Here is a 72,089-nt window from a genome sequence, read left to right as displayed (position 1 = left end):
AAGGTTCACCCAGGTAAAGTGTCTGTGGCATGAATGTATCTGGTGGTAATACTGGAAAACAGAGTGCTTAGGGTCATCGCCAAGACTCTGAAAGCTGTGTTCAAGAATCAAAATAAGCTTAACTAGGAGAGTCAATAATATTATCTGGATTCTAAGTTCCTAAGGATGCCAACATCTCTGAGTTTCAATGGATAGTGAGATGCTAAAACTATTCAGAAGCAAAAAGCTACTAAGTCCCGCTCATCTGATTATAACTAAGCTTCATTTGAAACTTAGAAATTTATTGTATCTTAATTTTCTTTTCTATCCTACTGTGTTTTTAGTTGCTTGGGGACAAGCAAAGGTTTAAGTTTGGTGTTGTGATGAGCGGATATTTTATATGCTTTTTGACATCATTGTCATATAGTTTTTAGTAGTTTTATTTAGTTTTTATTAAGTTTTTATAGGTTTTAGTGTTAAAATCACATTTTTGGATTCTACTATGAGTTTTTGTATTTTTGTACAATTTCAAGTATTTTCTTGCTGAAATTAAGGAGCTGGAGCAGAAGTATGATTCAGAGACAGAGAAAGCACTACAGATGATGTCCAGATCTGACATGCCTGCATTCGGAAGAGCTTTTCTGGAGCTACAGAAGTCCAAATGGAGCGATCTTAACGGCTATGAAATCTGACTTCCAGAGCTTTCCGGCAATATATAATAGTTTATAATATGCTTCGGATTAGAAGGCCCAAAATTGGCATCCAACGCCAGTTTCCTGCTCCCTTCTAGGCGTCCAGCGCCTCAAGAGTAGAGACCAATATACAAATGCCCAGAGATGACCCCCTAGCTGGCGTTCCACACCCAAGGAGCCTTATAGCACCTGGATCTCATCAAATCTCAGCCCAAAAACTCACCAAGTGAGCCCCAGAAGTGGATTTTACCACTAAATAGACTATTTTACCCTTACTAGTCATCTGTTTAATATTTAAGTGTTATTTTACATGATTTTCGTAGACTTCTGGTGTGCGTGTATGCAAAGCCCACACTATTTCGTACAACAGCACCAGTACCAGCAAGTGCACTGGGTCGTCCAAGTAATACCTGAGAGAGTCAGGGTCGATCCCACGAGGATTGTGACTTGAAGCAAGCTATGGTTGTCTTACAGGTCTTAGTCAGGCGGAATCAGAAGGTTTTATGTTGGGTATTAAGAAGTTAGCTATTAGGAATTATATACTGGGAATAGTAAATAATAGGAATTGAGTTGAGAGTCGGAGTTGCTTTGTCTTCTTTTTGCATCTAGAAAGAATGCTTTAAGCGGTATTTCAACAACGACAATCATGGTACCAAAGATGGTGCGCCTTCAGAGGTGGAGCCGATTAGCCGCTTTCCTTGTTGCCATGTACCTGGTATCCAGGGATGGGACCTTCCGCCCAATTCTTTTCTTGCTTCAGACGGAAGTCGTCATCATTGATGGTCTTTCTTGAGGAATGGTTCCCCCAGGCGGTTCATCAATCCTCCTGAAAGCTTGGGCCTGTCCAGTCGCTTTGGGACGGGCCAATCAGAATAACGTCCTTTGAGAGTTCGAGATGTAGGAGCGAGTCTTCAACTTTCGGTTCTGAGGATCTAATTTCCTGATGCCGTTGGGTACAGGTTTTGGTACCAGTAACTCAAGTCTTTCGCGAATAGATTATTGAACCTAACTGGGACCTATCTTTGTTCTCATCTATCTATGAACGAGGAGAATCCACGAGGATACGCGGGCAACCCACGTATGAGAGATCTGGTCCTTTCGGCTCTAATTCTTTCTCAAATCAAGCGGACTGGGATGGAAATGGATCAGTGGGTAGGAGCCCTTAATTTAATAAAGTTACGATGAAATAGCCTGTTTTAGGGCATAAAATAAACCTTATTTATGGAAGAGAAAACCTTAGCTTATAAAATAAGACATTTGACTCAACCCCGTATTTTTAGGCATCGACCCGCTTTTAGGTTAGGACGAGCCTTGAAAAAGCCTATTTTTGATTAGTTTCTCCGGTATAGGATAATGAAAAACTTTAGAATTGTGGCTTGTCTATTAGTGGAAATGGGCCGATGAGCTTTAGCCCCTGGACGGGATCAAACAATTCTCTTCTCGAAGCCAAGCCATCCATTAACGAAAAAAGGCTTGCGGGCTCCGGATGGGAAGGTTCGAAGAGATATGCCAATATAGCTTCCGTGGATCTAGTGGGAATGAGATTCTATGCCCAAGTCAGTCTCTTAAGAGTCAAGCTTGCCTAACCGCAGAAGTAGGACCGAGGACCAAGAGCTCGAGAAATAAAGATCGGGCATCCAGCTTTGTCGTAAGAACACTGACTTCGAACAAAGAAAGGCCGGGTGGTCCGGCTCCAGGTGTGCCCCTGGGATAGTCTCCCCTTGGAAGGGCTTACACATAAAGGGGATAGCTGCGCTTCATCATGGAAGAGGAGCAATAGCGTAAGGTGAAGTGGAATTGAAAGACTACTTCTCGTGCTTTGCTCGAAGCTTAGCTGCCCCAATCCCAATGGATCGAAAGCTTTAGCAATTACATGTAGAAAGACAGCAAATGCAATTTCTACAGGATCTCAAACCGAAAAAAAATCTTTCCGGAGAATGCTTTTAGACACTGTTATGGGCACTGCTCGATAGTCGTCATAGGTCCCCTTGGAAAAGACTCTCCCTCTAAAATAAAGTCCAACTCTGAACGAATTTCATCCTTATTTTTGCTATCCCAACAAACGTAGTCGCTTAAGCCGCTTGCTAGAACTTTTGTTGAACTGAATTGCTTTTAAAATGGCTTAGGCCCTGCTCACCTTGCCTTTAGATATTGATAGAATTTTGACTCTGCTAGCTACTCCAGAGGATTCTCTTTATTTGGCAACGGAAGGAGTTTAAGACTCAAAATAGATCTATAAAAGATAGGGGACTTTTTGATCAAGGATGCCTTATGCGTAAGATTGGATTAAGTAGCTTTCTCAATCGAAAATGAAAATTGTCAAGAGCAGCCCGTACTGCTACTCCATCTATGTAATTTCTTTCTTTTCGTTGAAGAGTTCTCTCTGTCCTTCCTTTTTAAATTAAACCTTGAGGGTCGTACCAGTTAGAAAGTCAATCAAAAAAGCGATAGGGAAAGGGTCCCCCGCCTATAAGCCTATCCCCTCGCTTGATAAGACTTCCAATGATAGAACAAATTGAAAGCTAGGCCCTCTCTCACCTGCAGCAAATTTGGAACGATTAGAATCCAGCCGGAGCGAAATGTTAACTACTTGAATAAGAAGACCGGTGGGATTGAAAGAAGTACCAAAGGCCTTTGAAACTATCTCAAATGAGTTGATACCTTCGCCCATCGCAACTCTAGTTTTCGGGCAGGAAAAGCATGAAGTAGTAAGCAGTAAAAAATGAATGATGTCGGTAAGTACGCATTTAGTGATAGGAAAGATTCCATAGATAGAGTAAGAAAGGGAGTGCAGTCCCAACAGGGTCAGAATAAGAGAATTCGACTAGTTAGCAATTCAATCAGCCTTAGCTAAGACATCTCCTGCCGCTTTAAACCAATCTTCCTCGAGAACTAGTTCTCTTTGCCGGAAGTACGGTCAGTATGAAGCCGGGGTGGCATAGACTATCCTTTTCTCCCTCATCTCATTCCTTATTCGCAGGAGAAATCCCAGTATGATAGAAGCATTACGCTTTGGCTTTTTTCTCCCTCGAGAAAGGCAGTTCAGTTAGCCTAGAGGGAAGGGGATACCTTAATTCCACTCTGCTAAAGGCTATTAAGTGCCAATTCCACTCCGCTTTTTAGCCTTGCTTGAAGGGAAGATAGTGAAGATGGATTGAGAGCTGAATGCTTACCTTCCTTTCCTTTTTCCCCTCTCTCGCCACTTTCTTCAGCCAAGACTCTTTCACCTCACCCTACCAACTCCTTTTCAATCCGGATGTCTGCAGAGATCCCAGACAGGAAAAGACTCCCTTCTAGCTTTCCGACAAGATTCTAATCTATTTGGGATTTTCCTTCGGGGCCTTCTCTTTCGAAAAAGAGTCCCCACTTGTACTGTATGTATTGACTGCCTGCCTCAATGCCCGCTGTCTTATTGGTCACTTTACTGAGTTCCTAAGCACGAGCTAGTCAGATTTGGAGCCCAAGGGAACGAGCATTTTTGGGGACTTTCTTTCGCGATAGGCCAGGTTAAGGCGGGAATTACTGTCTTCTTTGCTTGTGAATGATCTTCTTCTATGGCAGGCTGTAAGTGATCAAAGCCATTGCTTGTGGTCATTGATCTCCTCTGCTACAGAATGAACGCTAGGGCCCTTGTCATTCATTCTAATGGAGAGTGAAGCTCTTCCAGGCTATTCTCTTGGCGATCCTACTCAAAATACCACAAACAAGGTTGAATCTTCCGTATCAGAGAACATTGCTTCTTTGATTCTAGCCTACACCACGGACACCTTAATCTCCCCGAAGATCGGCTGAACTGGTGTCTCAAGAAGTCCCCAACAAAATCCTGGATTAACCGTCTCAGAGATATAAATCATAGCTATTGGCTCGTGCTTTTCTTCTAGGTACTCACACGAACCCAAGTAGATGCAGGTGTTTGTCAGGCACGTTCGTCTTAATGTGATAAACAGAGCCAATTTTTCAGATCGTCCAGTTCATCACGATGAAGATTGGATATACATCTTAGAGATAGATCAGAAACAGATCGAAGAAGAAGAAATAATACTTTTATTAATTCATAGGACTCAACAGGACTCCTCCTCTCAACTTAGGAGGTTTAGAGGCTCATATTGAAAGTAAAATACAAAGTAAAAACGAAAATAATGGCAGACCTCCCTCAGTGGGAGGTCTCCCCTAATGGAGAATTCGAAGAAGGTAAAAGTTCTCTGAATTACATAGGTTTAATCCCTTAAATAGATGACTAGTAGGGTAAAATAGTTTATTTAGTGGTAAAATCCACTTCTGGGGCCCACTTGGTGAGTGTTTGTGCTGAGCTTTGATGAGATCCATATGCTATGAGGTCCTTGGGCATGGAACGCCAGCTAGGGGGTCCTCTCTGGGCGTTCGTACATTAGTCTCTGCTTTTTGGGCGCTAGACGCCTAGAATGGGGCATGAAGCTGGCGTTGGACGCCAGTTTTGGGCCTTCTAATCCAAAGAAAATTATGGAGTATTATATATTGCTGGAAAGCTCTGGAAGTCAGATTTCCATAGCTATTGAGAGTGCTCCATTTGAACTTCTGTAGCTCCAGAAAAGCTCTTTCAAATGCAGGCAGGTCAGATTTGGATAACATCTGCAGTGCTTTCTCTGTCTCTGAATCAGACTTCTGCTCCAGCTCCTCAATTTCAACCAAAAAATACCTGAAATTTTACAAAAATACAAAAACTCATAGTAGAATCCAAAAATGTGATTTACACTAAAACCTATAAAAACTTAATAAAAACTAAATAAAAACTACTAAAAACTATATGAAAATGATGTCAAAAAGCGTATAAAATATACGCTCATCACAACGCCAAACTTAAACCGTTGCTTGTCCCCAAGAAACTAAAAACACAGTAGGATAGAAAAGAAAATTAAGATACAATAAATTTCTAAGTTTCAAATGAAGCTTAGTTACAATCAGATGAGCGGGACTTAGTAGCTTTTTGCTTCTGAATAGTTTTGGCATCTCACTATCCATTGAAACTCAAAGATGTTGGCATCCTTAGGAACTTAGAATCCAGATAATATTATTGACTCTCCTAGTTAAGCTTATTTTGATTCTTGAACACAGCTTTCAGAGTCTTGGCCATGACCTTAAGCACTCTGTTTTTCAGTATTACCACCGGATACATTCATGCCACAGACACTTTACCCAGGTGAACCTTTTTAGATTGTGACTCAGCTTTGCTAGAGTCCCCAAATAGAGGTGTCCAGAGTTCTTAAGCACACTCTTTTTGCTTTGGACCATGACTTTAACCGCTCAGTCTCAAGCTTTTCACTTGACACCTTCACGCCACAAGCACATGGTTAGGGACAGCTTGATTTAGCCGCTTAGGCCAGGATTTTATTCCTTTGGACCCTCCTAACCACTGATGCTTAAAGCCTTGGGCCCTTTTACCCTTGCCTTTTGGTTTAAAGGGTTATTGACTTTTTGCTCTTGCCTTTTGGTTTAAAGAGCTTTTGGCTTTTTCTGCTTGCTTTTTATTTTTCTTTTTCGAATTTTTTTCGCATGCAAGCTTTTTCTTTTTGCTGCTTTTTCTTACTTCAAGAATTAATTTTTTGATTTTTCAGATCACCAATAATACTTTTCCTTTTTCCTTATTCTTTCAAGAGCCAATATTCATAAATTTTTAATTTCGAATATGCACTGTTTATTTCATACATTCAGAAAACAAAAGCAAATGACACCACATCAAACTAATTAAACTAATCTTATTTTAAACTTGAAATTCATGCATCTCTCAATTCTTTTAAAAAAAATTATTTAAGCAAGGTGAGAGATATATGGAACATTCTACAACTTAAAGACATCAAATGCAAATGATCATGCAACTAGAACAAGAAGACAGAAAATAGACAGACAGAAAAAATAATAGGAAAGGAGTAAAAGAAAACGAATCCACCTGGATGATGGTGGCTAGTGCTCCTCCTTGAGGATCCCGTGTAGTGCTTGTTCTCTTTAATGTCACTCCTTTGTCTTTGTTGAGGCTGCTGCACAGGTTCATGTGCATTCTCTCTAGTTTGCTCCATCCTCTTCTTCTATACTTAAGAGTGGCAGAAGTCACAAAGCAAAGATTTTGCAATACCAAAATTAAGAGTTTTGCTTGTCCTCGAGCCAATATGGTTAGTGGATAGGAAGAAGGTAGGGTAGGTGGAGCTTCCGTGGGACCTCTTGGTCCTTAGAGGCTAGGGAATTCCAGATTCCTTGCTTCTCTGCACTGGCGTTTGAACACCCAGGGGCTGCTCCCTGGCTGGCGTTTCAACTTTGACACTCCACTTGGAGTGTTCTGTTTTCACTGCTGTAAATTTTGTCTCTTGACTGATAGACATGATCATGACTCTAACAATTGAAAGAAAAACAAAATAAAATAAAATAATTGAGTAAAGTTGGATTGCCTCCTAACAAGCACTCTTTTAAAGTCACTAGCTTGACCTTCAGCCCTTTATGAAGGTGAGTATGGTCTCAGATTTTTGCCTCTGACAGTGAATTTTCTGCCCGTCCTCTCATGAATGAGCTCTACATGCTCTAGAGATAGGACACGGCTCACTGTATGTGGTAAGGCTAGCTTCTTAGTGAAGACAACTCTCATGCCAGGTGAGAGGCCTTTAGTAGGAACTTTCTTGTCCCTCCAGCCTTTAAGTACTTTCTTTTTAGTACCTTTGTGCTTAGAACTTGTTGAGGGCTGCCCAACACCAAACTTAGAATTGATGTCTGGGGGCTCTGTAAAACTTTGCACAGAGAGAAAGGGTTGGCACACTAGGTGTTGCATTGTTATCTCTCTTTTAGAGGAAGAGCTAGGATGAGGCATCTTGAATAAGATATAGTCCTCCCCTAACTTTAGGGTTAGTTCTCCCTTAGCCACATCAATGATAGCATTAGCTATGGCTAGGAAAGGTCTTCCAAGAATGATACAGTCATCCTCATCCTCTCATATGTCTAGGACAATGAAGTTTGCAGGGATGTAGTAGTTTTCAACTTTAACCAAGACATCCTCCACTAAGCCATATGGCTTCTTCATTGTCTTGTCTGCCATCTCTAAAGAGATGTGTGCAGCTTGTACCTTAAGAATTCCCAACCTCTTTATTACAGGCAGTGGCATGAGGTTGATGATTGACCCTAGGTCACATAGAGCCTCTTTAAAGGTCATGGTGCCTATGGTGCAAGGAATCAGAAAGCGTCCAGGATCTGGAAGCTTCTGAGGTAGCTTTTGCTAAACCAAAGCATGGAGTTCTTTGGTGAGCATTGGAGGTTCTTCCTCCAGAGGCTTTGTACCAAATAGTTTGGCATTTAGCATCATAAGAGCTCCTAGGTACTGAGCAACTTTCTCTTCCCTAGTGTCTTCATCCTCACTTGAGGATGAGTAGTCATCAGAACTTATGCACTGTAGAAGTGCATTCAAAGGAACCTCAATGGTCTTTATGGTTTTCTTTGGTTCTAGGCTAGATGGTTATTGAGTGGGCTTTAAGCTCTCAAGGGGTGTCCTTTCACTGGCTTTCAATGCCAGCTCTGTCAGCTTAGTGGGCATTGAACGCCCTTGCTATCCACCCTGACTGGCGTTAAACGCCAGTCCCTCTAGCATTCTGGGCATTAAACGCCCAGTAAAGGCTTCTTCACTGGCGTTCAATGCCTTATTATTCTCCTCTAATTTGGCCTCAACCTCCATGGTTATGGCCTTGCACTCTTCTCTAGGATTAACCTCAATATTACTGGGGAGAGTGTCAGGAGGGATCTCAAGGATCCTCTTGCTCAGTTGACCAATTTGTACCTCCAAGTTTCTAATGGAGGACCTTGTTTCATTAATGAAACTATGAGTGGTCTTAATGAGGCTAGACACCATAATGGCTAAGTCAGAAAGGTTCTGCTTATAGGTCTCCATATTCCCTTGAGAAGATTGGAATGGTGGTCTGTTGGTGAACCTATTCTAGTTCCTGCCACCTTGATTGAAACCTTGTTGAGGTTTCTGTTGATCCTTCCATGAAAGGTTAGGATGATTCCTCCATGAAGGGTTATAAGTGTTTCTATAGGCTTCTCCCATGTAATTCACCTCTTTCATGGTGGGTTGATCAGGATCATAAGCTTCTTCTTCAAGAGAAGCTTCCTGATTATTGCCAGCTGCAGTTTGCATCCTAGTGAGATATTGAGAGATCATGTTGACTTGTTGGGTCAAGATCTTATTCTGAGCCAGGATGACGTTCAGATTCTCAACTTCATGAACTCTTTTCTTCTGAAAGGCACCATGATTTACAGGATTCATCTCAGAGGTGTACATGAATTGGTTGTTTGCAACCATCTCAATGAGCTCTCTTGCTTCTGCAGAAATTTTTTTCAAGTGGAGAGATCCACCTGTAGAGCTGTCCAATGAAATTTGGACAATTCAGATAAGCCATCATAGAACACGCCTATGATGGACCACTCTGAGAGCATGTCAGGAAGACATCTCCTAATCAGCTGCTTGTATCTTTTCCAAACTTCATAGAGGGATTCATCTTCTCTTTGTCTGAAGGTTTGAACTTGCACTCTAATCTTGCTCATCTTTTGAGGAGGAAAGAACTTAGCAAGAAAAGTATTAACCAGCTTTTCCCAAGAGTCAAAACTCTCTTTAGGCTGGGCATCCAACCAATTTTTAGCTCTATCTCTTAAAGCAAAGGGAAAGAGCATCAGCTTGTAGACTTCAGGATTAACTCCATTAGCCTTTATAGTATCACAGATCAGTAAAAATTCTGCTAAAAATTGATGTGGATCTTCCAGTGAAAATCCATGAAATTTGCAGTTCTGCTGCAGAAGAGAGACTAATTGAGGCTTAAGCTCAAAATTGTTAGCTCCAATGGCAGGTACAGCAATGCTTCTGCCATAAAAGTCAGAGGTAGGCATGGTGAAGTCACCAAGAACCTTTCAAGGCTCCTCTTGTGGTTCGGCCATATCCTCCAGTTCTTGTTCAAAACTTTCTGAAAGGTCTCTTCCGGAGTGTTGTGCTTTAGCTTGTTGTAAACGCCTCCTCAGAGTCTTCTCAGGTTTAGGATCAGGAGTCAAGAGGGGTTCTTTATCCCTATTCCTAGTCATAAACAAGAAGTCAAAAAAAGAAAGAAAAGAAAGAGACTTCCAATATGCAAGAAGCTCCTCCTTAGAGTCAGAATAGAAGGAAGAAGAAGAAAATAAAAGATAAAAAATAAAAATAAAAATAAATAAAAGAAGTAGAAGAAGATTACCTTGAAAAGAGAAGATAGAAAAAGAAGGAAAAGAAATCACAAGAAAGCTTTCTATGCCAATTGGCAAGAAGCTTCAAGTGAGATGTGAAGAAGAAAGGAAAGAAGATAAAGAATTGTAGGCAAAGAGTCGAAAGAAGTATAGTTGAATGAATAGAGATGAGAAGATAAGAAGTATAAATAAAAAAAGTAAATAAGATTTAAAATATTTTTATTTTATTTAATTAATTAATTAATTTTTGAAAATTAAATTAAATAAATTTAAAAAGATTTGAATTTTTAATTGTTAAATTTTCGAAAATAGAGGAGGGAAGAGAAGAAGAAGTTTTCGAAAATTAAGAGAGAAAATTTTTAGTTAAGTAGTTTTGAAAAAGAAGAGAGACAGAAGAAGATATTATTTTTGAAAATTAAGGAGGAAAGAGTTAGTTAGGAGGTTTTGAAAAAGAAGAGAGAGAGAGAGAATATAAGATATTAATTAAGAAAAGATTTTAATTTAAAATAAGATAGAAGATAAAATAAGAAAAGATTTAAAATTAAAATTTGAAATTAGAAAAAGATAAGATAAGATATTAAAAAGATTTGAGAAAGATTGAATTTTAAAATTGAAAGTTAGAAAAGATAAGATAAGAAATTTAAAAGATTTGAATAAGATTTTAAAAAGATAAGATTTTGAAATTTGATTTTGAAAAAATTTAATTTTAAAGTTTGAAATTTGAAAAAGATAAGATAAGTTTTTTTTTTAATTTTGAAAAAAAATTATATGATTTTTAAAAAAGATAAGATTTTTGAAAAAGATATGATTTTTATTTTTTAAAAAGAATTGATTTTTTGAAAACTTGACAACTAAGATAAGATAAGATAAAATTTTAAATTTGAAATCTGAATTTTTTTTGTAATTCTCGAAAATATTGGTTAGAAATTAGTTAGAAAATATATTTTTTTTGAATTTATTGAAGAAAGAGAAAAACACAAAAAAGACATAAGACTTAAAATTTTTAGATCTAGCACCCTTGTTTTTCGAAAATTTTTTGAGGGAAACACCAAGGGACACCAAACTTAAAAATTTTACGATCTAAACTCATACAAGACTCAAGAACACTTTGAAGATAAACAAGAACACAGAGAACAAAATTTAAATACTCAGAGAACTCAAGAACATAAAAAGAACACCAAAATTAAAATTTTTAGAAAACTCAACACAAATTTTTGAAAATCCGAAGAAAAATAACAAGAAAACACCAAACTTAAAATTAAAATAAGAATTAAACAAAGAAAATTATTTTTGAAAGAAGAACTCAAAGGAATAACAGTTGCCAAGAACATAAGCCAATGCTGTAACCGATTGAGCTAGAAATTTAAAACCTTTGAAAAACTTTTTAGAATATTCGAAAAAATAAAGAAGAAAATAAAAATAAAAATAAAAATTAAAGACTCAAAGACTCAAACCAAGAACACAAAAATTAAACAAAGAAAAGAAAAATATTTTTGAAAAAGTTTTTTAGAATTTTTCGAAAATTGAGAAGAAGAAAACAAAAATAAAAATAAAAGACTCGATAAAAATAAAATAATTTACCTGATCTAGGGAGCAAGAAAATCCGGAAGTTTGTCCAAACTCAACAATCCCCAGCAACGGCGCCAAAAACTTGGTGTGCGTGTACGCAAAACTCACACTATTTCGTACAACAGCAGCAATACCAGCAAGTGCACTGGGTTGTCCAAGTAATACCTAAGCGAGTCAAGGTCGATCCCACGAGGATTGTGGCTTGAAGCAAGCTATGGTTGTCTTGCAGGTCTTAGTCAGGCGGAATCAGAAGGTTTTATGTTGGGTATTAAGAAGTTAGCTATTAGGAATTATATGCTGGGAATAGTAAATAATAGGAATAGAGTTGAGAGTCGGAGTTGCTTTGTCTTTCTGAAGTAACTCTATTACTACTGTCTTCTTTGATTGTGAATGATCTTCTTCTATGGCAGGCTGTAAATGATCAAAGCCATTGCCCATGGTCATTGATCTCCTCTGCTACAGAATGAATGCCAGGGCCCTTGTCATTCATTCCAATGGAGGGTGAAGCTCTTGTAGGCTATTCTCTTAGCGATCCTACTCAAAACGCTACAGACAAGGTCGAATCTTCCGGATCAGAGAACACTGCTTCTTTGATTCAAGCCAATACCACGGAGACCTTAATCTCTCCGGAGATCGGCTGAACTGGTGTCTCGAGAAGTCCCCAACAAAATCGTGGATTAACTGTCTCAGAGATGTAAATCCATAGCTGTTGGCTCGTGCTTTTCTTCCAGGTACTCACACGAACCCAAGTAGACGCGGGTGTTTGTCAGGCACGTTCGTCTTAATGTGATGAACAGAGCTAATTTGTCAGATCGTCCTGTTCATCATGATGAAGATCGGATATACATCTTAGAGATAGATCAAAAACGGATCGAAGAAGAAGAAATAGTACTTTTATTAATTCATAGGACTCAGCAGGGCTCCTCCCCTCAACCTAGGAGGTTTAGAGACTCATACAGAAAGTAAAATACAAAGTAAAAACAAAAATAATGGCAGACCTCCCTCAGCGGGAGGTCTCCCCTAATGGATAATTCAAGGAAGGTAAAAGTTCTCTGAATTACATAAGTTTAATCCCTTAAATGGATGACTAGTAGGGTAAAATAGTTTATTTAGTACTAAAATCTACTTCCGGGGCCCATTTAGTGAGTATTTGGGCTGAACTTTGATGAGATCCATGTGAATTGAGGTTCCTTGGACGTGGAATGCTAGCTAGGGGGTCCTCTTTGGGCCTTTGGACGCTGGGCTCTGCTCTTTGGGCGCTGGATGCTTGGAAGGGTGCAGGAAGCTAGCGTTGGACGCCAGTTTTGGGCCTTCTAATCCAAAGCAAAGTATAGACTATTATATATTGCTGGAAAGCTCTGAAAGTCAGCTTTCCATAGCCATTGAGAGCCCTCAATTTTAATTTCTGTAGCTCCAGAAAAACTCTTCCAAATGCAGGAAGGTCAGATCTGAACAGCATCTGCAGTGCTATCTTTGTCTCTGAATCAGCCTTCTACTCCAGCTCCTCAATTTCAGCCAGAAAATACCTGAAATTGTCAAAAAACACAAAAACTCATAGTAGAATCCAAAAATGTGAATTTAACACTAAAACCTATAAAAACATAATAAAACTAAATAAAATCTACTAAAACTATATGAAAATGATGTCAAAAAGCGTATAAAATATCCGCTCATCAACCTCTTAGAGAGGACAGCCATTATTTCGAGTTTTACATTTTATTTTACTTTAGTATGAGTTTCTAAACCTCCTAGGTTGAGGGGAGGAGCCCTGCTAAGTCCTATGAATTAATAAAAATACTACTATTTCTTCTACGATCAGTGTTTGATTTACTTCAAAGATGTATATCCGATCTTCATCGTGGTGAATAGGATGATCTGACCAATTAGCTCTGTTCATCACATTAAGATGAACGTGCCTGACAAACACCCGCGTCTGCTTGGGTTCGTGTGAGTACCTAGAAGAAAAGCACGAGCCAACAGCTATGTTTATACATCTCTCAGATGGTTAATCCACAACTTCGTTGGGGACTTCTCGGGACACCAGTTCAGCCAATTTCCGGGGAGATTAGGGTCTCCGTGGTATAGGCTAGAATCCAAAGAAGCAGTGTTCTCTGATCCAGAGGATTCGACCTTGTCTGTGGCGTTTTGAGTAGGATCACTAGGAGAACGACTTGCTAAGCGCTTCACCCTTCGTCAGATTGAATGACTATAGCCAATGGCATTCATTATGTAGCAGAGGAGATCAATGACCACGGCCCATGACGTTGATCACATATAGCCTACCATAGAAGAAGATCATTCACAAGCAAAGAAGACAGTAGTACCAGAGTTAATTCAGAAAGGCAAAGCAAGTCCGACTCTCAACTCTATTCCCATTATTGCTTTTAATTCAACTATAAATTCCATATATGACATATAATCATTCAAGGTTTACATAATCCAACTCCTTCTGATTCCGCTTGACTAAGACCTATAAGACAACCATAAGCTTGCTTCAAACCACAATCCTTGTGGGATCGACCCTGACTCGCTCAGGTATTACTTGAACGACCCAGTGCACTTGCTGGTACTGCTGTACGGAAGTGTGGGGGTTTGCGTACACGCGCCAGCCGTCTTTCTCTTGTCAAATTTCAATAAGACTTTCCATAACCTTATAATTCTTGCCTTTATTTTCCAAACTTTTGTATCACATAATCTACCATAAGTAATACTATTGATAGAATTGTAGCTAATAGCCATTAGATATAAAAAATAAAAAACAGAAGAGGAGCTATCTCTGAATTATGGATCCTCTAAATGATAAATAATTGTAAGACATCACTATTACTCAGTATATATATATATATCAAAACCAAAATAAAATCCCAAAACACAAGGATCTTCGCTTTCAGAAGCTCACAGTATGCCTCAGCGAGGTGCCTTACGTCTTGCATCTGAAAACAAAAAAATATGTATGGGATGAGAACCGGAGGTTCTCAACATGGTAACTGTATCCACATAACTAACATATAAGGTCCCGGAAACGTCAAAGGCGATCCTAGAACTTCCGACAATCGATTCAAACTTAAAACTAACATTGAAAACCATAAACAGGGTGAAATATCTAAGAATTATTGATTCTATCTCAATTTCTAACTTAACTCCTGAGTTCATCGCCTTTCCTCCAATCCTCCAAAATACCGTTGCACAGACATATAATGCAATACAAGGAAAACACAAGTAGTTTACAGTTACAACAATCAAAACATATAGCAGTTAAGCATGAATATCAGTTACGCAAACCCAAGAATGCAAAACCAACCAAGTCACTCAAATGCATATGATGTATGCTTTTCCTACTGGCCGTGAACTCACGTGACGGTTACTTTGCCATACCCCGACACATTCGGTAGCTAACCCGGATATCGTTCTCTTGAAAACCGATGGGCGGTACACCACCACGAACCCCACCATTGCGAGCGGTACACCACCACAAACCTCACAAGATCTTCAATTGGAAAACAACACACACACACATGGGCAGTAAACCACCACGAACGCCACATAACATTCTCTTTTAAAATACATGTGGGCAGTACACCACCACGAACCCCACATACGTCTCGACTCTGGGCAAGTGGTAAACCACCACGAACCTTGCCAGGTCAAGCTCAAAACAATTTCATTTTCAAATTTATTATAAATCATTCATTCATATCCATTCATAATCATGTCTCATTCATCACAAATCTTAACATCAATATCATCTTCGTCATACTATATTCTTTATTTTCCAACAAAATCATTCGTCGTTATAACTCATCCTAAAACTCTATCCTCTACTCCATTGGCTCTAAATACATGACGGTAAACACCCCCTTTTTAATTCATCCTGTACCTCTCGTGCTTACCCCAAAGTCTAAACACTAGCTATCGTATTTTTCACAGGTTTTATAGAGGTTTGGAAGGCTAGAGGAATGATTTAAAATGTTAAAAGAAACACATTTTTAGAAAAATAGGGGTCCGTGTACGCTAATATTACCATAGGGTTCACTAATTAGATAAGTTGACAATGATTAAACATTCCTCACCTTATCAATAAAAGTTTGGGACAAGACCCAGCAAGCTCACAAGGTTAATTTGATCCTAAAGTACCAAAATCACATAATTCTTCAAAATAAATTCTCAAAATTTCGAAACTGAGATGAGAAGATATGGGTGATAAAACTCAAGTTTATTACCAAATTATTTAGTGGGTCTTAAAGAGGATTCTGATATGAGCTCGTGGCCACTGACGGCTCGTCAATCGGAGCTCCGGATCAAAAGTTATGTGAGATTGAAATCTAGCCAAGGGTTTTGCATGTCCCTTGCTCCCCTTCATCAATTTCCCAGCGTGTTTCATTATGAAACAAGGGATGAAGAGTTAAAGCTCTTATTAATTATGGACTTGGGTTGGCCTTGGGCCCATTTTGGACCCAGTTTGACCAGTTTGGCCCGTTCGACCCAATTTTGGGCAAAATTATTTAACATTAGTATCAAAACTTTTATTTTAATTAGCTCTATCTCATTAAACTATAAAATTAAATTTTCCTAATTTCTTTTATTAATAATTAATTATTAGCTAATTATTTACTAACTTTACGGGTTTTACACGTTCGGTTGGCTATCCCGCGTATGCGAGAGGTTGCCTGCGTACGCGAGCAGGGAAAAACGCACCCACGCGTATGCGTGGACCCATGCGTACGTATGGTCCACGCGTACATGGGACCCCTGTTTTCAACAAAGTGAATTTTATGTTTTAAAACCTGATTTTGAACCTCTAAACCTCTATTTTTACTCGTTTAGCCCCTAAACCTTAGTTGTATGTTGAGTGGTGAGAAGATGGTAAGGAAAAGTGGTAACTTGGAGATGAAGAAAGTTTGAGAAGTGGTGAATTATGAAGGAGAAGTGCTGAAACACTAGATGGTGATGAGAACAAACTTGATATGATAATGTTTTATGGGGTTCATGGTGGTTTACTGCCCACATGTTTTTAAATGACAATGTTTTGTGAGGTTCGTGGTAGTTTACCGTCCACATGTTTTTAAATGACAATACTTTGTGGGGTTTGTGGTGGTTTACCACCCACGTATGTGTTGTTTTTCCAATTGAAGATCTTGTGTGGTTCGTGGTGGTGTACTGCTTGCAATGGTGGGATTTGTGGTGGTGTACCGCCCACCGGTTTTCAAGAGGACGATATCCGGGTTAGCTACCGGATGTGTCAGGTTCTGGCAAAGTAACCGACACGTGAGCTCATGGCCAGTAGAAATGCATGCATCATATGCATTTATGTGTCTTGTTTCGTTTGCATTCGTGGGTTTGCGTAGCTGTTATTCATGCTTAACTGCTATATATTCTGTTTGCTGTAACTATAAACTACTTGTATTTTTCTTGTATGCATTGTTTGTCTGTGCACCAGTGTTTCAGAAGGTTGGAGGAAAGGCAGTGAACTTAGGGACTTGGGTTAGAATTATGATAAAGACCAGTAATCCTTAAACTTAGATACCTCGCCTTATTGTATGGTCTTAAATTTTAGTTTTAAGTTTGAATCTTTTGTCAGAAGTTCTAGGATCGCCTTCGGCTTTCACAAGACATTATATGTTAGTTATATGGGCATTGTTACCATGCTGAGAACCTCTGGTTCTCATCCCATACATATTTTGTAGTTTTCAGATGCAAAACGTGAGGTGCCTCGCAGAGGTATACTGGAAGCTTTCTGCAAGCGAAGAACTCTACCTATTTGGAGTTTCATTTTGGTTTAGATGCATATGTACATAGGTATATATCATTTTTGTCCCTCTCAGAGGTTGACTTGGAGAAACAGGTTCTGTAAATAGTGTTTTGGGTATTTTGGGTTCTGGCCGGTCTTAACTTCACGAGCCGAGTCAGAAGCTTTGTTATCTGTATCTTGGAACTCTTTTTGTATATATTCATGTTTAGTTTACTATTATCCTGTTTCATTTACGTAAGGATTTCGTGAGCGTTGCGCTTTTCCATTTAACGTTCTGTTTTAACTTTCCTTCAAAGGCTCCTAGATAAATCTTCTTTTCAACTATATTATATATATAAAATTTTACTTTTAGAGGTCGTAATACATCACCACCTCTGTTTTATGACTTAAGCATAAGACTCTGTGTGGTAGGATGTTACAATTTTCACCTCTCCAAATTATAAATTTCAATTCTTGGCCTTCTCCACTCATACTTAATTGTCTCGCTTGCAGTGTCGGACAGACTTAAGCTGGTACTGCCGGTTAAATTACCAACATGTGTTTTTACGCATTTTTTTTGCATAAAATTACATTATCCCACTCGAAAAAATTCACTGAATTCAATTATAAATTTTCAAATTATAAATTCTAAATTTTCAATCCCGTCAGTCCATACTTAATTAATTACTTATTTAATTACCTTTTAACTGGATTTTACATGTCTCACTAACCTAAGAATGTTAGATATTCTTTCCTCAAGTCTTCTCAAATAGATGAAAAGACTTAGATTGGATCCTACCAACCTAAGAATATTATATATGATTTTCTCAAGTCTTTTAAAGGCTAAGTATTAATTAGATTGGATACTCCACAAATTTAAGTACTTTGGATATTCTATTAACTTTCTCGGTCAAAACTCAAATTTAATACCCCACCAATATAAATATTAGATATTCTTTTCTTAAGCCTTTTGATAAACCACTATTTTATAGTAAATTTTTCGTTGAATTGAGTGGATTTTATCAACTTGTCTTGTATTTATTCATTGAAATAGCATAGTTTTGTTAATTTCTCCTAATTGTGCTTAATGATTGAAAACATGCTTTTATGCTTAAAAATTGCTAAATTTAATTCATTTTAATTCTATTCGATGCCTTGATGTGTTTGTTGAGTGATTTCAGGATAAAAAAGGTAAGTATTGGATTGAAGAAGTAAAGAAAAAGCATATAAAGTGGAGAATTCATGAAGAAATAAAGTTTTGAAGCATTTCATGGTCATGTGTACACATGCCTCATGCGTACGCATGACTTTCATTTTGCCCAACTTGCGCGTACACACGTGGTTTGCTTAAGAAAACATGTGGCTGGCAATTTCTGGGCCTTTTCAAGCCCAATTCTAACTTATTTTTGAAGTATTTCAAGCCAAACTCAAGAAGGATCAAAAGGGGGAGCCATTAGGATAGTTTTTAGCATGTTTTAGGTTAAAATTCTAGAGTTCTCTCTTCTCTCTAGAAATTAGAATTTTATGTTTAGTCTTCCCCTTAGTTTAGGTTCTAATTCTTGTCTTGATTTTGTTTTCTTTACTCTTTATTGTTCTAGCATCTTAATTCTTGTAGTTTTACTTGCTATTTTCTTTACTTTGTTACTCTCATTTTTATGAAATCTTGTTGAATTTTGATTGTCTTTAATGTAATTTGATGTTTTATATTTTCTTGTTGTTTAATTGAGTTGCTATCATTGTTTTCTTACAGTTTCTAGTCTTAGATTTTATTAATTCTTGCAATTTATGATGTTTTTCTTTTATGCATCCAAGTATTTGATAAAATGCTTGGTTTAACTTTAGAGTAAATTTTTACACTCTTAAATTGGAAATTGAGTATTTGAGGTGACCTTGAGTCACTATGATACGTGGTCAAAGAGAGCATTTTTGTCATTTTAGAGCTAAGGGGAAGAATAGTAATTTCGTCACGTTCAAAGATTTGAATACTAGAAAAATTGTACCATACCGGTCTGGGACATCAAGAAGACCAAGAGTCCATCTTGAAAATAGTGGTGCTGAAATAGCGGCAACTTATAAGGCTCATTGGGCTAAGGCAGGACAACAAGAAACCCAATAATACTTTTCAAATTCAATGGGAGGCATAATTTATTATTAATTTTTGAATTGTTTAGGCATTTATTTTAATTTGTTTTGCTGTTATAATTTGTTGAAAGATTTGATTTACTTCTGATCTGCTTAATAGTATTTTTAGGAATTTTAAATTTAAATCAAATCTGATCTAACCTAATGAGATCAAATCTGATTTAAATTAGTTATCATATCTTTAAGATTTTAAAATTTAAATCAAACATGACCTAATCCAATAAGATCAAATCTGATTTAAATTAGTTATCTTATCTTTAGGAGATTTAAATTAAGTTATCTTATCTTATCTTTTAGCTAGTTTGTTAGGGACCTATTTAAATACCTTTGGTGAGATAATTTTCATAACTTTTGATGAATAAAATTTTCAGTTGCTTTATGCACATTTTTTTGTATGATTAAGTGAGGTGAGTGATTTGCTTCGCTTGTTGCATGAAGAAGATTGAATGATCCAACACTAAGGTGATCTGCATGGTAGTTTCTTTCAATTTTCATCCCTCTGATCTAGGTTCTCAAGGACAGGTTCTTTGAAGGTCTAGTAGGGATCCTTTCCGGTAACCTAGGTTGCTTAGAACAGGTTTCTTAGAAGTCTAGTAGGAAAACCCTTATCTATCCTTTTATGTTTCTACTGTGTCTTTTCTGTTGCGTCTTTTCTCCATCTTTTTCTTATCCCTTTGATGACCGGAATTCACTCCCATATAAAATAAATCCGTTCTTTGGCAAGCGCACCAAATATCATCAAGTAATAACCCACTAAGAGTGGGGTTGAATCCCACAGAGATTGGTAGATTTGAACAATTTTAATCAATGGGTGAATTAATCAAGCTAAACAATAGAGGTTGTGAGTGCAGAATTCTAAATGATCAGAAATGTAAATGACTTAAAGGTAAAGGAAAACAATAAAGTGTAGAAAAATAAATGACAAAAATGTAAAGTGCTGAAACATAAATGACTGAATAGTAAATGGGGAATGGGGATTAGCAAGAATTAAAGAAAGCTATAAAGAATAGGGAAGATAAGAATAGGGGAAATTCATTGGGGTTAGGAGATGTTGCTCTCTTTGGATTAAATCTAGATCATCTCATCTTCAATCATGCAACTCATTGACCTCTTGGCAATCATGATTGATTGAACTCCAATTCCTTGGTGATTCAATCTCTCAAATCTTGATAATTAGCCCAATTCCTTGGTCTAATTGCTCATGAAGAGAGATATGCTTGGTCGCTGATTATACCACACATCCTCATAGATCTAAATAGTGGGTGGATTATATGTCACCATATCCAATCCTAAAATCCAGATCTACTCAAGTGTGAGAAGGGATTTCAAGCATGGTTTCATGTTTCCTTTTTCAAGGTTCCCATGAAACCCATTTTGCATTCAACCTATTTTCCAAGATGATTGAACACTAGCATGAAGAACGAAATTCCTTCTAGAAAATCAAAGAAAAGATGAAGAGAAGAAGAAATTCACTATCATTAATCCATCAAATACAATAGAGCTCCCTCTCCCAATGAGAGAGAGTTTAGCTACTCATAACTTAGAGAAAAGTACAAGAGATGGAGAAGATGAAGTGTAAAAGTAAAGCTAACTATCCCCCTCTCTAACCCACTTGCCAACTACCCTTTTTCAGTACTCTCTAGGGGTATATATATTACTCCTATCACTAGAATAAGAAATTACAAAAGAGTAAAGAAAATTACAACTAAAAGGAAAAAGGAAAAACTCATAAAATGAACCATGTGCCTGGCGTGTGACTGGCGTTTGAGTGGCGTGCCATGCTTAGCTTCTCAGCGTGGCTTGGCGCGCCATGTCTGGCTCCCCAAGTGGCACGCCTTCTTCATTAACTAACCTGGCGTGCCACGCCTTCAAGCCCAAGTGGCACGCCCAGGGTTGCTTCTTTGCTTAATTAGCCTGGCGTGCCACGCCTTCGAGCTCAAGTGGCACGCCCAGGCTCTCTTCTTTGCTGGAAACTTGAACTAGCGTGGCACGCCCAGGTCTGGCGTGCCATGCCCATAATAAGCACTTCCTCCTTCCTTTCTGGAAAACAAAATTAGCGTGCCACACCCATAATAAGGCATGAGTGAGTTCCTCTGGCCGAGTGACTGGCGTGTCATGCCCAACATTCAAGTGGCGCGCCCATAGCTATCTTGTCTTGGCGTGCCACGCCTCAAGTTTCAAGTGGCACACCCAGTCTTCTTCTCCCTTGGGTGCTAGAGTTGGTGTGCCACGCCTTTGACATCAAGTGGCACGCCCTTGTTGGTGTGAACTTCTTCAAGCTTGGCGTGCCACGCCTAGAACCCAAGTGGCACACCCAAGACATGAGTAGAGTGGCGTGCCACGCCTTCAAACCCAAGTGGCACGCCCAGTGTTGAACCTTCAAGTCCCCTTTCTGGACCAATGAACTGGTATGCCATGCCTTCGAATCCAAGTGACACGCCCAGTGTTGACTAGGGAGTTGGCATGCCACGCTCCTTTTGTGGTCTTCAAAATTGCTCTCTGAAAAATATAGTTGGCGTGCCACGCCTGGCCCTGGCGTGCCACGCCCATGTAAAATCTCTTTGTCCCTTCTTTGGATTATGTAACTGGTGTGCCACGTCCATAGTGAGCTCCATGGACTTCTTCTTTGGAGATGATACTGGCGTGCCATGTCTTCGATGTCAAGTGGCACGCCCCTTAGAAATCTTTCACTTTGCCTTCTGGAATTGTCAACTGGCGTGCCACGCCTCTTGGCTGGCGTGCCTCGGCCATTCAAAGTGTGGGCGTTTGCACCAAGTGGCACGTCCAGTTCACACGCCCAGCATCCTTTTCTTGTTTCCTTCTTCTATTGTTGCTCTTTTTACCTGAAATTCAATGAAAACTCATTTCAAAGTAATGTACCATGATATTAACCATTTACTACATGAAATTGCATTGATTGAATGAGATTATGCTCTTTTTATGGTCTTTTTGGATAAGAGAAAGATGTAGATGATGCAAGTCATCACCCTTTATCCTTCGTTTTAATTTCTTATCACACTATGTCCGAATTGATTGATAATTTAGAGATTTTAATTAATCTCGTTTTCATTAACGAGTAACACCTATTGATTGAGATTGATTAAGCTCGGTTGACTTATCTCGCCATTAGAGGTTGACTAATTGGATTCGCTCTTATAATTGTCATGTCACGATTAGTGATACGAGAGTCGTTGATGTCCAATATTGATTGGTGATTTAGGATTATTAGTTGTTCTTATTTTCATTGACGAGTAAGACCTATGGATTAAGACTGACTATGCCTATTTGACTTTTTCCTGATGTTGGAGATGGCGAAGTAGGATTAAGTCTAGGTAATCACCTTATTTGTGGTCAATGACTTGATTACATGGTTAGGAAGTTTTGATTCTCAATCCTTGCCAAGAGTGTCTTTTAGCATTTATATTCCTTTAGTTGTTAGCTTTACTTTCTTGTAATTTAATTTCTTGTCTATTTATCTTCAACCCCCTTAATATCATAACTGATAATACGCACACCTCACTACAATTCCTTTTGAGAGGTGATTCGAGATCTAACACTCTCGGTTTTTATTGGTTTGCATTCGTGACAAACAAAATTAAACTCTGATTCGAGTCATTCATTGGTTTGGAACTATACTTACAACGCGATTTTTCTTTTTAAGAAATTCTGAACCAACTTTTAGCTCGTGTCACCTTCTTAGTACTAGAGATCACTATTGAATCAATTCGCTAAAATGATCTGTGTAGTTCAAAGGCTCCAAAATTTTAACACAAGAGTGTTGAGAAGTTCTAAAACTTAACAACTCAATTTGTAACTTATTCTATTTCTGATTTAGTTCAAAGATGTTATCTAATGTACAAAAACTATTCTTAGGTTTACAATACTGTAATATGAACTAAAATATAAAATGATAAATTGTCATGTACAAAAACTATTCTTAGGTTTACAATACTGTAATATGAACTAAAATATAAAATGATAAATTGTCTACATTAAAACATTGGGATCCTTTTTAAGAAAGAAGACTTCTAAAAGATAATTAAAAGTAAGAAAAACGCTAGAAGAAAATTTTTCACCACTTCGTTTTGCGTTCTATCTTCATTTTTTCTAGAGTTTAGGATCATATATATAGGATAGAGTGCATTAAATATCCGTTAGAAACCTCTGTTTCATTTTTGTCTCTTTTTTTCTCAAAGAACAGGTGATTTTTGCTTGCATTTATGTCGTTACCCTTTTAAGTAGCTTTAATTTATATTGTACTTTGCAGACGATGACAGAAAAACTACTTTGAAAAATGATTTAGTTTGTAGATCATTTTAAAACATTAGTTAAAACGCATGTTTCTCACATATTTCTGAGGTGAGCACTTTTGCGCTTTTAACTATTTTCACTTATGGAACACGGATGTTACTCCTAAGGTGAGCTGTCATTTGAGGTTGTACTTCTGAGGTGATATGTTTACTCATTCAATTTTTAAGGTTGTTTAACACTTTCTCAAGTTCAGTTTTTTCGTAGTTTATGTTAGAAACAAGAGACTGAGAGAGTAATCTGAAAAGTGTATTATTGAGTTGTGATCAAAGGTACAATATACAAGAGGTATTTATAGGTGCTAAATGAATTAAAGTAATAAAGACATAGAATCCTACAATTAATGTACAGATATACTATATAAATATAGACGATATTAATTGATCTAAATTGATTCTAATGATTCTCTAACATCCCCCCTCAAACTCAAGTGGGAGCTAAGGATACCAACTTGAGTTTGGATAACAAAGTCTGGAAACGAGTCGGGTGATGAGCTTTCGTCAAGATATCAGCAGTCTGATCTAGTGTTCCAACAGCAATGAGACGAACAACATCAATAAGGATACGTTGCCGAACAAAGTGACAATCAATCTCAATGTGTTTGGTGCGTTCATGAAACACGTCATTATGTGCGATCTGAATAGCACTGCGGTTATCACAAAAAATATCAGTAGGGGACGACTGAGGAGCACCCAAATCTTCGAGAAGCCAACGAACCGAGATAACTTTAGCAGTGGTGTCAGCGAGGGCACGGTACTCAGCTTCTGTGCTTGAGCGAGCAGTGAACGTTTGCTTCTTAGCACGCCAAGAAATGAGAGCGTCGCCAAGAAACAAACAGTAACCAGTAGTAGAACGACGATCAGTGGGATCACCAGCCCAATCAGCATCGGAGTAAGCCTGAAGAGACAAAGAGGAATGGGCAGAAAAATAAAGGGCATGAAATAGAGTGTCTTTGATGTAGCGAAAAATGCGTAGAACTGCCGCATAGTGAGTAGTACGGGGAGCTGACAAGAACTGGCTAAGTACATGAACCGGATAGGCGATGTCTGGTCGGGTGACAGTCAAGTAGACGAGACCACCAACTAACTGTCAATAGAGAGTCGGATTATCCAAAACAGTGCCATCCATAGGTGTAAATTGAACATTAGGCTCAAGAGAAGTAGACTCAGTGCGACTATCTGTAATCCCAGCGCGAGCAAGAAGATCTGAAGCATACTTAGCCTGAGAGAGATAGATTCCATCATCGGTGGAGATGACCTCGAGACCAAGAAAATACCTGAGAGAACCAAGATCTTTCATCTCAAAGGTACGGTGAAGTGAGGCCTTGAGATCAGAGATACCATCAACATCATCCCCAGTAATGATCATGTCATCAACATACAAAAGTAGAAAAATAACTCCACGTTCGCTTTTACGAATGAAGAGCGCATTCTCATGAGGGTTAGAAGTAAAACCAAGACTGCATATGGTAGTGCTGAACTTGTCAAACCATTCACGAGGAGTTTGCTTAAGTCCATAAAGTGCCTTGCGAAGGAGACAAACCTTATTAGAAGGACAAGGATATCCCGGAGGTAGTTTCATATAGACTTTCTTTTTCAAATCCCCATTAAGAAATGCATTCTTCACATCCATATGACTGAGAGACTATTTTTTAACCGCGGCAATGGCAAGAAGAGCTCTAACAGACGTAAGACGAGCGACAGGGGCAAAAGTCTCTTCATAATCAATACCATACTCTTGCGTACAACCTTGAGCAACCAAGCGGGCCTTATAACGGTCAATAGAGCCATCAGAGTGAGTCTTGATATGTATACCCATCTACTGCCCACAACTTCCTGATCAGAAGGAGGATCAACCAGATCCCAAGTGTGTGCTTTTTCAAGTGCCTGTAATTCTTCTTGCATTGCTTGTTGCCAATTTGGGTTTGAGGAGGCTTCTCTGAATGTCTTAGGTTCATGTTGATGAAGAATAGTAGAAAAGCAATGGTAATCAAGAAGATGAGGAGGTGGATTCCTTACCCTAGAAGAACGAGCGGGAGGAAGAGGCATGACGGTAGGAGCAGGATCATCGTCTGGTCTGGAATCATCGGGAGATGGAGAAGGCAGAAGAACAGGAGGCTGTGGAGGGTCACTCGAGATAGAATCTGTAGAATCATCACTAGGAAAAAGATCAACATTGGGGTTAGTAAACAAAGGTGACTAAGTAGTAGGAATCGACTCAAAGGATGAGAATCGAGAAAACATGTGGTGCTCCCAGAAGACAACATGACGAGATATACGAATACGTTTAGAGAGAGGATCCCAACAACGATAACCCTTGTGTTCAGTGCCATAACCAAGAAAACAACACATATAAGCCCGAGGTTCAAGTTTACTATGTTCATGAGGCTGAAGAAGAACAAAACATACACAACCAAAAACTCGAAGAGAACTATAATCTGGGGAGGTATGATAAAGACGCTCAAAGGGAGTAACATTACCAAGAACAGAAGAAGGGAGTCTATTGATAACATGAACAGCAGTAAGAACAGCTTCACCCCAAGTACGCTCAGGACACGAAGAAGAAAGAAGCATTGCACGGACAGAGTCAAGAATGTGACGGTATTTGCGTTCAGCTTTACCATTTTGTTGAGATGTACCAGGACAAGAAAACTCAAACAAAGTACCCTGTTCTGCAAGAAAGGCTAAGAGTTTGGAATCACGGTATTCCATAGCATTATCACGTCGGAAAACCTTAATGACCTTGGAAAACTGAGTTTTAATCATAGTAGCAAAGTTGATATAGATCTGAGGTAACTCATGGCGATTAGTCATCAAATAAACCCAAGTAAAACAGGAATAATCATCAATGAAAATGACAAAATATCGAGCTCCGCCCATAGAGGCAGTGGGAGCGGGGCCCCAAACATCAGAGTGAATGAGATCAAAAGGAGAGCAAACAAGAGATGAATTATTGTGAAAAGATAAAGCAAGTTATTTGGCAGTTTGACAAGAAATACAATCAAAAGATTCATTTGGAACCTGACCTAAAACACCCTGAGAGACAAGAGGACGCAGTTTTCCTAAGGAGGTGTGGGCAAGACGCTGATGCCATAAGTGGAGGGTAGAAGGGAGAAGAAGCAGCACAGAGATTTGGTACAGGAGGAATATGAAGATTCTCGAGTTCAAACAACCTTCCGACCTTACGTCCAGTCCCGATGATTTGTCCCGTCCGAGGATCCTGTACACGACAACCAGAAACAGAAAAAGTGACTTCAAAATCCATATCAACAAGTTGACCAACAGAAATAAGATTGAAGTTTAATTTGGGAATATAATAAGTATCAGGAAGATTAAGAGTTGACTGGGATATAGAACCCTTGTGTGTTGCGTGCAAGAGGGAACCATTTGCAGTATTGACATAAGGTCCATTTGTAGTGGTAGACATGGACGAGAAAATATTACGCAACGAAGACATGTGATTAAAGCAACCCGAGTCAAAGTACCATTTAGAATTACCTGGAGAGGTGGAAAAAGCAGCAGGGTATTACCAGAAACAGAGAGAAGACGCTGAAGAAGAGATGCAATATCAGAAAGAGAGACAGGAGACGAGTTGAGTGGACTAGGACGTGGTGGGCGAGTAGGACAGGCAGTAATTAAATGTCCCGAGAGCTTGCAGTAACGGCAGAATAGCTGTGAACAATGGTAGCTAAGATGACCTTTCTGGTGGCATGTGCGACATTCAACAGAAGGACAGTCGGGGAAGAGGTGCCTAGAACAGTTACAGTTTCGACAGAATTTACCCTTTCTATCAGTGGCAGCAAAAACATCTGGCTTTTCCATGATAGCAGTCACAAAGATCAAAGAGAGGAGAAAATGAGAAATTGGAGTGCAGAATCGGAAAGAGCTCACCAAAAAATCTTAGGGAGGGTCCACTTGTCTGCCACGTCAGCGAGACAAGGACACGTGGCGGCACCTAAGAGGAGGGAGAGAGACACGCTGGCAGCCAGGTGAAAGCGCGGGTTGGGTGTGCGCGGGTCGTCCGAGGCTCAGTTGACACGTGGCAGCGCGAGGATCGTCCGATTGGAGTCGAGATCCAACGGCTGCTGAACCTTCTGAAGGAGAAACAATGGAGGCGGGCAGCAGGATTCCGGCGGCGCATGACAGTGCGTCCGGTGGCTGATGGCGGCGATCTCGGCGGCGTTGGAAAGCTGACGAAGAAAAGAACACGATGATGCCGGAGGTGACGAACCAAAGCATCAGAAACAGATCGAAAAATGAGAGCAAAGAGGCACGGGTGGAATCTGGAAGGAAGATCAAACTGGTCGTGGCAGCGTCTTTCGGCGGCGCGTCTGGCGGCGGATGGCGGCGGTTCTGGTTGCGTTGGAATCACGGAGACAAGACGAACAAGATGGTTACAGGGGTGACGAACCAAAGCGTCGAAAAAGGAACGAAAAAAGATGCCAAAGAACACTGCCAGAAAGGAAAAAACAATGGGGCTATGAACTAATATTCATTGAAAAAAAAAGACCTAAGCTCTAATACCATGTTAGAAACAAGAGACAGAGAAAGTAATCTAAAAAGTGTATTATTGAGTTGTGATCAAAGGTACAATATACAAGGGGTATTTATAGGTGATAAATGAATCAAAGTAATAAAGACATAGAATCCTACAATTAATGTACAGATATACTATATAAATATAGACGATACTAATTGATCTAAATTAATTCTAATGATTCTCTAACAGTTTAGATATATTATCTAAAAAAATTCTCCGTAATTACACACTTATGTAAATGTTAGATACAAATTAATGAAATTATTAAAATATATTTAGGTTTATTAATTATCAAAACTCAATTTGAGATATTATGGAGCTAACAAACATAAAAAAAAAAATCAAGATGACTTGCGATTGATTTAATTCAAACCTATTAACCCTAATCTTTGAAAAAAACAAGTTCTAAAAATATTGTTTTGAATCCCAAAAAAGTTTTTGTCAAATCAATTCAAAATATATGATTTGAAAATATTTTAAACTTAGTTTAAAATATATTTCACTTGAGAGATAAATTTATTTTTAACTTTTGATAAAATTTCAAAGTTCTACAATTAGTATGTTGAATATTGTACTTTGGTCTTACTATCCTCCTTCCTTATATTATGTTATACAATGAGTAAAAACTTTAAATTTGTAATGCGATTCCTTTCATTAAGAAGTCTTCCTCCATTTGACAAAATTTGACATGCCAATTTGTCGGTTTCTCTTTAAAATTGAATTTTATTTTTGTTACTCATCAAGTAAATTTTTATTAACAAAATATATGTATATATATACATAAAAATTATTTGTCATATATTAAATATATATATGTTTTTCATTAAAACAAATACTCAAGAAATCAATTCATGCAATACCTTTCTGGATTGGAGAAGTATTATGGAAGGGAACAAATTCATTGAGAAACGACTATATTGGATAGTAGACTCAGGTGAAAATATCCGCATTTTCAATAATTTATGACTGTCTCCACAACACCCTTTTCACGTACTATTAAATTTTTAATCCTACCTGTCAAACTAAAATATAATATGGGTTAAGAAACTTCTCAGCATAATAGATGATGGAATCACTCTCTAGTGGAGAAAATTTTCACATCAGATAGTAATCACAGAATTCTCTCAATAATAATTGGAAGAGGACAAAATTGATGATTTCTAAATAAATTAGGTAAATAAAGCGTTGCCTCAGGCTAACAAGTTACTTACCGGTTCCATCGCCTATCAAATGAATTGTGCACTGAAATTAACCAATCTAAAGAACTGTGGCAAGATCTTTGAAAGACGAAAATCCTCCATAAAATAATTTTTTATTTCCATGGCATGCATTGTAAGAGCCCGATTTTACAACAAAAATAATTTTTGGGCATTCTACGACTAAAATTTGTAAAATCCAAAAATCTCAATTCACTTCGATTTGACGAGGCGGGTCTAGATAAAAAAAATTTAAATAAATAAATAATAAAAAATAGTAGTAACAAATGCTAAGATAACAATAAATGCTAATAATTAATAATTGTAATCACCGGAATAAAATTTAATTGATAATATAGAGTTAAACTCTAAAATGGTCTCTGAAATTGGCGTCATGCACTAAAATCGTCCCTGAGATTCTAATTGCACAAATTACGTCTCTAAAATTGAAAAAAATGTACCATATTAGTCCCTGACCTACCGATACGTTTAAAATATGGACAAGTAGTAACAAGCCACGTGGAATTTAATTTCCACGTCAACATTTAATTTTTTCTTTTTTAAATATATATTATATCACAATTTTTACTAAAATACCCTTTTAATTAAATAAAAATAAAAAATATTTATTTATTTAATTTTATAAAAAGACTTAAATACCCTTTTTTTGTATATATTAGACAAAAATTACTCTTTTAGATTAATTAAATTGTTTAATTTTAAAATTTAAATAATCTAAAAAACAAAAACAAAAATACATTTAACAAAATCATTTGTTTCTTCATAAACTCTAATCAATTATTTATACCAAAAAAATTAAATAAATTTAAAAAATATTAAACAAAATCACTTTGTTCTTTGTTTACTGGGTTCTCACACAACCCTCATCTCTAATTGTTCATACAAAAAAAATCATCCGAAAAATTAAGAAAAAAAATTAAAAGAACAGAACTTCATATCTTCATCTTCCTGGGTTTTTCACCAGCACACTCTCAACGAGCTTCTCTCTCATTCCTAATTCTGAGACTCAAACTCTCTCCTCTCTCACTGCCACTAGAGTCTCTCTCGATCTCACCAGAGTCTCTACTCGTTCACACAGTCACACTCACCGGCGTCTCGTTGCTCCTCTCCTATCGTCGCCGGCGTTTCAACGTCTCGCGGCCTTCCCTGGGCTCCTCCTCGCCGGCGACAGAAGCACTCGTCGGATCGTCGTCGCTCGTCGTCTTCTGTTTTGCTCTCTCTGTTTATGTTTTGTTTCTCATGTCAATGAAACTTGAAGCTATTGTCATCTGATCTACTTATTAGGATTAGGGTGAATAGATAACAAACTTTACAATATGTGTTCTATGTGAAATAGTTTGCATATGAAATACTTTATCCCACTGTTATCTTCAATGGAGCTGGTTCTGTTGTTTTTCTTTTGTTTCTGGACCTATGAGCCCTGTTATTGTTCCTTGTTCTTGCTTGCTATGCTCCCTTTGCTTTTGATCATAACTTTATATCTATAGGGGGAAACGATGCGGCTTTGTGATTTTTGTGCTAATTCATGTGATGTTCAGCTTGATTGGATTGTTAACATTCCTGAGAAATACAAAAGGAAGAAGTGTGGGATTTTGGAATCTGAAAATCATTTTGGAACTTCCTTAGATAATGAATTGTTAATTTTACTCAATATTATGATTGGGAGTCTGGTGTGATTTCATGGACTGGGGCTTCTAACTTTATTTAGATTCTTCTGTTGGCTTATTCCAATGTTCTAGTTATGAAAACAGAAGCAAAATCTGAGTAGAGTAATTCTGATGTATATATTTTATAAATGAAAGGGTTCATAACAATATGATTCTGCAATACTTTGTGACTTGCTACCCTTTTTTTCCTAAAAGAAAAAAGTCATCTCTTAAATTTCTTGGACCAGAAAATTAGTTTTAATTTGATTATGATTCGATTTTATATAATCCAATCCATGCATAGCCTTTTATTGATCATTGCGTTGGTGTTCTTGCTGCCTCTGCTATAAGTTGAATTTTGCAAATTGTTATTGTGTTTTGGCTGCTAATTTTTGTTGATGCTCAATTCCTATAAACCTGTACTTGCTCTAAACTATTTTTAGTGAATACTTTTATTTCTCTAAGAAAGAACACATTGCAACTGTGCTTAACTACTGTATAATTGTCAGTGTGATGTGTACATATGAAAGTATAGTCATTGTTGTCTTAGTCAACACATTGTTCAATGATTAACAGAACAATGTATTTTATTCAATTTGCTTCCAGAGTTGGCATGTTTGGAGAGTCTTGAAATTTCTTGCAGTAAAGTCACTAATTTTGGCATCAGCTTTCTAAAAGGTACTTTCCGTTTCCTTGTATTTTTGTGGTGTTTCAGAACAATCAGGATTTTTTATTTTATAGGTTCAACCTAGCATTTTCATCTTCTTCCATGGATTTTTCTTTGTTTTCTGTTTTTATGTGAATATATGGTTATAATTCTGAATGCAGCTATCAACCAATCAGTTTGTCTTTTCTGGAAAAAAATTTCAGTTATATATCCAATCTTCCTTGTGCTTCATTTCTTTGATGTAGACTTCAGTTGTATAAATCATTCTTGGAAAAGTCTCTTTGTTTTTCCATTTGTCCTTGTAATTTCTGTAGTTGATATTGTTTATGTTAGTCAGTAGACATGTTGCAGTGTGAACTATAAACAGTACCGATATACAATACTAGCATCTCAGCTTGCCAGTTTGAACAGAATTCTTGAGTTTCAGTATTTCATAATTATCTATGCTTCATTAATTTTCGATGATGTCCTGGTTCATTTCAGGGTTGCAAAAGCTTTCCTTACTAAACTTGGAAGGGTGCCTTGTAACAGCTGCATGCTTGGATTCTCTTGCAGGTTTAATTGCTTCATATACTTTTATGCTTATTATGTTGCTGATCTAGAAAATTGGTCGCTTTATTATATTCTCTAGAAACAATACAACTATACAACTACTAAACCTATAAACCAGCCAACATATTTAAGGATATCCTGCAGTGGTGCCATTGTGAGAATGGTTGAATTCTTGTCTTCTCTCTCTCGATAACAAGTAATTTATAGCTTATTTCCATAAAAACAAATATTCTATGTTCAGAGATATGTTGGATCAAACTTGTTACTATCTTTTCAATACAAGAATGAATGCTAAAATGGGTGATACTTAATCAAGGGGAAAGTAAAATATTTAGGGTACCTAAGCAGATAAACATAACCCAGTCAAATTGGATGAATGGAAAAATCTCTTCCTCTTTGCCAATTCAATCAACTGAACAAGAAAACAAAAGAAGAGTGTATTTAGAAGCAAGCTATTGAATCTAATGGACACCCTCTTTCAATGCACCGAATAATTAGTGCAACTGGAAAAGACTCCAAGGGGCCGTTATGAACCTACATTTTATGGACAATTGATAGCCAGTTGTCCTTTCTCGTTTGATGCTTCTGTTCTAGTTCTGAAATTTGGGAATGCTGGTATGATACGTGAAGGCATATTGCTGGGTATAATGATGGATAAAAAGCCTTTACCCATTCTTCATCCATTTGGAGAGGATATATTGGTAACGTCAGAGTGGATCAATATTACTATTTCCAATTGCACTGATTCTATGTTGTAATTTTTATGAGCTTTATTGTAATTGAATCCTTTTGTTTTCGTCAGTTTGCAAAGCATATTGCTAGCTACTTACTGACCGAACAATCTTAGCCGGTCGAAAGGAGATGGAATTCATGGCTAACTTTTGTGCATTTGAATTTTGGCAGCATCTTTTCAGGGTAAAGTCATATTCCTCCTTCACTTTATGAGCTTCCAAATACCTTAGCATTGTTTAGTTTTTGTATGAGGATTTATTGACGAAAGGTGGAAGGAAAAATTTTCAAGCTGATAATTTTTTTAATTAAAAACTATAATATTGCTCACTAAACATCATGTTTATATTCTCACTCCAAGCTAAGAGACCACAATGCAAATTCTTCTTTTCGTTGCAGGTAATTAGTTTGTCTGATAATTCATTTACGATGCTACCTAATTCTATGATGATGAATATTGTTCTATCATTATAACAGGGATGCCGAAGAGAAGAGCAGAGAATGTAAACATCTTTTAAAGTAACGATATAGATAGATACACGGATTTCACAAAGAATGGGATCCCAAACTTTTTGCTACACTGTAATTATAATTCAAGCTGTGTTTGGTTATTCCAAATTAGAAATTTTTTCCTTCTTCTCCTTTCTATCCTTGATTGACACAGGTTGAGTTGTATTATATGTCGTAGAAGACAAGAGTGTCCAAATTCCAAACAAAATAATAATAACCAAAATATTATCATATTTGAAGTCTGGTGTTAATTATTGCATAGCAATATAGCATGATTGTTATTGTTATTGTTCAAAACTTGAACGAGGTAGCTATGGACTATGCTACACAATTAATCAACTATTAATTTAATTAAATATAAATGTAAATAGATGGACACTTTGATATAATTTTCCAAAACAGATAAGGTTATTACAAAAGCATTCTTTTTTCTTTTTTTTTTCCTTCTTTTCTCTACAAAAATACATACTTAAATACAACACCATCTCAAATCCTAGGGATAGGGAACTAGAGATTTCAGCTCCAAAACACAGTTTCCATTGATTGCACCATGCACTCTAAAGCTGTTGGGTCTTTTTTATATTTTCTTCTCGAGGCATCCATCACAGTGCTCAACTTAACGGCTGCAGCTTGCTAACTAATAGCTATGTTAATACAGATTTATTCTTCACAAAATTGTAATATCCCGGCAAGTGGCAACTCAAGGAAGGTGAAGAATGGATTTATGCAAATTGCCAGCAGGAGTTAATAGCTGCTTCCCTGCCTCTAACTAGATCAAATTGTAACCAAAATTCAGAATAAACAAGAAATAAAAATACATAAATTAGGAGAAAGGCTTCAATTTTAGTAAAAACTGAAGCTTCAATAAACAAACCATGTCATAACAGCTATGCAAATAAAAAGAGTAACTAATTTCGGAAGAGGAAAAGAACATGAATATATGATTAAATGAAATGAAGTGAGGAAATAATTGAACTGAAACATGTCTAGTAAACTCCTGGGTACCAAGGAAGATCAGTAGTTACATTCAAAGAATTAAAAGAAGGATGAACACATGAAGAATTCAAAATAAGATTACATAGAAATATGCTTGGTTTAGTAATTTGTTCTTGCCATTCAGGTCTCAACTACCTCAATATTGAATTCTACCTCAACTTTCTTTAGATAATGTACAAATTACGATTTTAAAAATCTTTTAATTCAATAATACATACTTGATACTTCTTCCACCTTGTGGCTCCCCTTCTACCAACTTGGGCATCATAACAGATGCTTGCTCTTAATTACTCTCAGCATTGACACCAAGGAACCCAAAATATCAAAGCATTCTATGGCTAACCAATATTTCATCCTAGCCATAAATATTACTACAACACTACCTACAGCACAATAAATGCACCAAAGGTCAGCAATTCAACAACAACATTGAAGCGTACGAGTAGAGAAATATATTGAGGTATAAACTGGGATCATATCTGATCACGGAGGAGTGCATAAGAATGTTAAAACAGTTTTTAAAACTTAAAAAAATTATAATAAAACATTCCAGAGAGAGAATACAAGAATTCAACCATTCTCACAATGGCACCACTGAAGGATATCCTTAAATATGTTGGCTGGTTTATAGGTTTAGTAGTTGTATAGTTGTATTGTTTCTAGAGAATATAATAAAGCGACCAATTTTCTAGATCAGCAACATAATAGATATGTCACAAAATTTGATACCTTCTATCTACCAATATGCAACAATACAAAGGCTATGGGATCAAAGGCATACAGATCACTACGACTTAGGATGGAGCAGTTCTGAAATTCAAACAGTACAGGGAAAGGGAGGAGCTTTAAATCGCGACGGAGATGGCTGAATGGAGGCAGACAATGGCGAACGGTGGCTGAAAGGCCGCGGAACAGAGGCTGAACAGAGGCTCGAACACGCGGCGTAGAGGACTGAGCAGAGGGCTAAGCAGCTCGAACAAGGGTTGGCCAAAAAACAGACGCAGAAGCTTGGCCAAAAAGGAGGCGGATGCGCGGCGAACAAGGGCGATGTTGCGCCGAAGCTGTAGCAGCAGCGGTGGCTGGACATTGAGGAATGGCGACGAGAGATGGCTGCTTCGGTGCTTCCTCCAAGCTGCGTTCGAGTTCTCTTCTATCTTCTATGCGTTCTTCAGTGTGTTCATTCAGAGAACAGAAAAGCAATAATCAGAAAAGCACATAGTTCCCTTATGTTCGTGAGAGAACAGAAAAGCAATAATCAGAACTACGTTGGTCTAACATTTCAGTTATCACATTATGCCAAGTTAGAACCAAAGTAGATGGCCTTGGAAAACATGCTAATAAGAAAGAATAGAAGAACTTTATATATAATAGCAAATCGTGTTCTTTACTTGCAATAGGCTATCGAGTAATGTGAGTGTTCCAATGTCTTCCTCACATAAAAATACTCAACAGTATTTTTTCTTTTTGGATAAAAGATGAATATCATTGACATACTAATGCCAATGTGTATTACATATGCTTTTAAAATTGAATAGGTGTCATACTTTAACGGATTCGATACTCATCTGTACTTACTACTCAGTGCAGCATAACCACAAAACCAACAAGACAACCCCATATGAAATCAATTGGTACCTTTTTGCTTAATTTTACAGTTGACACACTCTTATCTCTGGCATCAGTCAACTTCAAAATGAGTGGGTAAACCTCAACACTATATTGCTTCTGTGTAGCACCCTGCAAGATCAACTTCCTTGGTAATGATGGTCCACCTTTATACCTAGACCATGGTAGATAGAAATCTGTTACATATTCTACAAATCAAACAGTAGTGACCATCAGAAGACACAATTGAAATATAACCTTAACTGCCCAAGTTCCAAGATTTCTCCATTTATATGTTACCTTCAATCTAACATTATCAAGATCCAGAACCTCCAACACTTGATAAATCATACTAAATCACTTCAAAACTCAAAAGTAATTAAGTAATTCAACAAAACAGCAAAACAAAACAAGACTCAAACTTTCATCAATTCAACAGAACAACACAAACCAGAAGCAGTTTCAGTAATTCAACAAAACAAACAAAACAGCAATTTCAGTAAAGTTACATACCTAACTCGGTGGCTCGGGCTCCATATCTAACTTGATACGGTGCTCTGTGTCCGCTGGGTGGTCCTGGGTGAGTGGGTGGTCCTGGCTTGCTGGGTGCGATTTGCGAGTTGCGAGGGATTGAGGGTGGTGGTGGGTGCGACTTGCAAGGGTGGTGCCGACCTGCTGGGCGCTGGGCGCTGGCTGTGTGCTGCAGTGCTGGGCTGCTCTGTCCGCGAGGAGGTCCTGGGTGGGAGCAGTGGAAGGGCTGCGCTGGGAGGAATGTGGCGGTGGCTGCGAGGTGGTGGGAGGAGGTCTCTCACCGGCGATGGGAGTTGCAGAGAGCGAGGCTGTGAGACCTATGGAGCAGGGAGAGAGGGGCTAGGGTTCGTTTGGAAGTGGGGCTTGGGGGAATTGCCGAATGGGGGTTACTGGGTTAGGTTTAGGTTTCGTTCATTTTGGGGGAGGGGGTTTGGTTTTTTTTTTTTGTTTTTTACCTGACCGGTTCGGTTCGGTTCGGTTGGAGTTTTCATTATCAGAACCAAAAACCAAACCGAACCGAACTAAAAACAGCAAAACATGTTTTTTTCGGTTTTTTTGGTTATCGGTTTGTTCGGTTTTCGATTTTTCGGTTTGGTTGATCGGTTTAGTTCGGTCCGAATCGATTTTGAACACCTCTACTGGTTAGGGTTCCTCTAACCAACAGCACCGTTTTGAGCAAATTTTAGAAAACCGGTCGGGTCTCAGTTCGGTTCGACCGACCGGTTCGACGGTCCAACGATGGTTTCTGAATCTTTTGGTTTTGATATATGACCGATTCGTTTTTTGTACCGGTTCACGGTTCGACCGACCAGTTCGAACGGGTTTTCAGAATCTTGGTCCGAACCGCTTTTCCCCTCGTTTCACGATTTGACCGGTTCGACCAGTCGGTTCGAACCATTTTCAGAACTTTGCGTTTTTCCCTTATTCCAAAAATCCGGCCAGGTGACGGTTCGGTTCGACCGACCAGTTCTTGGCCGGTTCGACGGTGCAATTGTGGTTTTTGAAATTGGGGGTTTTAACATATTGTCGAGTTGTTTTTTTGTAGTGGTTCATGGTTCAACCGATTTTTTAATATCTGTAAGATCGTATAATTAGTAGTTATTGGTATGAAATTTATGCAATTATATAATACTCTAATATAGCTTCCTCAATATGTAGGAGTGACGCGGGTGTGTGGGTTGCAAGTTGGATGATAGCTTATTTTAAAGATGATCATTTTAACATAAAGGTAATGTTATGCACTAATCTTTTCCTTCGTTCTTTCTTTTATATTTAGGTAGTCAAGCCTAATGTGTAATTATTCAAATTTTATTAGGTGGATAATGGGGTTCGCATGAAGATTGCAGTCTCACTCATGTTAAAGAATCATAATATGATCAGCTATAGGGTAAAAAAAATACCATTGAAAATCTTAATAAGTTGTGTGATAATCACCATCGTGATGATTATGAATTTCCACAAGATTAGATTTACAACATAGGATATTTATTATTATTTTTGTTTTTATTATTTTCTTGTGGAAACCGCCAATTTCAAAAACCGCAATTAAACCGTCGAACCGGCCAGGAACTGGTCGGTTGAACCGAACCGTGACCTGGCTAGTTTTTTGGAATAAGGGAAAAACGTAAAGTTCTGAAAACGGTTCAAACCGGTAAATCGTGAACCAAGGAAAAAAGCGGTTCGAACAATGGACAAAACCGCAGATTTTGAAAACCGTGATCAAACCAATAAACCGGTCGAAAACCGGTCGGTCGAACCAAAATGTGACCCGACCGGATTTTTAATTTTTGCCCAAAACGCTGCGTTTGTCGCCAAAAGAACCCTAGCCTTCAGTCTTCACTCTTCAGTTCTTCACCCAGGCAACACTCTCGAGCCTCCACCCTCCAGCCCTCCACTCTCACCTCTCGCTATCAGTTACCATGCATGCAGTCTCCAACTCGAGCTTCCGGCGCACCCTCCGTTCCAGCCACCACCGCGGTCGCAAGTTCTGTGGAAGTCACTCACTGTCGCAAGTTCCTGGAGCCAGCTTGGAGATTCGCACAGCCCTGTTCGTCGCGAAGTGTCTTCCCGTCGGCGCCACCCCTGTTCGACCCTTCCACCCCAGCCACTGTCCCTGTTGCCGCCAGCTCTGCATTCTTTCCTATCTTCCACTAACCCTAGGTATAAATCTAATTTGTTGTTATTATAATTGTTGAAGTAACTCCCCCTATTAACCAGCATGCATCAGAGAAGTCTTCTTATATGTGACTAAAAATCATGCTTATTTACCATTGTTCTGAAAATCGAACCCGACCGATTGGTTCGACCGGATTAACCGGTAACCAGTCATCTGTCCGGTTTGGTTGATGTGAAAAACCGTCTTGCAAAAAACCGATCAAACCGGCGGTTAATCGGTGAACCGCAAAAACTGTCCGGTTTTTCCCGTTTCAGTACTATTAATATATATTTATATATATAAAGAAAAAGAAAAAAACAAACGTCCAGAAATCAGAACCCCTCACCCATCCCTCCCTTTCTCTTTCTCTCTCTGTGGGCAAACCCTAACGACGGTAGGAACCCAGCCCCATCCCATCGTCGAGCTCTTCTCTTCCGATAGACGGTGTTGTCGCCGCCGGCAGAGACAGATTTGGGTGCCGTCCTCGCTCGTGGAAGGTCTGCTCGCTTCTCGATCCTCTTCTCCTCGACGTTGAGTGCTTGCTCGCAACTATTGGCGACGCCGCTACGAAGGGCTTCTCCGTCGTCGTCTCTGCTCGAGTTGTTGGTGCCCATCTCTCTCTTTGAGTCATCTCTCTTCGAGTTCTCTCTATCCGAGGCTACGAGCTCTTTCTGTCTCTCTCTCACTGCGACGTCTTTCTCTGATCGGCTGTGGAGTATTCGCCGCGCCGTCACCTTCCTCCCTCGCCGCTGGTAAGCACTATTGCCTCAATTTATTTTTGGTTATTTTGTTAATTTTATTTATTCTGATTTTTTGAGTTGTTGGCTGTTGATTTTTCAGATTCTGCGTTGTTGATGAACATTGTTAATGCTAGAATTTTTTCCAGATTCTGAGTTGTTTATGTTGGTTTTTCTGATTGAGTTGTTAATTTTGGTTGCTGATTTTGTCTGATTCTGAATTGTTGATGGTGGTATAGTAAAATTGTTTTTCATCATTTCTCATCTTTCAGTCGCACAAATTATATTTCTTTCTTGTACATTTTTTGTTCAAATGTATACACTTCTTTGAACTTTGAAGTATGCTGGAAAGAGTGTTTCAATTTTTTTTGCATTGAAAATTCAAAGAAAGTCCCTTTGTACTGGGTTTGTCAAAGTTTCTGGTTTCAATGTTACTGAAATTCTCAATGTAAGTGGATAATAATAATAATAACTCTTGGTTTATATCATTTATGATTATGAATATTTAGTTTATTTGTCATTTAAATGTATTTTGATTTTTATTAGTTATAAAGATTGATGGTTGAAGTTGTATGTGAACTTAATTATAAAGTATAGACAATTTATTATGTGAAATTATAAAATTTTAAATTTTATTAGTGTAAAAATAATTGAATTTAAATATTTAAAATTACATATTAAATTTTTAATAAATTTATTTTATATTTAATTACCCCGGTTGAACCTTTAAACCATTGAACCAGTCACTTCACCGGTTTAGTGACCGGTTCGGTTCTCGCAACGTTGTTATTTACATAATCTAATTTGTAAAACGAAGATGAATATGGACCATTCAAGAGGGAAAGGGAATATTTTACAGGTCCAAAATCCAAATGGCTATCAAAGGAATAGCATAACAGTGTTGGTCTGTCATGATTTCTACATAAGCCTTGATTTGTTCAGATGCATTAGTTAGAGTTCTTCATTATCGTCTTTTGCACATTTGTTGTCAATTCATATGTAGATGTTAATAGTTTGACATTCAATTGGATTTAAGATAGCTTTTGTTATTATTTTTGTTTATTTTTTTTATTTTTTTTATTGTGAATTGATATTAAATTGGCCCTTCTCTGTCTTTCACTTTATAGATGCTTACCTGGGTATCCCTTCAAGTGTCCCAAGCTGCAGATTTCTCCTGAGAATGGATTATCAGAGAGTGACACTGATAAACTATTGTCACTCCTCCGTGATCAGATATGATCCCAGTTTATACCTCAATATATTTCTCTACTCGTATGCTTCAATGTTGTTGTTGAATTGCTGACCTTTGGTGCATTTATTGTGCTGTAGGTAGTGTTGTAGTAATATTTATGGCTAGGATGAAATATTGGTTAGCCATAGAATGCTTTGATATTTTGGGTTCCTTGGTGTCAATGCTGAGAGTAATTAAGAGCAAGCATCTGTTATGATGCCCAAGTTGGTAGAAGGGGAGCCACAAGGTGGAAGAAGTATCAAGTATGTATTATTGAATTAAAAGATTTTTAAAAGCGTAATTTGTACATTATCTAAAGAAAGTTGAGGTAGAATTCAATATTGAGGTAGTTGAGACCTGAATGGCAAGAACAAGTTACTAAACCAAGCATATTTCTATGTAATCTTATTTTGAATTCTTCATGTGTTCATCCTTCTTTTAATTCTTTAAATGTAACTACTGATCTTCCTTGGTACCCAGGAGTTTACTAGACATGTTTCAGTTCAATTATTTCCTCACTTCATTTCATTTAATCATATATTCATGTTCTTTTCCTCTTCCGAAATTAGTTACTCTTTTTATTTGCATAGCTGTTATGACATGGTTTGTTTATTGAAGCTTCAGTTTTTACTAAAATTGAAGCCTTTCTCCTAATTTATGTATTTTTATTTCTTGTTTATTCTGAATTTTGGTTACAATTTGATCTAGTTAGAGGCAGGGAAGCAGCTATTAACTCCTGCTGGCAATTTGCATAAATCCATTCTTCACCTTCCTTGAGTTGCCACTTGCCGGGATATTACAATTTTGTGAAGAATAAATCTGTATTAACATAGCTATTAGTTAGCAAGCTGCAGCCGTTAAGTTGAGCACTGTGATGGATGCCTCGAGAAGAAAATATAAAAAAGACCCAACAGCTTTAGAGTGCATGGTGCAATCAATGGAAACTGTGTTTTGGAGCTGAAATCTCTAGTTCCCTATCCCTAGGATTTGAGATGGTGTTGTATTTAAGTATGTATTTTTGTAGAGAAAAGAAGAAAAAAAAAAGAAAAAAGAATGCTTGTGTAATAACCTTATCTGTTTTGGAAAATTATATCAAAGTGTCCATCTATTTACATTTATATTTAATTAAATTAATAGTTGATTAATTGTGTAGCATAGTCCATAGCTACCTCGTTCAAGTTTTGAACAATAACAATAACAATCATGCTATATTGCTATGCAATAATTAACACCAGACTTCAAATATGATAATATTTTGGTTATTATTATTTTGTTTGGAATTTGGACACTCTTGTCTTCTCCGACATATAATACAACTCAACCTGTGTCAATCAAGGATAGAAAGGAGAAGAAGGAAAAAATTTTTAATTTGGAATAACCAAACACAGCTTGAATTATAATTACAGTGTAGCAAAAAGTTTGGGATCCCATTCTTTGTGAAATCCGTGTATCTATCTATATCGTTACTTTAAAAGATGTTTACATTCTCTGCTCTTCTCTTCGGCATCCCTGTTATAATGATAGAACAATATTCATCATCATAGAATTAGGTAGCATTGAATTATCAGACAAATCAATTACCTGCAACGAAAAGAAGAATTTGCATTGTGGTCTCTTAGCTTGGAGTGAGAATATAAACATGATGTTTAGTGAGCAATATTATAGTTTTTAATTAAAAAAATTATCAGCTTGAAAATTTTTCCTTCCACCTTTCGTCAATAAATCCTCATACAAAAACTAAACAATGCTAAGGTATTTGGAAGCTCATAAAGTGAAGGAGGAATATGACTTTACCCTGAAAAGATGCTGCCAAAATTCAAATGCACAAAAGTTAGCCATGAATTCCATCTCCTTTCGACCGGCTAAGATTGTTCGGTCAGTAAAGTAGCTAGCAATATGCTTTGTAAACTGACGAAAACAAAAGGATTCAATTACAATAAAGCTCATAAAAATTACAACATAGAATCAGTGCAATTGGAAATAGTAATATTGATCCACTCTGGCGTTACCAATATATCCTCTCCAAATGGATGAAGAATGGGTAAAGGCTTTTTATCCATCATTATACCCAGCAATATGCCTTCACGTATCATACTAGCATTCCCAAATTTCAGAACTAGAACAGAAGCATCAAACGACAAAGGACAACTGGCTATTAATTGTCCATAAAATGTAGGTTCATAACGGCCCCTTGGAGTCTTTTCCAGTCGCACTAATTATTCGGTGCATTGAAAGAGGGTGTCCATTAGATTCAATAGCTTGCTTCTAAATACACTCTTCTTTTGTTTTCTTGTTCAGTTGATTGAATTGGCAAAGAGGAAGAGATTTTTCCATTCATCCAATTTGACTGGGTTATGTTTATCTGCTTAGGTACCCTAAATATTTTACTTTCCCCTTAATTAAGTATCACCCATTTTAGCATTCATTCTTGTATTGAAAAGATAGTAACAAGTTTGATCCAACATATCTCTGAACATAGAATATTTGTTTTTATGGAAATAAGCTATAAATTACTTGTTATCGAGAGAGAGAAGACAAGAATTCAACCATTCTCACAATGGCACCACTGCAGGATATCCTTAAATATGTTGGCTGGTTTATAGGTTTAGTAGTTGTATAGTTGTATTGTTTCTAGGGAATATAATAAAGCGACCAATTTTCTAGATCAGCAACATAATAAGCATAAAAGTATATGAAGCAATTAAACCTGCAAGAGAATCCAAGCATGCAGCTGTTACAAGGCACCCTTCCAAGTTTAGTAAGGAAAGCTTTTGCAACCCTGAAATGAACCAGGACATCATCGAAAATTAATGAAGCATAGATAATTATGAAATACTGAAACTCAAGAATTCTGTTCAAACTGGCAAGCTGAGATGCTAGTATTGTATATCGGTACTGTTTATAGTTCACACTGCAACATGTCTACTGACTAACATAAACAATATCAACTACAGAAATTACAAGGACAAATGGAAAAACAAAGAGACTTTTCCAAGAATGATTTATACAACTGAAGTCTACATCAAAGAAATGAAGCACAAGGAAGATTGGATATATAACTGAAATTTTTCCCCAGAAAAGACAAACTGATTGGTTGATAGCTGCATTCAGAATTATAACCATATATTCACATAAAAACAGAAAACAAAGAAAAATCCATGGAAGAAGATGAAAATGCTAGGTTGAACCTATAAAATAAAAAATCCTGATTGTTCTGAAACACCACAAAAATACAAGGAAACGGAAAGTACCTTTTAGAAAGCTGATGCCAAAATTAGTGACTTTACTGCAAGAAATTTCAAGACTCTCCAAACATGCCAACTCTGGAAGCAAATTGAATAAAATACATTGTTCTGTTAATCATTGAACCATGTGTTGACTAAGACAACAATGACTATACTTTCATATGTACACATCACACTGACAATTATACAGTAGTTAAGCACAGTTGCAATGTGTTCTTTCTTAGAGAAATAAAAGTATTCACTAAAAATAGTTTAGAGCAAGTACAGGTTTATAGGAATTGAGCATCAACAAAAATTAGCAGCCAAAACACAATAACAATTTGCAAAATTCAACTTATAGCAGAGGCAGCAAGAACACCAACGCAATGATCAATAAAAGGCTATGCATGGATTGGATTATATAAAATCGAATCATAATCAAATTAAAACCAATTTTCTGGTCCAAGAAATTTAAGAGATGACTTTTTTCTTTTAGGAAAAAAAGGGTAGCAAGTCACAAAGTATTGCAGAATCATATTGTTATGAACCCTTTCATTTATAAAATATATACATCAGAATTACTCTACTCAGATTTTGCTTCTGTTTTCATAACTAGAACATTGGAATAAGCCAACAGAAGAATCTAAATGAAATTAGAAGCCCCAGTCCATGAAATCACACCAGACTCCCAATCATAATATTGAGTAAAATTAACAATTCATTATCTAAGGAAGTTCCAAAATGATTTTCAGATTCCAAAATCCCACACTTCTTCCTTTTGTATTTCTCAGGAATGTTAACAATCCAATCAAGCTGAACATCACATGAATTAGCACAAAAATCACAAAGCCGCATCGTTTCCCCCTATAGATATAAAGTTATGATCAAAAGCAAAGGGACCATAGCAAGCAAGAACAAGGAACAATAACTGGGCTCATAGGTCCAGAAACAAAAGAAAAACAACAGAACCAGCTCCATTGAAGGTAACAGTGGGATAAAGTATTTCATATGCAAACTATTTCACATAGAACACATATTGTAAAGTTTGTTATCTATTCACCCTAATCCTAATCAGTAGATCAGATGACAATAGCTTCAAGTTTCATTGACATGAGAAACAAAACATAAACAGAGAGAGCAAAACAGAAGACGACGAGCGACGACGTTCCGACGAGTGCTTCTGTCGCCGGCGAGGAGGAGCCCAGGGAAGGCCGCGACGTTGAAACGCCGGCGACGATAGGAGAGGAGCAACGAGACGCCGGTGAGTGTGACTGTGTGAACGAGTAGAGACTCTGGTGAGACCGAGAGAGACTCTAGTGGCAGTGAGAGTGGAGAGAGTTTGAGTCTCAGAATTAGTAATGAGAGAGAAGCTCGTTGAGAGTGTGCTGGTGAAAAACCCAAGAAGATGAAGATAGGAAGCTCTGTTCTTTTAATTTTTTTCTTAATTTTTCGGATGATTTTTTTTGTATGAACAATTAGAGATGAGGGTTGTGTGAGAACCCAGTAAGTAAATAAAGAACAAAGTGATTTTGTTTAATATTTTTTAAATTTATTTAATTTTTTTGGTATAAATAATTGATTAGAGTTTATGAAGAGACAAATAATTTTGTTAAATGTATTTTTGTTTTTGTTTTTTAGATTATTTAAATTTTAAAATTAAACAATTTAATTAATCTAAAAGAGTAATTTTTGTCTAATATATACAAAAAAAGGTATTTAAGTCTTTTTATAAAATTAAATAAATAAATATTTTTTATTTTTATTTAATTAAAAGGGTATTTTAGTAAAAGTTGTGATATAATATATATTTAAAAAAGAAAAAATTAAATGCTGACGTGGAAATTAAATTCCACGTGACTTGTTACTACTTGTCCATATTTTAAATATATCGGTACGTATGAATTTATCATCGTACCGTAGCAATCACCATTTTCCATTAACGACGTGATGACATGGCATAATGACGTAGACTGTAAGTGACACGTGTCACTTCATGATTTGGCTACGTGTAATGGTATGATGATGTGGCGACCAGTGACACGTGACATACTGACGTTGATGGTTGTGCCACGTGTCACAATGTTATTTGGCCATGTGTCCATTTGTGCCACGTGTCGCAACCATATTTGTCCACGTGTCATTCATTATGCCATCGTTGTATATGCACTAAATTAGTCTCTCACTTTGCATTAAGTGACTTATTTTAGTCCTTGAAATTGAATGTCGTGCCCCAAACTAGTCCCTTCACCAATTTTTTCTCATTTTCTTTTAAATTTAAAATTTTAATATCCTGGATACACTAATTTCAATTCTATTTTTTCATATATCATTTAAATACAAGTACTTTCATAAAAATTTTTAAGATTTTACTTTTTAGTTTTAATTATATAATTTTGTTTAATAATTTAACATTGGTAAATTTTGTAATATATAAGTATGTTGACTAAATACCCATTTTGGTCCCTGAGATTCACGCGATTACTCAATTTGGTCCCTGAAATTCAAAATTACCTATACTAGTCCTCTAGATTCAAATTCAGGCACCAATATGGTCCCTCGACTCTTTCCGGTGATGACTAGGCAAACGAAGTGCTGATATAGCGCCCTCCCTACTATATTGGATGATGAGTAAACGATGTCGTTTACCCTTAGTACCCAAACAAGTCAGAAATGAAGAATAGTGGAGGTAGAGGAGAAGAAGAATACTTTATTTTGGGTCTTCATCGTTTCTTCTCCCTTCATATACAAAGCGACGACATTTCTGACTTGTTTGGATGCCAAGGATAAACGACGTCGTTTACTCATCATCCAACGTAGCAGGGAGAATGCCATCTCAGCATTCCGTTTGTCTAGTCATCGCCGGAAAGATTCGAGGGACCACATTGGTGCTGGGATTGAATCTAAAGGACCAGTATAGGTAATTTTGAATTTCAAGGACCAAAATAGGTAATCGCGTGAATTTCAGGGACCAAAATAGAGATAGTCTAAGTATGTTATTATAAAAAAATAATTATATGATTGATTAGACACATTTTTCCATAAAAAAAATATGTGTTTTTAACAATAAATTAATAATTAAAATAAATATTTTTTTTTCTTATGAAATACACGTTTTCGTTATGTGTAAATGAACTAGATTGAAGGCACTTCAAGCACCCTCACTACTATCTTTGACTTCTGTAGTCTAGACAAAAGAGGTCGGAGATGGTAATGAGGGAAGTTTGAAATGCCTTCACGTCAACTCTAAGACGGCGGTTATTAGGGGTATCCGCAAGAATTTTTTTTTTTTAATAAAAGTACTGAAAGAGGTCGGAGATGGTAGTGAAGGTGCTTGAAAAGCCTTCACGTCAACTCTAAGTCGGCGGTTAGGGTTTCGCAAGAGAAAAAAATATTTTATAAAAACATTTTTATTTGAAGAACATGTGAAAAAATAGAATTGAAATTAATGCATTCAAAAATATTGAGAATTTTGAATTTATAGAAAAAAATGAGAAAAAACTGGTGAAGGGACTAGTTTGGTGCACGACATTCAATTTCAGGAACTAAAATGAGTCACTTAATGCAAAGTGAGGGACTAATTTGGTGCATATACAACGATAACATAATGGATGACACGTGAACGAATACGGTTGCGACACGTGGCACAAACGGACACGTGGCCAAATAACATTGTGACACGTGGTATAACCATCCACGTCAGCATGCCAAGTGTCACTGGTCACTACATCATCATACCATTACACGTGGTCAAATCATGAAGTGACACGTGTCACTTACAGTCCACGTCATCATACCATATCATCATGTCGTTAATGGAAAATAGGTCAGAGACTAATATGATGCACTTTTTTCAATCTCAGGAACGTAATTAGTGCAATTAGAATCTCAGGGACAATTTTAGTGCACGATGCCAATCTCAAAGAGCATTTTAGAGTTTAACTCCAATAATATATTTTTACAGGTATATTTCTTGATTCGTTTATCATCACCAAAATATTTTAGAAATATGTTGGAGTATAGATACTATATGATAACGGAACTACCTATATCAGTATAGATATCTATTTTTGCTGGCTACGGTAAAAACACATGGCTAAGAAATTACCACCTTAGTAATTATCCATTGAGGAGTAATCTTAGCCACTAGATTTTATAACTAGATTAATCCTTCTCTTTTGAGGCTATTCTTCTGATATTAATTTATCATGTGATAAATTAACTTGGAGAATTATGAATGAGATTATCCAAATTTCATCACGCATAACTCACATTTTTCACTCCACCCTCTCCTCACATAACCAAATTTCTCTCTCTCTCTAAATTTTACCTTGATGATCAAATAAGGTAATTAGTGGGTAACCGTGAGTAAAATAAAGTAAAAACCATTAAATTTAACATTATCTCTCCATTATTCCAACGTGTAAATCTCTCATTCCTCTATAAATATTTTACTTTCACCTCTTATCTTTTACCATATTCTTAATCACTAACACTATGTTTGGTTTGACAGAAAATAAGTGAAAAGAAAATGGATAGAAAGAAAATAGATGGAAAATGATATTTTTCTTTGTTTGGTTATAAAAGAAAATAGGAAGGAAAAAAAATTTTTGTATGGGTCTCACTAAAAAAAAATTCTTTCCATCACAAACAAAAAAACAAGAAAAAAAGTGCTATATTTTTAAATTTTCAATACTACCCTTAGTTATATTATTATTAACAAATATTAATATAAATTTAGTTTTAATATATTATTATAATAAAAATTTATATTTAAATATTATATGTATTAGATAAATAATTTAAATCAAATATATAAAATTATAATATTTATAAAATATAATAAAATATGAATAAATAAAAATATTTATACTTATTTTATAATAAGGGTATTAATGTAATTTTATACTATTATGATTTTCTTTCTTCTCACTTTTCTTTTCATCTATTTTCTATTCATCCAAACAACACATAAATAACTCAACTTTTCTTTCCATTTTCTTTCATCTTATTTTCTTTCCTCTTATTTTCCTGCCTTCCATTTTTTTTTTAACATCCAAACAAAACCTAAGTGAGATTAGGAAAAATAACTAGAGAGAAAGAGAAAGTGAGGCCAAGGCTTAGAGAGAAGAAAAAGAGAGAAACTAACTTCACCGTCATACAATTCCCTCTTCCATTATCAAGAACATTCAACCCTTTGAGAAAACCAACTAGGATAACCTCTCTAATTCTTTTGCTAAATCTCCTTCAAGAATCCCTAAGGTGAGTAAGGAGTTTACCCTCTTCTTTTCTTATTAATACATTCGGCAATCATGCTCTCTTATGGAGAGTTAATGTTCTTCATTCCTTGTATAGCAAGCTAATACTATGAGCTTCCAAAAGAGTAGAGAGAACATCAAAATTCAAAGCACAAAGGATAAGAAATCCTCCTCTATTTTTCCACTATACATTCGGCCATATGGCCCGGTAGGAGCAAGAAGATGCACTCTCATTATTTGACCATATCTCACTCATATATGATGTTCTAGGATTACTCAAGACTCAAGCTCAAGGAAGTGAGAATCCACTCCATTCCTTTCACCATGGGTTTAGCCATGAGGCTTTATAATTAAATAACATATTGCTTTTCTTAGAAAGTTCTTGGAGCCTAGAGCAACCGTAAAAGTGATTTGAGGATCTTGACTAAAGAAGTAAGAGTTAGGACTAGCTAGAAAACTTACTATATGCATAAAGTGCCTTCGTTGATGCTTAATGACAATTTGTGATAATGAATAAACTCTAGATATTTTGATGCATGAATACTTATATCATAAAATTTTGCTCAATGAAAAATATATGATGCACTAAATCTGGCCTAGATGTAACTAGGAGTTAAAGTGGGCTAGGAAATAAAGATATAGAAGATATAGAAGGTCTAGGACAATAAGGATAATTGTAAAAAGATTCAGGCATAATTGGCATAAGGGGTAAAGTCTACGGGTGCTAAGTAATTATTGAAAGATCCAGTTATAAATAATATAAAAAGTAGAGTCTAAGGGTAAAAAATATAGATATAGCAAACGCATAAGATAAGGATAAGAAATTAGGGGTAAAATGGTAAATTAGACTAAAAAGGATAAAATTATCATTAGTAAAATGTCTCAGAATGAAATAGTAAACTAAGGTGTACTCGGGGCGATTCGGTAAAAGATAAGGTAAAAAACTAGTAGTTAATGAGTTACAGGTAAAATAGTCATTTAAGAATAAGTATAAGACTAATGTGGTAAAAATAAAGAAAGGGTAGAAATGTCACATTAGAAGTTGCTAAGGACAAAACTATAAATAAGAAAAAGAATGTCTTAAAAAACTTTAAGAATAAAGGAGAAAAAGTGTAAAAAACTTTATGAATAAAGATTAAGGGCAAAAGAATCTCTTAGAGAAATGGTACATTTCAGTAATTTAAATGACTAAAGACAAAAAGTCCTTTAAATGTACTAAAATTTACTAAGATAAATGAAAAAGTCTCAGGTCTCTTAAGAAAGACCGCCTGCTGGCAAGCAAAGGAATTAACCCGTTTGGCTAGTGTCGAAAGAGGTGGGGATGCCTATAATAGAATCTGTCTCTCACTGTGAGCCTTTAGTGGTATCAAGTCTTACATCAATTGTTCAGCACCAGAATTGACATCGTTACAACCATGAGGTACATAGAATGACCAACACAGTTAAGAGATCATATTCGGACGTTACTCTGAGTAACGTTGGGTTGCGGGTAGTCAACCGACGCATGAGCTTATAGTTTGTGTAGGGTTAGACATGTAGCATGCCTACTTGCTGCATTTCTCTATGATTTGTGATTGCATGTGTAATTGTATTTCCTGTTATTCTTTTACTATTTTGATAAGAGCGTGTAATATCCCTAGAGGTAACTTGATAGCGTAGTAACAAATTTCTTAGGGTTAAGTACCCAAAACCCCCGACTTCCCTCTTCACATCCTATTGGGAACTTTAGGTTCTCAACCTCCCTTCTTTACCTCATTCTACAGATGGGCTCGGGAGTAGTGTTTTTTGAGTACTCTGCACTATGCCACTAGGACGATCCCATATGAGGGTAGCACTCTCATATGGGGAGAACCACGTGCGTGCATGTACATCCTTTCTGATAAAACTTTTTCACATCCTTTATTTAGTCCTGAGTTTGACTTCGACTTGTCTTTCGGTTTTTTATTATCTAAATTGTATATTAGAGGCACCCACCACTCTTTTTCACCACAGCCACTATACTAGATGGACTCGGAGTTGGAGTCTCCTATCATCTTTTTGCCTGAGTATCCACACTAGTTTGACCCAGCACCTGGGCCAGTGATACCGGTGGAGTCTATGCTTGATTACCAATCCTTGGACCCGATGGTCAAGTAATTTGGTCTCTTGGGAGAGGTCTTGGCCACAATCATTCCCAATGGCTTTATATCGACTTCATCCGAAGAAGATCCATCGGAGGATGCCGAGGCCAGTGAAAATCACATAGTTATTGACCTAGTCTTCAGTTTGTCAGAGGGAGGAAAGATGGGAGATGGAGAGCCAGGCAGTAGCCCAATGGCCACGTATGATGGACTCGATATGCAACAGTCTCACAGATGTTTGTAGGAAGTAGTTTTTCGTAGCTAGTAATATACTTTCATTGTAGATAATCTTTTGGAGGGAGATGATTTTACTTTGGTAGACAAGTTCTAGAGTAGGGACTTATATGTGAGCCGAAGCCTAAGTGTCAGTTATGTATATATCTACTTATTATGCTATGGGTACTATGTATATAAGTGAAGTCGAATGTATTGACCAATCTTATGTATGAAACTGCGCCCTAGTGGCCATCCACATATAGTATATGCCTTTCTGCTATATTTTGTTGTTATATTAAGTGCTTGTATGATTCATCGCTTTCGAACTTCGTTGTGAAAATATTCATATAATCTTAACTAACCTACGATCCAAATAATGCTACAAGCTCATTGAATAATAATATACAATATATAAGGTCTAGAATCCTATAGATTAATTGAATAGTAATACTTGACGATTGACATTGGTCATAACATGCTAAAAGTTAGGTTATTACGTGCATTACATGATCGGCTCTTAGCTTTAATGCCATACTATAGGAAAACAGCCTTTAACTACCTATTTACATGCAAAAAATTAAGAGATAAAAAATTTGGAGTAGAAACCCTCTTAATGGAGTCATGGATGAAAAAGACAAAAATTGTTCTAATTTCAACGTTGAAAGGAGAAAAAAATTCACCTCAGGCACACGAGTCAGAATAAATAAAGAACCTTCGTCCTTCCGCCAGTAGTTTTAATTTGCTAGAATACATATTGAGCTAGAAATTGCTTCATCTTCGACACAAGAAGGAGCCTCTCCAAATAAAGTAATAGCAATTTCCAAGAAGATACTTTAATATTTACTTCATCTTCAGTAATGAACTCCCACCAAGCTTAAATTTAAGGAATAATTTTTTTCTTTTTTTTATCATTATCTATTTCTAGCTTTGTTAAAGCATCAGAAGACTCGTGTTATTTTCTTTCTTTGTCCTATTTGGATAACTATATTCTTTTTATTTAAATAAATACAAATTTATCTTTGAAAAAAATTATTTGATAAAATAATGCAGTTGTAATTCAATTTGTGAAAAAAATCCATCATTAATAACTCTAGTTGCAACTCTTTTAAATTTATTTGATGCTTTGTTTTTTAAAAATCTAATAAGTTTAATAGTAATTTTTTAAAAAACTTATTTAATATTTTAAAAAAATATATAAATTTATTGTAAAATTTCATAAACCTAATTATCTTATTAATCTTAAAAGCATTTACATTTATTCTAGATTACATTATACATCAAAAATCATCATGATGGTAAAATTGTATATTATGACAATCAAGCATCAATGCAAAAAAAAAGACTTTAAATAAAAACTTTGTTTTCTAACTCAATAAAATTAAAGGAAAAAAAGGAACTCTTTTTGTCATGGGAGTCCATGATTATAAATTCCCACAAGTAAACCAGAGTCTTCAATAAATATGAATACATGGATTTAATTAGTGGAAATAGTTTGTAGAGTATTTTTGACAAGAAAAAGAAAAATTTTACCAACGTAAAAGTAAGCTTAAGAAAATATAAGAGCCAGACAATATATGGAGGTTCAAATATCTACAAGTGATGCAATAAGACACCTACCTTCTCTCTTTGCTTATATCCAAAAATAAGGTCTATCTACTAATGCAAATTTTTTTGAGACATAGTTAGATTCAAGATCTTACCTATGCTTATTGATGAACGAACTCTAGCATTACTTTTCACCCGTAGAGGTAATATAACATCTCCAACCTTAAAAATGGACAATAGTTGTTAAACACAGTAACTTTCACCGATAGGATAACTAAGTAAATGTTGGAACTAGAACAACCTTCTCTCCCAAGTCAAGATTGAATTGATTCTCGTGGAAAGGAGAGTTGGGTGTTCAGACGAGGTCGCCAGAAAAGAGGCAGTGGTCAGCGGAAAGGAAGGAAGTAGCAGCGATGATGAGTGGGGCGACAGAATCGCAATTGAGGAGGTAGTTGTTAAGAAGTGAAAAGGGATAAGAAACGGAGAGGGTAGAAAAGAAAAAAAAGGATGAAGAAGATAGGGTAGTGCAGTGGATGAAGAACATAGTTGAAAAGGTGAAGAAAAAAGTTAGAAACTGTTTTGTCCCTTAGCACACGTGATACTTAATGACCACGTGTGCGAGTTAATGTGCCAATTCAGTAATTTTTGTTAGTGAGTCACGTCAGAATTCAGAAATTAGTTTGGGAATTATTTTCGCCAATGAAAAAAAACTACAAAAATCGACATATGTATTAATTTTTTTTAGGAATTAAAATATCTACTTTTCAAATCTTTGAAACTAATTTAAATAATTACTCTAAATTTATTATAATATTTTGTTCATTTATTGTATTGTTTGTGTATTAAAAATAGAACGTATACATGAATCAGTTATAATCATTATGCATTTATAAATGTGTTATTTAAATTATTTTTAATATATATTATATATTATAATAATTTTAAAAATTCAATAACCTACAAAATTTATTGCTTTTAATTTTTGTTAGTACTTTTAGTAATCACTATATTTTTAAATATTATTGACTAACTACTAGTTAAATTAATAAATTTTAATAATTTTTTAATATTTTTTACACATGTATTTTATATAAATAATAAATTTAATTCATAGTAAATTGATTATTTATTTGTGAAAAATACTAAAGAACTATCAAAATTTATTATTTTTATCTATTATTTAGTTATTAATTTAATTTTTTTAATATAATTATTTTAATCTAATAATCTAATAATATATTTTATCTCATTTTTTTAAATATTAATAATTAAATGATAATAAAAAATAATAAATTTTGATAATTTTTTAATATTTTTTTTATTTCTTTAGACCGTCGCTGTATTGTTTATTTGTATTGCTATTTTAACTGCCCAATAAACCGGACCTTAAGTCATAGTCAATCACAATTCACACACAAATCTGGCCAGAACGCAATATCACAAACAGGCTAGCAAAAACGTTTCCTTCTTGTAAGTTTTTCTTGTGATTAAATTCTATAAATAAATACTCCAAATAAATAAACAAAACAAGTAGCAGTACTAAAACACTAAATAATAAAAAAAAAAAAAGTAATAGAGACAGCAATTTTTATGATTTATAACATTAAATAATTATTAATAATAATTTTAATGATATAAAATTGATATAAAATTTTATTTAATAATTTACTTTTATTTACTGATTAGGTACTTGCTAAAATTTGAAAAAGTTTCTGGCCATACACTTTTTCATAAAGAAATAGTGAAATACTAAATGGTACAGAAATTCAGTGCCGACGACGAGTGCCTAAAGATTTTCACTTCCCAGTTTCCAGTTCCATGCCGCTTTCATTGAGTTCCAACTTCAAATCATATCCTTTCACACTTAAAATCGAAAAATCCCAAGTTTCTGCGCAAAATCTGTCACCTTGAAATCAAGATACAGAAACGTCTCAATTATTATCGACATCAAGATCAATAACAAGAACAATAAGAAACAAACACTTGATCAGATCTAGAGCAAAAAGGATCTCTTCAAAGCGCCCATCGAAATGGCGCTAATATCCTTCACTCTACTCTCCCTGATTCTCGTTTCCTCACTATCAATTCCAAACCTTGCTCACTGCAAGACCCTCAAACGTGACGGTAACGTTTATGTGATTTACTCTCTTCTTAAAAACACCACTCGACCCATGTGGTTTTCTCTTACCCTTTCTCTGATTCCGTTGGTGAGGTTGCGCTTTGGGTCGGAATCGGTGATGGGCACGTTTTGTTTTTCATAAAGATATTATTTTTCTTATTTTTTGGGTTCTATTTTTGGCAGTTAAAGCATTGAATGAGATCAAGGCTTCGCTTGGTTGGAGAGTGGTGTATGCGTGGGTTGGAGATGACCCCTGCGGTGATGGAGATCTACCTGCATGGTCTGGTGTCACCTGTTCCACTGTCGGTGATTATCGTGTTGTTACCGAGCTGTGAGTATAATGTTTCTTTTCTATCATTCATGTTCAGTTTATTAAAAGATTCAATTGTGTTATGCTATGTGAAAGAAAAAGAGAAGAACGTGTTTTTTACTTTTGGCATAGATGGAGTAATCGGAATTATTCGGCTATTTTTCTTTATTTTCAGTGAGGTGTATGCTGTGTCTATTGTGGGACCTTTTCCTACTGCTGTGACAAGCTTGTTGGATCTTACACGGCTGTAAGCATATTACTTCAATTATTTTGGATCTTCCATTTATATGTTATAGTTATGTTGGACTTGGATGCTCATGAAATGAAGGCCAATTTGGAAAGTTGTATGTGTATGCTGTTCAAGTAGTTTTGCTGAAATCAAAGGTAGTTGTGGAGTTTACATGGATTTAGCTGAACTGGAAATCTTGAAGAGTAAACCCTATTGGAGACAGAACTTGTAAACACATTGAGTTAACTTTAGAGTATGATAACCTTGGCTGAATCTAAGGATGGTAATTGGTTGGCTGATGAAACCTTGGTACTGGAAGGTTGGATTCCTAGTTTGCAATAACATATTGAATTAGATGTTGCTATTATAGACCTTGGATAGTTTAGCCTATGTCTTGGTGTTTAATTGTAGGTTTTTTGTTTACTCTGGTAACTTTTAATGTGCATATATAAGTGTGCTCAATATAACCTAGAGAGAGATGTAGACGTACATTGGTGAAAGATTTATAATTTTAACTAGACTGGAATGATGTTTAGCAATGTATTTATAGTGGTAAAAACTGTTATATGATCGAATATTGTATTCTCATTGCAGGGATCTCCATAATAACAAGTTGACCGGGCCTATTCCTCCTCAAATTGGACGTTTGAAGCGTCTTAAGATACTGTATGATTAATTATTCCTTCCCACTTTCTGGTTCCACCATGCATTTTGTTTTCTGAATACTTCAATTTTGATATGATGCATTATAATGACATACTTTATTTTTCTGTAATCTATAATCTGCATTAATAACTTCTGTTGATTTATGATTATTATGCTTTTTCCGTTGCTTTCTATACTCTCAATTGTTAACGCCTGATAGTTTTATTTCTATTATGTTGTGGTTCATGTCATTACTCTTACAGAAATTTGAGGTGGAACAAATTGCAAGATGCAATTCCTCCAGAAATCGGTGAGCTTAAAAGTTTAACTCATCTGTGAGTAATTCTTACTCCACTGTGCTCGATAGTCTTATCTTGCCCCATTTTCTTATTTAACTTGCAATTGAGATATGATAACATTATGCAGATACCTAAGCTTCAATAACTTCAAGGGAGAAATCCCTAAGGAGCTTGCAAATCTTCCTAACCTTCGCTACCTCTACCTTCATGAAAATCGTTTAACTGGAAGAATACCACCAGAATTGGGCACACTACAAAACCTTCGGCACTTGTAATGTTCGAATCTTACGGGGATCTGCTTGTGCACAGTAAACTATTTATATCTGATAGTAATGGTTTCTCGTGTTTCTAGGGATGCTGGTAACAATCATTTGGTTGGTACCATAAGGGAACTCATTCGTATTGAAGGTTGCTTCCCAGCACTTCGCAACCTGTAAGTTTTTACAGGCTATTTATTTTCTCTTAGATGTAACCTTTGGATCTTAAATGGATTGCATTCGCTTGTGAATATTAACAAGTTTTGTTATACCCAGATATCTAAACAATAACTATTTTACGGGAGGAATACCTGCACAACTTGCTAACTTGACTAGTCTTGAAATCTTGTGAGTATTACATTTTCTTCTATCTCTCTATATCTCATCTTCCCTCTGTATGTGTGTGTGGTTAGTGCAAGGCTATCAAACTCAAGAGGTCAGCTAAACTCATGAGGTTTAGCTAAACTTAAATCATAACACTCAACTCTTATGCTTGCAACTCGCAACTTGATTTTGGAACTTAAACTTGGACACTCATAAGAGTTTGATTCCCGGGTGTGTCATGATAGCATGTGACAAAATTGCTAAACAATTCCGTTGTCGTTATTGTTACAAAAAAGTGGTGCCTGTTTGTTGGTGGCAGGTACTTGTCTTACAACAAGATGTCAGGAGTTATACCGTCTAGCATTGCTCATATTCCTAAATTGACATACTTGTAAGTTTGTTTTCCAACCAAATTCTTTGATAGTTTCTGGTCCAGTAAAATACATTTTTAGAGATATGTAAACTAGGAATTGATTGAAAAATGTATTCAGGGCATTTGCATCAAGTAGAGACTCTAGATTTTTTTAATCATAAAATAATCAATTTTTATGTTTTGTTGCAATATAACGTTTCGTTTAATTTAGTTTACATTTGTTTCTCATGCTTGCAATATTATTAAGCTTATAGAGGAGGCCATGTAGAAAAAGTGATGCTAGTGTCAATCAGCCCTTTATGTTTTCCATTTTCACTTTGTCCATTATGTTGAAAAATCAATTGTACTTGGACATAAATGTGTCTAAATACATTTATATTTTTCTACTATATAAAAAAAGTAAAATCGGCAATTAGTTTGAAACGAAGATAGTATTGATTCTCTACTTACAATACTATAATATAGTTTGATCATATTTATGTCTCGTGTAAAAATGGAGATGGGAATTTTCTCTGATTTTCTTTGGACACTGCTATTTAGGGTATCAAATATGTAGATACTTGCAATATATATGTTTGGCATTTTCTTTCTTTTACTTTGTAATTTCAATATGTATATGTTTTCTATCTTTGTTTCAGGTACTTGGATCATAACCAGTTTTCAGGGAGAATCCCGGAACCCTTTTACAAGCATCCATTCTTGAAAGAAATGTAAGTTTCCAACATATTTAATTAACAATGTGTTTGTTTCAGTTTATTTTACCAGAAAATTTCTTTATTTACTGGGAAAAGAAAATTTTTTAGCTAAGTTGGATAAATTTTAAAGAGAACCAGGCATTTTCAATTATCATATAAAAAAAGGGTGAATACCCATCCCGACCCCTTAATTTTTTTGAAAGACTATGAAACCCCTAAGAAAAAAAAAAATACCCATTTCAGCCCCTGATAATTAACTCCGTGAGACTGATTAGTCCTTTTATTAATGATCTCTCTCCAGAACATGTTTATGTGACTCGCTAATCACTAATATATCTTCCATTTAATTTTTATAAGTAAAAACAATTTAAAAATCACTAATATTTGTTTGTTTTACACAGAAAATTTAGTCCATGTATTTAAAAAATATAATTAAAAAAAGCTAACAATTACCCCCTAAAAGACAAGATCCCCAACAAAAAAGAATTTGTAAATCTTAGTTGATTCTTAACAGATGAATCAACAGTTTAACATGTTATGTAGATTTATTCTATTAATACACAGAGAAAATGTTGACAAAAACGCTAATCAGTCTCACAGAAATAAAATTCAAAGGCCGGAAAGGGTATTTTTTTTTCGTTGAGGGCCTCGTGTTTCGAAGTAATTGTCAGGACAGTTTAGAATTTTTTCTCTATAAAAAATTATAAAGAAAATTTGTCCCGTGAAATCACTTTTTAAAAACAAAAAGGCACCCTCGCTAAAACAGTTATTCTCATTGAACTGGTAACATTGTGTTGTTAAACAGGTACATTGAAGGAAATGCATTCCGACCTGGTGTCAACCCCATTGGTTTTCATAAAGTGCTCGAAGTTTCTGATGCAGACTTCCTTGTTTAGTTATATAAAACCAAATCAAAATTATTTTAATTTTCCAGGAAGTGTGAATGTATAATTATTAAAATAAAAAATAGTTCCTCTAATAGTCCCAAGTGAAATATAGCCTAATAGGTAATCCAAATTTTTGTCTAAAGCTTATTATCGACCAACGTTTCACATCTCCTTTTTTGTTCCTTTGTAGTTTTGTACTATAGAACGGCTCTGAAGTCACGAGATAGATAACACGGAAGCATTATTCTTACGGTTCACAACTCATCTACCAGAGAAGTCTTGGTAGTTGGTTCTGATAAACATACAAGAAATTGAGCTTTTCCATATATATATATATATATATATATACTTGACATTTGTTCTTGTGGGTTTAATACTTAACTCGTTCAATGTTACAAGAAATGCATATTATGATTTGTTCCGAGGGTTACTTAAAACGTTGATTTGGGCCTGAACTTGAGGTCCAGATCCCTTTATATGGCAGCTCCGACTTGTTGATACTGAGGTGTCATTTGTCCGAGTTTCTCATGAGAAGGTTTAGGCAGGTTTTTTGTAGATTAAAATGTAAATAATACCTGATGGGTGTCAGTGTATTTATAGTAAATTTGATAACTTTGTTGCAGTAGTTCCATCTTTATTGATGGATAACCGTTCCTTTTTATCTTGAGAATTTGTTGAGGTCTATCTTTTAGAAAAGATAGAGATAGTGGAGAGATTCGCAGAGACAATTACTTGCTCGGGCAAGTAGATCTAGGTTCCTTTCATGGTGTCCGACCTCTTTAAAGAAGTTGGGTATGGGTTAGAGGCCTCTTCTGTGGGTCGGACCTCTTCTCCTTATTGGGTCTGCCCTTATTTGTTGGATTAGGGTATGAATAACACCTCTGCTTGAGTCCGATAGGTCAGACTCGAGCATTTAGTGGCTTCAGCTTTGACGTGGGGTATGCCAGCCTCATGAGATCGGGTACTCGACGTATTTTTGAATTTTTGAACGTTACCTCCTTTAAATGAGGGGCTAACTTGGCGTGGCAGTTTCCTTGGGATGCACGCACGTCTTTAAGAGGGGGCTGATAGGACTTTTTTGCCCCTTCTCTCTTATAAAAATGCTTCACCTCTTCTTCTTCATTTCCATACTTCTGAAACTCTTTTGCTACTTTTCTCTTCGCTTTCTTCTTTCGCAGAAAACTTTTTCTTCCTTGTTACTGTAAATATTTTCTCCTTTCTTTTAGTAGTTCACTTTGCGATTCCATTTCCAAGACTTTCTTCGTTTTGGCTTGCGTTTAACGAAGAGGATCATCCGTGAATTGTCGCTTGACGTGCCCCTCTCCTTTTTGGCTTTCGTCAAGGTTGGTGCCTTATCTTCTTGTCAATCTTTATGGTCTATTTGCTTGAGACTGTTCTGAATGGTCCCTTGAAAAAAAATTGTCGTCGATGTTGATATGTTAGTTTTTTTATTCTTGGAGTTGCTTTTAACTGTTGTTGCGTTAATTTTGCTAAGAAGTCTTTCGGTCTTCTCCATCGATTGAGACTGATATAGAATGTTTGGCTGTGTCTGTTATTTTGTAGAATTGTACTTGTTTGAAATTGTTTATTGTCATTTGATTGTCTATTGAGATCATCTTGAGGAATTCTAAATTTTGCAAAAATTTTTGAAAATTATAGCCGTGAAAATTATAGCCGCTTTGTTGTTTGTTTGGTTGCATTCGTATTGCCCCCAATGGTGTCGCTAACCATATGGTGATGTCGGTTTCTGATAGCATAGTAGGGACACCATTTTCGCGTGCTTTGTAGAAAAAAGAAAATGGCTTTCTTTGGTTTTACTTGTTTTTGACCAACTTCTTTTGGACGACGTCCGAGTTATTGTAGTAATGATCTCTTCATTTTGCATCTGTAAGTATAGCCTTTATGTCGCATTCTGTTGTCCTCAATATGTCGACTAAAGTTTCCCCTAGCCTTTTAACTTGGGTAGATACTTCTATCCTTTCTTGCGTTCTAGTAGTGGATAAGGAGTATTGTGATACTTTTCGTAAGCATTATAAGATTTGTGAGAATAGAGAGGACGAGAGAAATTATGAATTGGTAGTGCCTGACCTTGAGGAGAGAGTTTGTTTTCGTCCTTTGGATAACTCGGAATGCCCTTTTTTCTACGCCTATGATTGCTTTTTCTTCAAATTAGGTGTTTCACTCCCTTTTACCAATTTTGAGTTGAATATTCTGTGGACTTGCAATGTTGCTCCTTCTCAACTTCACCCGAATTCCTGGGACTTCCTAAAGATTTTCCAGCTCCTCTGCCAAGAACTTGATGTTCGACCTTTTACTAAGGTCTTTTTTTACCTGTTCGTCTTGACCAAGCCTGAGACGTTGAAAGGAAAAGCTTCTTGGTTTTCCTTTCGCGCCATCCATGGTAGAAAGCTTTTTTCCATTTTTAATGAGTGATGGGTTAAGATTTGCAACGATTTGGATTTTCACACTTAAGATAACTTTCGTTGCAAGTATAGACCAAACCGGCAATTTAAATCCCAAACATCAAAGTTTAAAATTTCTAATTAACCGAGAGTAATCAAACCTCAGGTCGTCTTCCCTAGGAACTAATACCAACAAGTTGTAAAAGGCAAAGGTTGTTGTCAACAATAAGGAAGCAAATAATAAAGAGATAAAAGAACAAGATAAAATTGCATTTAATAAACTAATGAAAGAACAAAAGAACTATGTATGTAATATAAACAATACTCAAAATTGATGAAAAAGTGGGTTAAAACATAAATGAAACCTTGGCTTGGGATGAGCTATGGAATCCCTTCCTTGCCATAACTACAACCATGATAATTATGATGGATTAATCTCACTAAGTCAACCCTTAACATCGAAGAGTAAGTCAAGTGAGCATAATCGTTATTAATCCACAAATCCTAACTAACTTACCAAATTAATTGGTAAAAAGCTAGCGTTAGTGGAAACAATAACAACTAACAACCCAAGAATTATCACTAAATGATGGACATTATAGCTCTAGTAATCCATACACTCATTTTTCCCAAGCCAAGGGGGTGAAAATTACCCATAGTCAAAATTGGCATTTCATCAAACACATAGAGGGCGTAAACATAAAACATGACAAAATTGGTAAATTGATGAAAGCTATAAACCACAAGTGATAATAAGCAACCAAGGAAACTCAACAAATATAAAATAAGCATCAAACATCAAATTCAACAACTAGAAATCCAAAATTGCAAAACTATGCATATATTGACAAGAGAAATAAAAATAGATGAAAGTGTAGAACAAGTAGTGTAAATAAAAGAGAAATTAAAGAAATACTTACAATGACATTGCTATAATCCCAAATCAAACTTGAAGTATAAAATGCTACAAACCCTAATTAAACCTAAGAGAGAATTTCTACTCTACTCCTACTCCTAATGTATGTTCTACCTAATCTAAGCTAATAAAACCTAATAAAAACCTAATGCCTTCATATGAGATGTTGCCCCCTTCTTATAGCCTTTGATTTCAGCCTCCCAGCCATCAGAAATGGGCCAAAAGCCCCCCAAAACGCAAGTCCACGTGACTTTTTAATGGAGGCACGCGCTGGTACCTGTGCGTACGCACATGATGCGGCTCACGCGCACGCGTGGCTCTGCTCTGATGGTTGTGCGTATGCACGCAGGTCTGTGCGTACGCACACATAGCTGTGCTGTTCTCCTTTGTTTTCTTCATGTTTTATCCCTTTGTACATGCTTCCTTCCACTTTTGCCTTGCCAAACTTACCTCTAAGACGTAAAATCACTCAACAAACATGTCATGGCATCGAATGACATAAAAGTGGGATTAAAATTACTAATTTAAGCTCAAAAACGCATATTTTCACATTTAGGCAAAAATTAGGGAGAGAACACAAAAGCATGCTATTTAGGTGAATAAATGTGGGTTTATGTGATGAAATCTACTCAAATCAAACTAAAATGTATCGTCAAATATGGATTCATCAATGAGTTTTTTCACGACTTCAAGAATTACCTTTTTAAGGTTCGATCTCTAGAGGGTGTCCGACCTTTCTATCTAGACGAGAATGATGAGACTTCCTTTTTCCCTATATTGGCAATAGGATCCCGTGATAGCCAAATACACTGTAGATAAGTTAGATGAAGTTGAAAAATATTTTATGGACGTGTTGCAAGAGTTCTGAGGCCGAGCTCCTCACTTAGACACAAAAAGGTTATAGGGGATCCTAGTCAGCTTCGGTTCGAGCTAGGTAGTCTCCCAACCTCTAGCTTTTATGATTTCTTAAGTTGTATTTTGTTGTTCTAATGTGCCTTTCGTTCTTGTAGAGACCATGGCTTCCAAGACCTCCTCTATGAAATATTTGCTTTAGACTCGGAAGACAGTTGTGGCCTGAGGTCTTCAGGGTAAATAGACTGAGGGGGCTTCATCCCGACCTTCCCCAAAGAAATTGGATTCTGGTCCTACTGCTCAAAAGAACATCATCCCTACTCCTTCCATTCGATTGATTTCCTCTGACCCACCTTCAGAGAGATTGGGTGCCCCGCCTTCCCTATTGCCTTCAGGGCCTCCTCTAAAAAAACAAAAGACTATTGGGGAGTTGAGAATCAACGATAAAGAGTTTGATGGGTTTGCTCAGAGTGAGAAGAATATCTTGCCTCATAGTCACATAGGCATGGAGGATGTGGCTATTCAAAATCACCTTAGCCATATGACCCGTAATGATATTCGAATGGTGGGAGTGTGCACTACTCTAGCTAAGGAGCTGAGAAAGACTCCTATTGGTGCCACTCAAAGATTTCTTGACTCTACCTGAGGTGAGGTGGAGAAACTGAAAGGTTTGAAGGAGGAGTTGGAGGAGGAAAATGCCAGGCTGAAATCCAACCTGGAAAAGGCTCGTGCCCGGGTTAAGACAGCTGAGGCTGTCGCAGCTATGTCCGAAGGGGTGAAATAGAAGGCCGAAGAGAGTTACACTCGGGTCTATGGGGAAAAACTCGACCTTCAAGAGGAGTTAAAGAATGCCCGGGAGGAGTACGATGCCCTTCAGGAAAACGTGGTCGGAGGGATGGACGAGATGTTCGACAATTTAAAGGATCAAATCGAAGTCCTTGCCCCCAACTTGGATCTTTCCTTGTTCAACTAAGACAATATCGTTGTTGACGGGAAGATCGTGCTGAGCCCCAATGATAATAAGGAGCCTCAACCTGACCCGAAGTCCCAAGGTAGTCGACCTCCTCAGATCCCCGAGGTCCCCACCGAGGTCGAAAATGCTGAAACTCCTTCCTCGCCTCCTGGTCCTATTCCAGCTGTCCCCGTCTCGGTGCATCCTCCAAGCCCTCTTGTCCGAGGTAAAGATGTTGAGATTGGTGAAGACCTCAACCCTCTACTTGGTGCCACTTTTTAGAATGCTCTTACATTTTTATTTGGGATGTTCGAAATGACCTGACTTGTGGGTCTTATAACACTTTTTTTTTGTAACAGTTAGTAGCTTTTTTGAAGACTTTGCTTTTGTTATGGTTGCTTTTTCCATAAGTTTATAAAGTAGTATTCGATTTACTTTCTTGTATCTTAAAGAACCTTTCTGCTTTTTAAACGAATGAAGCTAGGTCTTTGAGGTTGAATATAGTTTTCTTGATTTCAGATCTTAACAACTTTTTAAAGTAATGAATTCATTTATGAGTTTCCTTTCCTAGTTCTGACCTCGTATAGTCAAACTTTATTAAGTTACTTTTACACTTTGTTTTTATCCGGCTTGTGGTTGAAGTCAGTGATAAACCCCATTTTTAGGGATTTATCTTGTGTTGAATTTAGAGGGTTTTGTTAACTTTTCTCCCATGTATCCAATGAAATAGCATGGTTTTGTAAATTCTCCTTTAATTGTGCTTAAGAGTGAAAACATGCTTTGTAGGACTTAAAATAGCTAAATTTAATTCACCTTGATTCCATTAGATGCCTTGATATATTTTTTAAGTGATTCAGATTTAGGAGGCAAGGATTGGATTAAGGGAATGAAGAAAAAAAGCATGTAGAAATGGAGAACTCATGAAGAAATGAAGGAATCGCAAAGCTATCAAGCCGACCTCTTCGCACTTAATCAATCATAATTTGAGCTACAAAGGTCCAAATGACACAGTTTCAGTTGCGTTGGAAAGCTAACATCCGGGGCTTCAAAATGATATAAAATTTGCTATAGTTGCATCACGTTCAAAGGTGCACACGCGCACTGTACGCGTACACACTGATGTTGCACGTGACCCACTTAAGTGCAACTCGTGGCCAGCGATTTCTGGTGCATTTTGGGCCCAATCCAACTCATTTCTGATGCTATTTAACCCAAGGATTGAAGAGGGATGACACACTTAGTCACATTAGTTAGTTTTAGTTTAGTTTTAGGAGGGAAAGTTAGTTTTAGGTTAGATCTAGATTAGAATTTCTTAGATCTAGGTGAATTTCATGCTTTGATTTACTTTTCCTTTGTAATTTCTTCTTCTTCTACATCTCCTCTCTCTAGGTTTTCATTTAATTCTTGTAATTCTTTACTTTTATGTTGATGCACTTTTGTTCTTTTATTTCTCTTTAATGCAATTTATGTTTTCATGTTCCTTTATTGTTCATTTGATTTGTGTTGTTTAATTCCTTGCAATTGAGTATTGTAGATTTACTTTCCTTGCAATTTTACTATGTTTTCCTTTTATGCCTTCCAAGTGTTTGATAAAATGCTTGGTTGGATTTTAGAGTAGAATTTTATGCTCTTGGCTTGGGAAGGTAACTTAGGAACTCTTGAGTTACTAATGTCCAAGTGATTGATGATTGGGAGCCATTAACTCTAGTTCTCACTAATTGAATTGGTGGAGAGCTAGGACTTATGGACTTGGATTGACATAGCTCATTTGACTTTCTTTTACTAGTTAGAGGATGATTTAATGGGGTTGATCCTTGCCAATTCTCATGTTGTGGTTAGTGATTAGGATAGAGATCCTTGACCACCAACCCTTGCCAAGGCCTTTTTAGCTATTAGTTTATTTCCTTTGCCATTTATATTTCTTGTCTATTATCTCAAAAATCCCAAAACATACTCCATAACCAATAACAAGACACTTTATCGCAATTCCTAGGGAGAACAACCTGAGGTTCCAATACTTCGGTTTATAATTTTAGGGGTTTGTTTTAGTGACAAACAATCTTTTGTATGAAAAGATTATTGTTTGGTTTAGAAACTATACTTGCAACGAGATTTCATGTGTGAAATTCTATACTATCAATTTTTCGTTCATTTGTACCTCGTTGCTTAATCTTGCCGACCATTTTAGGTCGAACAATGATTTTTGCGATTTGTCGAGCTTAAATTAATATGTTTTGAATAGGAAACTTTTGAAGAAAGAAGTAGGAATTTTATTGATAAGCAAGAAATTCCTTTATATAAACCTACGTACTAAGGGCTTGAGTCCCTTAGCCCTTGTTTTGGTGCCTCAATAAAACCCCCTTAAAAAAAAACCCTTTTTCAAGGAAAAAATCCTAAGGTCGGGAGAAGGAGTACACCAGGGAACAAGGTTCACTATCTAGTCATAGTACTTTCTTAGGTTACACATGTGCCAAGACCTCAGGAGCTCCCGTCTTTGGAGGTCGAACACTTTATAGTAACCTTTGCCGAAGACCTCGACTACCTTGTAAGGTCCCTTCTAGTTTGCAGCTAGCTTTCCTTCACCTGACTTTTATACTCTAATGTCATTTCAGATCAAGATGAGGTCATTAGTAACGAAGCTTGTTTGATCACCTTTTGGTAATACCATAGAGCCATCCTTTGTTTTAGGGCTTCTTCTCTGATCCGAGCTCTTTCTCGGACTTTAGGGAGAAGATCGAGCTCTTCCTTTTGTGCCTAGATGTTTGCTTCTTCATTGTAGAATATAACTCTAGGTGATTCCTCAGCAATTTCTATGAGAATCATGGCTTCCATTCTGTAAGCAAGTTGGAAAGGTGACTCTCCCGTTGTGGAATGCGGGGTTGTCCGATATACCCATAACACTTGTGGGAGCTCGTCCGCCCAAGCCCCCTTTGCGTCTTGTAATCGGTGCTTTAACCCAGCCAGTATGACTTTATTTGCGGCTTCAGCCTGTCCATTGGGCTGGGAATGTTCTACCGATATGAATTGCTATTTTATTTTGAGATCAGCCACAGGTTCCTGAAGGTCGTGTCGGTAAATTGAGTACCATTGTCCGTGGTGATGGAGTGAGGAACCCCAAACCTTGTGATAATATTCTTGTACAGGAGTTTTTGACTTCTCTGGGCGGCGATAGTTGCTTGTAGCTCTGCTTCAATCCACTTAGTAAAATAGTCAATCCCTACTATGAAGTATTTGACTTAACCTGGGGCTTGGGAAAATGGTCCAAGGAAGTCAAGATCCCATTTTGTAAATGACCATGGTGAGGTGATACTAATGAGTTCCTTAGGCGGCGAAACGTGGAAGTTGTCATGTTTCTGGCAAGGGGGGCATTTCTTAACAAACTCGGTCGCTTCCTTTTGCAAAGTCAGCCAAAAGAATCCAGCTCCGATCATCTTTTTGGCTAGAGATCAGGATTCCAGATGATACCCACATATGCCATTGTGCATGATGAGCGGATATTTTATACGCATTTTGGCATCATTTTCATATAGTTTTTAGTATGTTTTGTAAAGTTTTTATTTAGTTTTCATAGGTTTTAGTGTTAAATTCACATTTTTGGAATCTACTTTGAGTTTGTGTATTTTTATTCAATTTCAGGTATTTTCTGGCTGAAATTGAGGAGCTGGAGCAAAAGTTTGATTCAGAGACAAAGAAAGCACTGCAGATGCTGTCCAAATTTGACCTCCTTGCACTCGGAAGAGATTTTTTGGAACTGCAGAAGTCCAAATGGAGCGTTCTCAATGGATATAGAAAGCTGGCTTCCAAAGATTTCTAGCAATGTATAATAGTTCATACTTTGCTTCAGATTAGAATGCCCAAAACTGGCGTCCAACGCCAGCTTCTTACCCCCTTCCAGGCATCCAGCGCCCAAGGAGTAGAGACCAGCATCCAAATGCCTAGAGAGGACCCCCTAGCCAGTGTTCAAAGCCCTAGAGGCCTCCTAGCACGTGGGTCTCATCAAAGCTCAGCTCAAACACTCACCAAGTGGGCCCTATAAGTAAATTTTAGCACTAAATAGACTGTTTTATCCTTACTAGTCATCTGTTTAATATTTAAGAGTTATTTTACATGATCTTCTATCATAATCAGCCCTATTTTCATTTACACATTGTATTTTCCTTTCAGTATGAGTTTCTAAACCTCCTAGGTTGAGGGGAGGAGCCATGCTGAGTCCTATGAATTAATAAAAGTATCACTGTTTTTCTTTCATCTGTGTTTGATTCTCTATTCTAAGATGTATATTCGTTCTTCATCAATATGAATGCGTTGAACTGGCATAAGGTTATCCCATTTTACATGGGTTCAGAGTGCATCTTTTATTGGACAATGATGAACCACTAGCTTGATTATACATCTCTTAGATGGCTAATCCATGACTTCGTTGGGGACTTTTTGAGACACCAGTTCAGCCGATTTATAGGGAGATTAGGGTCTCTGTGGTAGAGGCTAGAACCCAAAGGCGCAGCATCCTCTGATCCGGAAGATCCGACCTTTTTTGTGGCGTTTTGAGTAGAATCACTAAGGAGGATGGACTGCAGAAGCTTCACCCTCAATCAGAATGGATCCGCACTAACCCTGGGGTTCAGATCTGGAGGAGTATTGGCGGCTGCTCAAACCAGCGTCAATCACAGACAGCCTGCCATAGAAGAAGTCATTCACACTTGAAGAAGACAGTAATACCATAGTTAATCCAGAAGGAAAAGGCATCTCCAAACCTTAACGAATTCCTTATCCCTGTTTATATTCATCTAGGTTTTAAGATTATCATTATAATTCCATCTTCCAAATCAAAATCATCAACTCTTCTATCTTCCTGACTAAGACCTGCAAGATAACCATAGCTTGCTTCAAACAATAATCTTCGTGGGATCGATCCTGACTCACTCAGGTATTACTTGGACGACATAGTGCACTTGCTGGTTCAGTTGTACGAAGCATGGGGATTCGTGCACCAAGTTTTTGGCACCGTTGCCAGAGATTGTTTGAGTTTGGACAATTGACGGATTATCTTGTTCCCTAGATCAAGTATTGTCTCTAATTTTTGCAAGAGTAATTTATTTTATTTTCCTTTTTTAAAAAAAAAATTCAAAAACCTTTTTCAAAAATATTTTTTCTTTTCTTTGTTAATCTTTGTTCTTGGTTTAAGACCTTTTGTTCTTGTTCTTGGTGATTTTCGTTTTCTTTGAGTCTTTCTTTCTAAAATTTTTCCAAAATAGTTTCTTTAGTTAAATCTTGTGTCAATCTTTAAGTTTGGTGTCTTCTTAGGTGTTTTCTTTAAATTTTTCAAAAATTTGATGTTTGGTTTTCAAAAATTTTAAGTCTTGTGTCTTTTACATGTTCTTGTGTTCTCTAAATTTTTTAAGTTCTATTCTTGGTGTTCTTCTTAATCTTCAAAGTGTTCTTGTGTTTTCTTTTTGTTTTGATTTAAAAATTTTTAAGTTTGGTGTCCCTTGGTGTTTTTCTTTAAATTTTTGCACACTAGGACCATTTAGATCTAAAAGTTTTAAGTTTGGTGACTTTTGTGTGTTTTTTTTCTTTCCTCATTAAATTCAAAAATAAAAAATATATTTTCTATTTTTATTTTTATTAATTTTTTGAAAATTCTAACTAAAAATTCAGATTTTAATTTTAAAATTTTTATCTTATCTTATCTTAGTTTTAAATTTCAAAATTCAAATCTTTTTAAAATCAAATCTTTTCAAAAAATCTTATCTTTTTCAAAAATCTTATCTTATCTTATTTCAAATTCAAATTTTAAAATTTAAATTTCAAATTTTAAAAATCAAACCTTTTCAAAATTTAAATATTTTCCAAATTTTATCTTGTTGACTTTTTCACAATTCAAAATATAAAATTTCAAAATTTAAAATTTAAAATTCAAATTTCTTGTTCTTGGTGATTTTCGTTTTCTTTGAGTCTTTCTTTCTAAAATTTTTCAAAAATAGTTTCTTTGGTTAAATCTTGTGTCAATCTTTAAGTTTGGTGTCTTCTTAGGTGTTTTCTTTAAATTTTTCAAAAATTTGATGTTTGGTTTTCAAAAATTTTAAGTCTTGTGTCTTTTACATGTTCTTGTGTTCTCTAAATTTTTTAAGTTCTGTTCTTGGTGTTCTTCTTAATCTTCAAAGTGTTCTTGTGTTTTCTTTTTGTTTTGATTTAAAAATTTTTAAGTTTGGTGTCCCTTGGTGTTTTTCTTTAAATTTTTGCACACTAGGACCATTTAGATCTAAAAGTTATGAGTTTGGTGACTTTTGTGTGTTTTTTTTCTTTCCTCATTAAATTCAAAAATAAAAAATATATTTTCTATTTTTATTTTTATTAATTTTTTGAAAATTCTAACTAAAAATTCAGATTTTAATTTTAAAATTTTTATCTTATCTTATCTTAGTTTTAAATTTCAAAATTCAAATCTTTTTAAAATCAAATCTTTTCAAAAAATCTTATCTTTTTCAAAAATCTTATCTTATCTTATTTCAAATTCAAATTTTAAAATTTAAATTTCAAATTTTAAAAATCAAACCTTTTCAAAATTTAAATATTTTCCAAATTTTATCTTGTTGACTTTTTCACAATTCAAAATATAAAATTTCAAAATTTAAAATTTAAAATTCAAATTTCTTGTTCTTGGTGATTTTCGTTTTCTTTGAGTCTTTCTTTCTAAAATTTTTCAAAAATAGTTTCTTTGGTTAAATCTTGTGTCAATCCTTAAGTTTGGTGTCTTCTTAGGTGTTTTCTTTAAATTTTTCAAAAATTTGATGTTTGGTTTTCAAAAATTTTAAGTCTTGTATCTTTTACATGTTCTTGTGTTCTCTAAATTTTTTAAGTTCTGTTCTTGATGTTCTTCTTAATCTTCAAAGTGTTCTTGTGTTTTCTTTTTGTTTTGATTTAAAAATTTTTAAGTTTGGTGTCCCTTTGTGTTTTTCTTTAAATTTTTGCACACTAGGACCATTTAGATCTAAAAGTTATGAGTTTGGTGACTTTTGTGTGTTTTTTTTCTTTCCTCATTAAATTCAAAAATAAAAAATATATTTTCTATTTTTATTTTTATTAATTTTTTGAAAATTCTAACTAAAAATTCAGATTTTAATTTTAAAATTTTTATCTTATCTTATCTTAGTTTTAAATTTCAAAATTCAAATCTTTTTAAAATCAAATCTTTTCAAAAAATCTTATCTTTTTCAAAAATCTTATCTTATCTTATTTCAAATTCAAATTTTAAAATTTAAATTTCAAATTTTAAAAATCAAACCTTTTCAAAATTTAAATATTTTCCAAATTTTATCTTGTTGACTTTTTCACAATTCAAAATATAAAATTTCAAAATTTAAAATTTAAAATTCAAATTTCTTGTTCTTGGTGATTTTCGTTTTCTTTGAGTCTTTCTTTCTAAAATTTTTCAAAAATAGTTTCTTTGGTTAAATCTTGTGTCAATCCTTAAGTTTGGTGTCTTCTTAGGTGTTTTCTTTAAATTTTTCAAAAATTTGATGTTTGGTTTTCAAAAATTTTAAGTCTTGTATCTTTTACATGTTCTTGTGTTCTCTAAATTTTTTAAGTTCTGTTCTTGATGTTCTTCTTAATCTTCAAAGTGTTCTTGTGTTTTCTTTTTGTTTTGATTTAAAAATTTTTAAGTTTGGTGTCCCTTGGTGTTTTTCTTTAAATTTTTGCACACTAGGACCATTTAGAT

At 36.0% G+C, this 72,089-nt stretch overlaps 1 protein-coding gene, 3 long non-coding RNA genes and 1 other non-coding gene across 11 annotated transcripts; 3 read left to right on the top strand and 2 right to left on the bottom strand.

The window, feature by feature from the left end:
• Positions 1 to 30,224: 30,224 nt before the first annotated feature.
• On the top strand, positions 30,225 to 33,733 carry LOC107617433 (uncharacterized). Of its 2 annotated transcripts, XR_015883721.1 has the most exons (3): positions 30,236 to 31,714; positions 32,187 to 33,170; positions 33,462 to 33,733. It is a non-coding gene; the product is annotated as an uncharacterized LOC107617433 (long non-coding RNA). The 2 variants fall into 2 exon arrangements; XR_015883720.1 differs by having other exon boundaries at positions 30,225 to 31,714; positions 32,187 to 33,733.
• Positions 33,734 to 33,840: 107 nt separating this feature from the next.
• On the bottom strand, positions 33,841 to 37,034 carry LOC107643605 (uncharacterized). 4 transcript variants are annotated; one of them, XR_015883723.1, is made up of 5 exons: positions 36,609 to 37,029; positions 36,354 to 36,455; positions 36,126 to 36,270; positions 34,709 to 35,656; positions 33,841 to 34,263 (listed from the first exon to the last, which is right to left on the bottom strand). It is a non-coding gene; the product is annotated as an uncharacterized LOC107643605 (long non-coding RNA). The 4 variants fall into 4 exon arrangements; XR_015883725.1 differs by having other exon boundaries at positions 36,354 to 36,447; XR_015883724.1 differs by having other exon boundaries at positions 36,354 to 36,433.
• Positions 37,035 to 39,100: 2,066 nt separating this feature from the next.
• Positions 39,101 to 41,879, top strand: LOC107643604 (uncharacterized). 2 transcript variants are annotated; one of them, XR_015883512.1, is made up of 3 exons: positions 39,105 to 39,533; positions 40,646 to 41,012; positions 41,458 to 41,879. It is a non-coding gene; the product is annotated as an uncharacterized LOC107643604 (transcript). The 2 variants fall into 2 exon arrangements; XR_015883511.1 differs by lacking the exon at positions 41,458 to 41,879 and having other exon boundaries at positions 39,101 to 39,533; positions 40,646 to 41,244.
• Positions 41,880 to 41,994: 115 nt separating this feature from the next.
• Positions 41,995 to 53,652, bottom strand: LOC107643606 (uncharacterized). Of its 2 annotated transcripts, XR_015883510.1 has the most exons (6): positions 53,411 to 53,652; positions 53,265 to 53,331; positions 44,001 to 44,072; positions 43,457 to 43,528; positions 42,544 to 42,657; positions 41,995 to 42,330 (listed from the first exon to the last, which is right to left on the bottom strand). It is a non-coding gene; the product is annotated as an uncharacterized LOC107643606 (long non-coding RNA). The 2 variants fall into 2 exon arrangements; XR_015883509.1 differs by lacking the exons at positions 53,265 to 53,331; positions 53,411 to 53,652 and having other exon boundaries at positions 44,001 to 45,545.
• Positions 53,653 to 54,849: 1,197 nt separating this feature from the next.
• LOC107643602 (uncharacterized) lies at positions 54,850 to 59,547 on the top strand. Its single transcript, XM_016347290.3, has 11 exons — positions 54,850 to 55,233; positions 55,412 to 55,559; positions 55,714 to 55,785; positions 56,362 to 56,433; positions 56,676 to 56,747; positions 56,839 to 56,982; positions 57,064 to 57,144; positions 57,245 to 57,316; positions 57,612 to 57,683; positions 58,304 to 58,375; positions 59,166 to 59,547. The coding sequence occupies exons 1-11, from the start codon at positions 55,140 to 55,142 to the stop codon at positions 59,254 to 59,256; spliced, it is 990 nt and encodes a 329-aa protein (XP_016202776.1). The 5' UTR covers positions 54,850 to 55,139; the 3' UTR covers positions 59,257 to 59,547.
• Positions 59,548 to 72,089: the final 12,542 nt, after the last annotated feature.

Source organism: Arachis ipaensis, chromosome B5, assembly GCF_059453495.1.
Source record: "Arachis ipaensis isolate K30076 ecotype BB chromosome B5, ASM5945349v1, whole genome shotgun sequence".
NCBI lineage: Eukaryota > Viridiplantae > Streptophyta > Magnoliopsida > Fabales > Fabaceae > Arachis > Arachis ipaensis.
Note: the sequence above shows the minus strand (reverse complement) of the source record. Positions and strands in the feature narration are given on the sequence as shown.

What these genes read in the sequence shown, in the direction of transcription:
- LOC107643602 (XM_016347290.3), top strand. Translation starts at nt 55,140, where the DNA reads ATGGCGCTAATATCCTTCACTCTACTCTCCCTGATTCTCGTTTCCTCA. An exon ending in CTTAAAAGTTTAACTCATCT is followed by an intron (nt 56,748 to 56,838) that starts GTGAGTAATTCT and finishes AACATTATGCAG; the next exon opens with ATACCTAAGCTTCAATAACT. An exon ending in CTACAAAACCTTCGGCACTT is followed by an intron (nt 56,983 to 57,063) that starts GTAATGTTCGAA and finishes TCGTGTTTCTAG; the next exon opens with GGATGCTGGTAACAATCATT.